Source organism: Miscanthus floridulus, chromosome 2 (genome assembly GCF_019320115.1).
Source record: "Miscanthus floridulus cultivar M001 chromosome 2, ASM1932011v1, whole genome shotgun sequence".
Classification (NCBI taxonomy): Eukaryota; Viridiplantae; Streptophyta; class Magnoliopsida; order Poales; family Poaceae; genus Miscanthus; species Miscanthus floridulus.
This window is the reverse complement of record NC_089581.1, coordinates 112,320,842-112,392,930: the sequence shown is the minus strand read 5'-3', so window position 1 is coordinate 112,392,930 and position 72,089 is coordinate 112,320,842. Positions and strand designations below refer to the sequence as shown.

Sequence of the window (72,089 nt, the reverse complement as noted above, 5' to 3'; positions counted from 1 at the left end):
GAAAGGTAGCCCTTTTTCACCGAGGCATGATATGAAGCGGCTTAAAGCATCCATGCAACTTGTAAGCTTTTGTATATCCTTGACACATGTTGGCCGTTTCATATTGGTGATGGCGGAGACCTTGTCAGGATTAGGCTCGATGCCTCAAGCACTAATGATGTAGCCCAGCAGAATACCGGATGGAACTCCAAAGATGCACTTTGAAGGGTTTAGCTTCCATCGGTACTTGTTCAGGTTGTCGAAGGTTTCTTCGAGGTCGGCGATAAGGTTGCCGACTATCTTGGTCTTGACGACCACATCATCGATGTAGGCTTCGACATTGCGGCTAATCTGTTGGTCGAGGCACATCTGGATGGCCCTTTGATAGGTAGCCCTAGCGTTCTTAAGTCCAAAGGACATAGTTTTGTAGCAGTATGCGTCGAAAGGCATAATGAATGACGTCTTGATCTAGTCTTCTTCCTTAAGGGAGATCTGATGATAGCCGGAGTAACAGTCAAGGAAGGAGAGTAGTTCGCAGCCGGCGATAGAGTCTACAACCTCGTCTATCCGAGGCAAGCCGAAGGGGTCTTTAGGGCAGTGTTTGTTAAGATCAGTATAATCAACGCACATTCTCCATTCTTTATTCTTTTTTTGAATGAGAACAGGGTTTGCTAACCAATCTGGATGATACACTTCTTTTATAAACCCAGCAGCTAAGAGCCATTTTATTTCTACCCTAATAGCCTCCTTCTTGTCTGGCGCGAATTAGCGTAGTTTCTGCTTGATCGGTTTGGCGGTCAGCAAGACATTCAAGGAGTGCTCGATCTTCTCCCGTGGTACCCCTAGCATATCTATAGGTTTCCAAGCAAACACATTGGTGTTGGCACGTAGGAAGGAGATGAGCGCGCTTTCCTATTTGGGGTCAAGGTGAGCCCCAATCTTCACAGTCTTGGAGGCGTCATCGAGGCCGAGGCTGACCTCCTTGATTTCCTTGGACTTAGCGGAGGCATGGGGAAGCTCTAGCTCTAGAATCTCCATGTCATTGGTGGGTGCTGTCTTGGCTTCGGCAACCACACTAGCCATATGGATGGAGAGGTCGGTGGCTTCGGTGAGAGCGAGACTCTCTATCTCGCAGGCATAGGCAATGGAGAGGTTAGCCCACAGAGCTAGGACTCCTACAGGCAAAGGCATCTTCAACACTAGATACGCGTAGTGTGGTACGGCCATGAATTTGGCCAGAGCTGGCCAGCCAAGTATGGCGTGGTAGGTGGTGTCAAAGTCAGCGACATAGAAGTTGATATGCTCGACGCGGTAGTTGCTTGTCGTGCCGAACTATACTGGTAGGGTGATCTCTCCAAGTGGTCTAGATGCCCTTCCAGGTACCACACCCCAGAAGGAGTCCGAGGGTGTGAGATCTGATATCGTGAGGCCCAACTCCCTTAGGGCCCCAGCGAAGAGTAGGTTCAAAGCACTGCCACCGTCAACAAGGACTTTTTTGAAGAGCACCTTCTAGACGGTTGCATCGAGGATGAGGGGGAAACACCCTGTGTAGGGTATGTCTGCCCACTGGTCGACCCTACTGAAGGTGATGGGGACCTCGGACCATGGGCTATAGCTGGGGTCGGTGGTGGTTTCCTCTGAAGTGACGGCGAGCACTCATCGGGCGGTGAGCTTCTGTTCCCTTCTACTCTCAGTGGAGGCAAGGCCCACGAAGATGGTGGCGACCACCTTATCGTGGTCCTGAAAGGCATTGTTGTTGCCCTAGTTGGTCGGTGACCTCTGGCTCCATCGTTGGTGTTGTCATCGAGACTCTTGTCCTGGAACTCCCTGGCTAGACCAATGCAGTCCTTCATCTTGTGTTTGGCATTCTTGTGAAGAGGGCATGGGCCATCGAGGATCTTTTGGTACTGTTCGTTGTAGTTACGTTTGGCGCAAGGTTGACTAATGGTGGCGACAATGTGTTCTGGTCGGTGGCGGTGATTTTAGCCAGGCCTATGTCCTCCTGTTCGATCACGGCCGCTATCGCGATGGTAGCTACGGTCATCGGGGCGGTGGTCGCTGTGACGTCGGTCGTCGGGGCAATCGTCGTAGCGGTGAGGCAGGCGCTGAGTGCTTGCATCCTCGTTGAAGCGCACCTCGGCTTCCTCGGCATTGGCGTACTAGTTGGTGGTAGTTATCATTTCGCCGATACCGGTGGGCGGCTTATGGTTGAATTTGGAGCAAAGCTCGCGATGGTGGAGTCCTCAGATAAACGCGGTGATGACTTCAGCTTCCATGATGTTGGGGATAGAGTTCCTCATCTCAGAGAAACGCCAGATGTAGCTACGGAAGAGCTCGGATGGCTTTTGGTTGATGTGGCTGAGATCATGCTTCGTGCCGGGTCGAGTACACGTGGCCATATAGTTGTTGGTGAAGACTTTCTTCAACTCTTCTCATGACCCGATGGAGTCCGGAGCAAGGCTGGTAAACCAGCTCATGGCAGGTGCTATGAGCATGACGAGGAGATAATTTGCCATGACACTGGTGTCTCCTCCTATGGCGCGCACGGCAGTGGCATAAGCCTACAGCCACTGAGTTGGGTTCATTCTTCCTTCATAGGGCTCGACCCCGGTGATCTTAAAACCATGGGGCCACCGAAGCGTTTGAAGTGCCCTTGTGAAAGCCAAAGGCCCCTCAGGGTTTTCGACACCATCGTTTGTGGAGTTGTGGTTGGGGATAGGCTCGAGGGCAGAGTCCGGGTTGCCATACTCCTTTTTGTAATCCTGGCGGCGACACACTTCGTCTTCATGGTGACCAAAGCGACATTGCTTGATACATCGTCGCGCATCCCGAGAGGTTGCTGAGATGTACTCTAGCATCCTGTTCGACCTCCTGGTCGTGCTGGCGATGGTGTTCGGCGTGATGCCCCCCGGGTCCCCCCTGGAGAGGTAGCGACTGGTTGGCGAAACGGCTTTGACTAGGGTGGTGATTGGATCTCGGCATAGCTGATCGGTGAATCATGCTCGTAGAGCACGAAGGTCTCTGATCCTCGCGAATCTCATTGACCTAACAGTGGGCCGCTTTAAGCATGGCGGCGATCTTGGTGAGCTTAGGCGTTTGAGGGAAATGAGCGAGCTCATTGGCGGCTACTGCCAAATTGGCGCTTGGAGTCTTGAAGATGTCGTGGCTATCGATGCGGAGAAATTCTTCATCGAGGTCATAGTGGAGCGGGAGCAGTCTTCCTTGAGAATTGAGCCAATTATTCCGAGCAGCCTCGGCCCTCGCGATGGCTGCCTCGTTTTCTCACCGCTGTGCACGGTTGACGTTTTGGTTCTCCCGAGCAACATGCTCCTCCTCAGTTTTGCCGTTCCGAGGAAGGCTGTCAATGCTGATGTTGAAGATCGCACCACCCTAGAAGGGTGGAAGGAGAAATTGATCGGAGAAGGTTTTGGTGAGGGTCTTCGTAGATCCCTGAGACTCGAAGCCTAGAGTTTCTTCCGAGATGGTCTGGAGGTGCGCCTAGGGCTTCGGCCTAAGTGTAGCGTGTTGATGGCTAGCGGAAGCTGGATGGTGACCTAGTCGATGAGTAGACAGGTGGAGTCCACCTGGTCGGTGAGTTTGCCCCTTAGGGCATGTTGGTAAGCGGCGACGGCATTGGTGAATCCGAAGGGTAGGGCTGTAACCCTTGCAGTCTCCCAGGCAGCCTTCGATAGATCTGGATCGAAGGGTGGTCGGCGCTGAACCAGAGTGTCCAGAGCCAATTCAGTGATGGAGAGCCAGTCGGCGAGCTTCAGTCTGACCCGATCGATGGACTCAATCAGATCGTCATTGTGGATCTACCTCCTCTAGTAGCGAGGAAGTGGATGGCGAGTCATCACCGAAGGAGATCTCGGAATTGACTCCGAGATCGGATCTATAGTTGTAGCTGCGGGGGTGGTCAGCGCAGAACCGATCTACCCTAGCTCGAGGAGCTCTCCGACTCCGTCCACGTTGATGACCCACGAGATGGATTCGACCATGAAGATCTGGCTGGGCTGCGGAAGGGACGATGAGCCTATGGAAAAAGCCATCATGTTCAACAAGGAAACAACATGCACACCCCTACCTAGCGTGCCAACTGTCGATAGAATATCATCGGTAGTCCTCCGAGGGGTATCCCACGAAGGTAGATTGATCGGCAGAGGAGCACAAGATCTAGAACAAGAAGGCAACAGAGACACACGAGTTAGATAGGTTCAGACCATCAGTATGACGTAATACCCTACTCCTATGGTCTGTTGGTTTGTATTAGCCATTGTATGATATGCCATGATTTTAGAGGGGGTCCCTCCCTACCTTATATAGTCCGGGAGGCAGGGTTACAAGTCGATTAGATCTGAGAGATAACCGGAAAGTAATAACTGATTACAGGAATCTTGGGATCATACATATCCTAACAGATCTCCTAGTATCTTCAAGATATCTTCTTGATGTCTTACGGAAGGCACCGAGAAGAGTCGTGCCCCGCAAGGCTTCTTCTTGTGGGCTGGGCCACCCCTAGGGGCATAGCCCATGTGGTCTACCATGGGTATCCGGGGTCGTGCACCCCACACCCCTAGTTGGGTTTTGGTGATTAATGACAATACGTAACGTGTGTTTTGCAGAGGCAATAAAGTTAGGTCATGGTAATGGAGATCGATTGGGCTATCATGGTGGTCATGCCCCTACGATGGAAATTGTTTTGGTTTTCAAAGGATGGATGACAAGGTTAAGGATGGACTAGTTCTAAGTGTCGATTAGAGTTGAAGAGACACTTAGAGTAGTTTAGGACTTTGTCTTTCCTTTGGCCATACTATTAAGGGGGGTATGGACGGGTAGCTTGACCTAGGTGAGTCTAGTGAGTTAGGTGTGGTGCACACTTGCTAATCTAGCACTAGGTAGCTCCTAAAAAGCCCTTAGATCCATTGGAGCAAACTTCATTCACATATAATCGAGAGTTGGAAGTGAATGGAGGATCAAATACTAATCGGATGCTGGCTTCGGTGTGACCGAACGCTGGCGCAGAGTTCGATCAGTTCATTTGATCAAGGAGAAGTCGTCTAGAAGTGACCGAACGCTGAGAGGTGAAATGACCGGACACTGAGTCCCAGCATCCGATCAACTACAGTATGGTTCCAGAGAGGGAAAATCATGATCGGACACGTCCGGTCACCACTTAAACACTGGATTTTAGGGAGAACTTACCAGAGCATCCGGTCGACATGACCGGAGCATCCGGTCACCCCACAGAGGCACATAACGGTTCGTTTTTTAGCCATGGTTATAAATACTTCCTCCATTCGTGTGTGGGGGTACTTTTGCTCATTCCAACAGCTGAGAAACACCTTTGAGAGTGCCAAGAAGAGCAAGGTCCTAGTGAGGTGATTGAGATTTGAGAATCCCAAAGAGAGCCCTCATTAGTGAGATCAAGAGTAGCAAAGTGTGCATCCACCCTTCTCATTAGGCTTGTCATGGTCAAGTGAGAGTTCGTGCTTGCTACTCTTGGTGATCGCCATCACCTAGATGGCTTGGTGGTGATTGGGAGTTTGGTGATCATATGGTGGAGCTTGTGGATGACCCAACTCAAGTTGTGAGCTGTTGTGGGTGATTCACCGTGATGGAGTGTCGAAGAATCAACCCATAGGGAGCACTTGATCCTTGCGCGGATCAAGGGGGAGCTACACCCTTGCGTGGGTGCTCCAATGAGGACTAGTGGGGAGTGGCGACTCTCTGATACCTTGGCAAAACATCGCCGCGTTCCTCCTTCTCTATTTACCTTGAGCATTTACTTTGAGCAATTCAATTCTTGTCATTTACATTCATAGAATTGCCATGCTAGAGTAGGATAGGAACATAGGTTGCTAAACTTTTGTGTGGTAGATCAATAGATACACTTTCTAGGCACAAGGGGTTAGTTGGGCTAACTATAGGGCTTAATTATTGCAAAGAAATTTAGAATTAGCCCAATTCACCCCCCCTCTTGGGCATCTTGATCTTTTCAATTGGTATCAGAGCCTCATGCTCATATATTTAGGCTTAACCACCTAGAGAAAGATGTCTCACGGGGATGGACCTCCTCCTATCTCTGAGGGGGATGATTTTCCATATTGGAAAATCTGCATAGAGGCATATTTAGAAGCTCTAGATGTTGGAATACTTAGAGCCACCTCACAAGGCTTCCTAAAACCTCAGGATGCTACACACCTACAAGGCGATGAAGTGAATTACGAAAAATGGAATGCAAAGGCTCAAAACACCATCTTTAGAGGCCTTTGCAAAGATGTGTTCAACCGGGTGAGGAACCACAAAGATGCCCATGCATTATGGTCGGATGTTTGTGTGCTCCATGAGAAACAAAGAGTGAGCATGAGGAACGCTATCATCTTGTCATGAAAAAGCTTAACTCTTTTGAGATGCTTCCTAAAGAATGTGCTAATGAAATGTATTCACACTTGAATGTTCTTGTAGAGGAAGTCAATGGCCTTGGACTCACTCAAATAAAACCATCCGATGTTGTAAGAAAGATCTTGAGTGTCTTTCCCATTGACAAATATGGGCATATTGTGATCGTGCTTCATCAAGGTGATCTTTCCACCGCTACACTGACACGAATCTTGGGAAAGATCAATGCTCATGAGATGTACATGCACATCACACCTCAAGATGGCTCATCCTCTAACAAGAAGAAAGACAAAGACTTGGCATTCAAGGCTAGCCAAGAGAAGGGCAAAGCAAGACTTGAGTATGAGAGCTCAAGTGATGATGAAATTGATGATGCAAGTCTTGCTCTCATGGTGAAAAGAACCGCCAAGATGCTAAAGAAGCTCAACAAGAGTGGCATCAAGTTTGATGGAAAGAAGAAGTTCTTCACAAGCTCTAGAAGGAAGCCAATCTCAGAGATGGATTGCTACAATTGTGGAGAACTTGGTCATCTAGCACATCAATGCACAAAGCCTAAGAAAGAGCAGTACAAGAACAAGTACAAGGGCAAGAAAGATGACTCAAGCAATGAAGAAGAAGATGAGAAGAAGAACAAGCCATACAAGAAGAGAGATGGCAAGAAGGACTTCCACAAGAAGAAGAAAAGTGGAAAGGCATACATCATCGGTGATTGGCTCACGGACATTGATTCATCTAGTGGCTCATCCGATGATGATAGTGACAATGAGAAGGTGGCCACCATTGTTATTGACTCTTCATCATCTTCACGGCCACCACCGCCATCATCCCCTACACACCTATGCCTTATGGCCAAGGGTGATCGCAAGGTATCAAATGATGATAGTAGTGGTGATGAACATGCTAGCAATGATGATAGCGATAGTGACAATGATGAATATGAATCACCTTCTTATGGTGATCTTGTTAAATTGCTAAATCAATACACTAAGATCATTAGAAAGAGTAGAGCTAAGAATGAAAAACTAGAGGCTAAGAGTGATTCACTTTTAGCAAAATATGATATAGCCAAAAAGGCTAGTGTTGAGCTTAGAGAAGCAAATGATGCTATATCATCCAAACTCAAGGAGCTCAAATCTTCTAAGAAAGAGCTTAAAGATAAACATGATAAACTTGAGGGGATGCACAAAGAGCTCATCACTAGCCACAACAAGAAAAAAGAAGAATATACTACTCTTAAGATTAATCATGATAATCTTGTCATTGCTCAAGAATTTCTATCCAATGAGCCACATGATGCTACTAACAATGTTGTTAAGATTAATATAGCTACATCATGTGATGATTTGATCATTGAGAGCATTGAGCAAAGTTCTAGTAGCAAGGGCAAGCAAGTGGTTGAGGCCGATGATTATGATGAGTTTGTCAAGCTCAAGAATGACAATGAAAAGCTCAAGAAAAATCTTGAAGAGCTCAAGACCACCAACACCATAGTGCTTGAAACTAGTGATCATGATGGTGACTTGATTCTTGAGAATGAGAAGCTCAAAGAAGAGAACAAGAAGCTCAAGAAAGAGAAAAATAATGATGCTCTCAAGGAAGAGAATAAGATCTCAAGTTGGAGAAAGAGCATCTCAAGATTGGATTGAGCAAGTTCACAAGAGGCAAGCATCTTCAAAGTGAGCTACTAATGAACACCGTCATGAAGATGGATAGAAGTGGCATTGGGTACATGGCAAACAAAGAGAAGAAGGCTCAAGCTCAACAACAACAAAAGCCAAAGCCAAAGAAGTGTTTTGAGTGTGGACAAGAAGGCCACTTTGCCCATGAGTGCCAAACTCCACCACCACAACCCTTGCCCAAGCATGCTAGACCTTTTGCCTTCAATGCTCATTACATGCTTAGAAAGGATTCTAGTGGAAAGATGAAAGTCATGTTCTTAGGACCTCCAAACAAGAATAGGCCTAAGAAAATTTAGGTTGCAAAGTCACTTGTTGAGAAGGTGAAGGGCCCTCAACAAGTTTGGGTTCCTAAAGCTTGATCTCTTGTGTGTAGGTGAACTACAAGACTGGTGGAAGTCATTGGGTTATTGATAGTGGTTGCACACAACATATGACCGGTGATCCTCGTATGTTCACCTCACTAGATGAAGAAGTAGATGGACAAGAAAGAATCACATTTGGAGACAATTCTAAGGGCAAGGTTAAAGGATTGGGCAAATTGGTAATATCAAATGATCATTCTATCTCAAATGTGCGCTATGTATAAATTGGTAATATCAAATTTGGAGACAATTCAATCAGTGCAAAAGTAAACAATTTTAGAGAAAAAAATCAACAACATTTCAGCTAACAATCCATATAAATAGAAATTAATATCACACATATTACATTAATGGCAACAAACCAGATTCATATAATATGCCATTCATATTAGATGCCAACATATATGTCCATATTAGATGCCAACATAAAGGTCCAAATGACATACCAACCACCAACATATAGTTCTAAATGACATGTCAAACAAAAGTAGGAACTAGTAGTGAGTTCACCATGCAACTAGTAGTGAGCCACGTATCAAGCATTGAAACCTAACAAAGTGGCAAGCCTCTTAGAAGTTCCTCCTCTTCCCCTCCTTCCTATTCCCCTTCCCAAAGCACTTGCACTTTATATGAAAAAAGAGCAGAATTATATTAGCAAATTACAAAACACTACCCTAGTTTTCGATATCACTCCCGGTTCAAAATCCCCCTTCACTGTCGGATTTTAAGCCGGTAGTGGCATATCGGCAGTGATGCTCGCTGGCAACTGCTGTCGGTACTTCACTCGGCAATGATAAGGTTTAAAAAAACAAAAATAAGCAATCCATCAAGCATGCTGGCTGGAGCATGCTCGCTGCCGCCGCCGCCGCCATGCTCGCTGGCTACCGTCGCCACTACATCGAGCATTTCATCCAAGAAAAAAATTCATACATCACAAATAAAGGACGGATTCAACACATTAGAAAAACTCATTCACAAATCAATCCATGCATCACAGACGAAGGAGAAGGGTTCAACACATCACAAATCAACCCATCCACAAATCGATTCGTACATCACAGACAAAGGAGCAGGGTTGAACACAAAAAAAACTCATCTACACTGGCGGAGACACAGGAGCACCAGAAAGGGAGATTGCCGAGGAGACACAGTGCGGCTGCCGCCTCCTTCTCCGACGGGCGAGCGTGGCTGCCTCCTCCTTCGACGGGTGCGCCCCTCCTCCCCTCCGGCGCGACGGCCCTCTCCCCTCCCTCTCTCCCTCAGGGGATGCGGGCGAGGAGGCCAGATCCGGCGGCGGGGAAGCCGGATCTGGTGGGGGGCAATGCGGGCGACGTAGGCGAGCGGCGGCGGTGGCCCTCTCCCCACGGCGGCGCTCCTCCCCTTCAACTCCGGCAGTGGCGTGGAGGCCGGATTCGGCCTCCCTACGGCGGCGCTCCTCTCCCTCCAACTCCGGTAGCGGCATGGAGGCCGGATCCGGTGATGTGGAGGTCAGATCCGGCCTCCCCACGGCAGCACGTCACCGCGCTGGGTTGGCCTCGTGCCCGCACATCACTGTCGCGGCCTCCATGGGTCCGCACCGCATGCTCGAGCACCTCCGACGGAGATGTCCGAGCATCCTCCATCATCACTCGAACGGTGCCGCCACAGAGGTGATGGGGAAGAGCGGGAGCAGGCGTGGGGGCTTGGCGCCGCTCCTCGGGGACAGGTGGAGGAAGAAGCCCCTCTCCGGCATGGCTCTCCTCTGCGGAGTGGAGGCGGGTGTGGTGTGGAGTTCTAGGGAGGAGGAGATGCGAGGCGTGCGGAGTTCTAGGGAGGAGGAGATGGGAGGCGAGATGGGAGGCGTGCGGAGTTCTAGGGAGGAGGAGATGGGAGGCGTGCGGAGCTGGGAGTTGGGAGGGAGTTGGGAGGCGTGCGGAGTTAACTGGAGTTGATAAAATTTTTGGGTCTGTAGTATGCATCAGTGCCGGTTTTGGTAATTGAACCGACAGTAAATAGATATCACTATCGGTTTATATTAACAACCGGTAGTGATGTGGTCCTTTAATGTCGGTTTTAGTCTAGACTTAGTTATTTTCTTGTTTTCAAGCTCGGAAGCGTACATCACTGTCGATTCTCACGAATCCGGCAGTGATGATGCCGGCAGTGATGTGCAAATTTGGTGTAGTGAAAATATATAATAAAGAGAAGCAATGTTGGTATGTCTTACTTTGTCTCATTGTTGGCCTCTCTTGACCCTCTTTCCCTTTCCCTCCCCCTTCCTGTACCACTTGCACTACACAAGAACGGATTAAAAGCATGCTAATATAGTTAGCAACGCTTAAATTTGCACAAAAATATTAATGGACAGAATGCATGGATCACATATATTGTCTCTTTGTTGTCCTCTCCTAAACCCCTTATCGGATTATATGTCTATAGAGTCATTCTCCAAATCACACCAAAAAATTATGTATTGTTTAGAACATGCTCAGCAATGAAATCAACTAGCTGCAGAAGCCCAAAGCTATGCGTGTCAACAACCTTGGTTGGTAAAGTTCTACCTTACCACCATGATTTTGGACCAGCATCTCGCAAACTGAAAAACGACTGAACCCAAACAAGTTTTAATTCTTTGTGATTTGGCCTACAAATCACAACAATGAATATACAGGTTAACAAATCTAGACATCGTTGCCATTTCGCATTGCACTGAAGCACCCATCTCATAGAATGCAGATAATACCTAGGCTCTTCCATGGTGGTTGTCGTGGATATCATGGAGCTAGCCGGCTGGTGCACTCTTGGAGACCGTCTACGTCTATTGTGCGCTGCTTGCGCGCCCCTTCTACTACTGTCGAGCGCCTCTTGCTGCCGCCACGCGCATTGTTGATGGGGTAGGTAGGGGCTCGGGTGGGGGAGCCGCTGGCCAGGGAGGGTCGCTGGCACCGCCGGCTGATGGACACCGTGGTGGGGCCTAGCCACTGGCCGCCGCGCGCCAGGGTCGGGACCGCAATTGCCGGCACGGCGCCCCTACCACCTTGGTGGTGAGGTCACGGGGGAGGGGGAGGGGCAGGGGCAGAGGCAGGGAAGGAGGAGAGGTGCCGGGACCGACCTCCGGGAGGCGCGCCTCCTTGCAGACATCGGCGATAGGAACCCTAGCCACAGCACGTGTACCGCTCGTGACATGCTGCGTGGCCAAGCGAACAGGCATGAGTCTGGGAGAAAAAGATCTGAAGAGTATGGTTGTCTTTTCGCGTGTTTTTCCTTTTTCTTTCTTTTTTGCCATTTAATTCACTGAGTCTAAGTAGGGTTACAAAGTAGGGGTAAACGGTTGCTTTATTTTTCAAAATGACGAGGGCATAATCACCATCGAAGTCTGTAGTAGGGGCAAAACACCAAATTTGCATATTATCCAGCTAAGAAGATCGAAGAAGCGAAGGGAAATACACACTAGCATAACGGGTATATAATGGGGGGCACTGACACGTTTTGTAATGTTTTACCTTTGGCCCCGTTTGGTTTGCTGAAACTTGGCTGAAACAGGTTGAAAACACTGTTCTGGTTGAATTGTTGTGAGAGAAAAATACTATTTCGACTGAAAAAACAAGCCGAGCAAGCCGATTTCTGGGTAAACCGAACGGGCCAATAAACAAAGGTTACCAAAGGTTACTAGTAGCCATAATCTCGCATCAATTTTCACTTACTACTATCCCATGTCGGCACACAAGTGGCTACTAAAAGTCTGAAACGCAAAATGACACGGGGTAGGGGTAGGATATGGGTTGCTGGGACCAACCAGCTGAATCATATCCTGGGTACCCTCTGTCAGCATGTAGCGTGCGAGCTACCGAGAACTGTAGCACCAGCCGCCGCTGTGGACACTGGACACATACAAACATACAGCACATCCCGGAAACCTATAGCGAGCCCGTGACCTTATTACCCGCCAAGCCGGCGCCGATCTCATTGCTCAGTGGATCTGAGTCGTACTCTACGGATACATGCAGAGTAAAGATGGCAATGGGGACCCACGACCCGATACTCGACGGGTATTTACTCCATTAGGGTCTAAATATGGACTAAACACACTACCCACGGGTACGTAAATGGACCAAACCCTTCATGGGTATGTTCCAGCAATTCCCGTACCCGTTTACCCATGGATGAAAAATACCCGGCCCAAAACTAAATAAGCCCACTAGCCTATGTAAAACCCTAGGTTCACTCGTCGGTCCTGCCTGGCGACTTGGCCGCTGGAGCCCTCGACCTCTCGAGGGAGGCTTGACGCCTGGCCTCCCAAGGTCCCACCGCAAAAAAAATAGGCGTGTGAGTAAAGCGCGTCGTAATATAATGATTTATGACAGAATGACTTTGTGTGATGGTGTAATGTGATTGCTGGTTGCAAAAGATATTATTATATGATATTATTTATCTAATTTTATGTGCTCTGGTTAGTGGTGGTTGCTGTTGAATGGTTGATTTTCATGTGCGTGAATAAATTATTGGCGGGTACGGGTGACCCGCCGGGTATGATTTACCCGGCCGGGTATGGGTCTGGGGAAAATTCCCCACCCATGGCGGGTATGGGTATTCTGGCGGTACCAAATTTTTATGGCGGGGATGGGTCTGGGGTGGCCATACCCGATGGGGATTTACCCATTGCCATCCTTAATGCAGAGAGAGAGAGGCATGTATATTAGGGCGCTACCGATGCAGAAATAATCATAGTTTTATGAACATTAATTGTAATTTCACATAAATATTTTGCTAATATGATAAGATAGTTATTAAATAGAGAAAGCAAAAATCATAGAAACCAGGTTTAAGTTAGAAACCATGTCTACACGAGAATCAAGATATGAAGGGATATGATTGGTAGAGAATGGAGAGAGAATATATATGATTGGATAAAAAATTGTTCTACAGAAACTATGCATTAGGACTAGCATTGGGACTGCCGCACACCGTCTATTTAGGGCCTAGGGATTCCGCTAAACACGGGGCCAGTCTAGTGCTTTATTACCCTAAGATTTCAATCCGAATGCGGATTTGTTTTAGCGATTATCCGTGTACAGCTCGGTAAACATCCAAATTTGCCACCGCTGTCAGTCTGTCACCAAGGTCTCCCGCCATGCCAGCCCACGGGTTGACACACCGGCCGCCGACCATGCCATGGGCCATTTCTGCCCGTGCGCGCATGCATGTGTTATCCAGTCACGGCTTCTTGTCCTACCCGGCCCGTCTCCCGAAGAGCAGCACCGTGCTCTGTTGCTTTCCGCTCCACCTTGTTTTGCTTTGCATTCTCCTTCGCTGAATGCTGATTTTGCCCAAACGTTAGTAGCAGCGAGATCTCCGTATATAAAGCGACCTTCCTTCCACTCGGAGATCCACACTTGCAGCTGTGCCACAGCGGGTGGTGCTTGGCTTGGCGTAGCTTAGCTGCTCGTGACCAATGGCGTCCACCAAGGTGTCACTGTTCCTCGCCCTCAACCTCCTGCTCTTCGCGGCGGCCAACGCCTGCCCTTACTGCCCGGGCAACAATGGCCACGGCAGCGGCGGCCACCATGGCGGCAGCGGGCATGGCGGCGGCGGCAGCGGCGGCTACGGTGGCGGCAGCGGGCCGGGTGAGGGAAGTAGCGGCGGCAGCTGGGGAGGCAATGGCGGCGGGCCGGGTAGTGGCGGCGGAGGGTACGGCCCGATCGCTGGCGGTGGCAGCGGCGGTGGGATAGGCCCGATTGGTGGAGGTGGCGGTGGGATCGGACCCATCGGAGGCGGCAGCGGTGGCGGGTACGGCCCCATCGGTGGAGGTGGCGGCGGCGGCGGCAGTGGCAACGACGGCACGAGCGGGTGGTACGGCCACTGCCCGACGAACGCGCTGAAGCTCGGCGTGTGCGCCAACGTGTTGGACCTGATCAAGGCGAAGGCCGGCGTGCCGGTGAACGAGGAGTGCTGCCCGCTGCTGAACGGGCTCGTGGAGCTGGACGCTGCCGTGTGCCTCTGCACGGCCATCAAGGCCAACGTGCTGGGGCTCAACCTCAACATCCCCATCAACCTCAGCCTCGTCCTCAACTTCTGCGGCAAGGGCGTCCCCACGGGCTTCAAGTGCGCGTAACCACGCACGCATGCATCATGTGTACGTGCGCACGTAGTATCCTGCATGCATGCGGGATTGCCGGATTGGCGGTAATCTTGTCATTGTCTGGTTGTCAATGCATTGTTAGTTTCGTTTCTGCTAGCATTAAGGTGTCAGTGTAGTATGTAGTCCAAGTTCAACTTTGGGTTACCTGTACTTTTCCATTTCATAATTGAAATCATATTTCAGATTTGAGTTAAAAGGTAATCGATCGACCTGGCTGCTCATCTCCTTCTCTACCTAATGTTTTTTTTCACTAGTGTACAGTATCTAGTGGACGGGTACACGTGCATACATCAAGTTTTGCATTGTTTGATTGTTAACATGAAGGAGCAATGTACCGGTAGTACTTCTCTAAAAACCAGCACGTATCATAAATCATATTCAGTGTATACCATAAAAGAACAAAGGAATTATAAAATGCCCCTCACCTTAATCCATCCTACTCACCTCTAATCTTCTCCAATGAATGTGTTTTGAATTTTGCATCTAATGTAGATTGAGTGACACACGCGTAATGGTTAGACCCAACCACTAACAAGGATACGAATCGGCAGACACGTGTGTCTACATATTGTAAACCATCACGCTCCCTCCTCTCTGTTTTTTTAATTTCTCACAAAAAAATCACACCCATCCACATACCCATGACGTTCCCTGTGCTAGCCACCCCTAACGTATGTCCCGCTCCCATCAATCACAACCACGGATCCCGGCGCAACGATGATCTCCTTACGCCTCAACAACTCTGGTTCCCTCCCACCGCCTTCCTCCCCTACACCTCCCCCCTCCCGCCTCACACCGAGTTGGCCATGTCACAACCTCATGGGCGTATCTGGGCAACGGTGGCATTTTGTGTTGGCGGCATCGCTGGCTTAGCCACTATGGTGGATCAGGCCAAGGTCTGGAGAATGGCGCATCATCGTTGCCTAACCCTAAACTTAGGGTTAGGCCTCGTGTGCCTTTGTCCACCGTGGATGATAATTAAGGCAGTGTTGGATCAGTCATCGTGGCCAATCCTTATCGTCGTCTCAACCGACAAAACCTCACTCACGTCGCATCTACGAGTCAGTCATGCTCGGGGTGGCCCATGTTGGCTGTTGTTTTGTTGTTGTTATATATATGGTAATATGGATAAATCCTTCTAGCAATTGCTTATGATTGGTTCAAGCATTTGAGGAGATGTTCGTCATAAACTGATGCTTTCTAATTGTTGGCCAAATGGGTTAAGGATGGACATAGCGGTGGGATGAGGATGACTTCGAGGAGGTTTGAGTTCAGTCTGATGATCTTATCTAATGAAGTTTGAGCTTTATGATAGTCTATGCTTTTATCTCTTCATGACTCTCTGCCAGTCAAAAATTATATATTTTTTCCTTTAGTTGAAAAATCTCTAGCCTTTAGAATGCTTCCAAATCGGAAAACAAATCATGGATTTTAAGTATGGGTTTAAAATGTTCATACCTCAAACCAAGTATAAGCAAAACAAACCCTTTGTTAGACTGCATAAATTAATATAGAAATAATGAATTCCTGCTAATGATTTCTATATGATACTATTTAGTATTCTTGAAATTCCTTTGCTATCTACTTTTGAGCTACACATATTTGTCATGAGAAGAGCTACATATAAGATCTATCGCATGCGCATGCAAGTAGATTGGGCAGGATGGGCAGCTTGTCAACTCATGTTAACTTCTCTTTAGTATATGCAAAAGAGGATGGATAGTCCAAGTTATCTTGCACATAGACTAGAGGCTCCTCTTTAGCAGGTAACATTTTGTTAATTGTCTCACAGTAAAGATGACACAGTTGTTGTCAAAAAAAAAAGATGACACAGTTTCATTTGGCCCTAATGCTTTATATAGTTTCCTTCAACATAAGGTGAATTATAGATATAGCTTATTATAATTATGTGTTTTCTTATATACTACTAGCACATATAAACCATTACAAACATGTCATTTGACATATATATTCCATTACAAACATGTGATTTGATAAAGACTTGCACCAGGTCTAAAATCTCATTTTGTTCCTTGGTTGGAATCGATCACGTTCAAATGTTCAAATAAACCCTAGTTTACCTTTCATTGATCCTTGGTCATATGTGCTCCTCCACTATTCATGGTATTTGTGCAAAAAATCATTTACATTCCTCGGAAAGCACTTTGGAACACAAAACCTTTTAGAGAGGCGGCATGACCTTTGCCGATGATTTTATCAGACTAGGTAAGAAAAAACAAAGATAAGAATACAGCTTGGTCGGGGCCTCCAGGACCCCTCCCACCACAACTCCGCAACCCACCATCAAGCCGCCACTAGAGGGTAGGAACAACCGAAAAACAAAACCCCAAAAAACAACCGCAGGCTCGACCACGAAAGCAAAAACCAAAAGGTCTACTGAAGAAACAAACTAAAAGCTCGGGGCTATCCGTCCATATGTGTCAGTCTTGTCGCCATCTGGTATTGTTGTATGTCATCCTTATAAAGCATTGCGACTTGTCTTAGTTGCAGCGACTTTTGTTGGAAGGTTGTCCTATTTCGTTCTTTCCAGATGTTCCACTAAAAATATATCATAATCCCATCCATCTTTTTCCTTTGCCCTCTGTCGAATTTGAGATGACATTTCCACCAGTAGTCATGTAGTGACCCACGCATTGGCACCGTATCTACTATTGACAAACCAAACCATTGTTTTTATTAGGATCCACACCTCCTTGGCGAAAGGGCAGTCTTTGCAAAGATGCGCCGGTGTCTTCGGATCGACGTTGCACAACTTACAGATCGGATCATTTTGCCAATTTCGTTTGCTTAAGTTGTTTGCGGTAAGAATCTTCTCGTGCAGCAATGTCCATGCGAAAAAACGGCACTTGGGTTGAGCCGCGGCTTTCCAAATTGGAACACAAAACTTGTGGAGTTAGATTCAAGGCGCGTTTGGACGTCAGAATCGGTTCCGTTTCTGGCTAGAAACACTAGAATCACATCCAAACAGTTGCAACGTCGGGAAACGAATCTGAAACGTTTCACGTTTTCTATAGCCGAACTCGAAACGGCACGTCACTGGTTTCGCAGTGATTCATGCTGCCAGAGCTTACACACGTGACCTCATGTTTCACCGCTTGTTTCTTCCGCACCATGCAGCTAGCATGCACCACACAGGTTACTTGTCATTGCTTACGAGAGAGTCTCCAGGAGTCCAGTGGGACCGGATTAGATTACAAGCAAAATTACATGCATTATTATGCTTATATGGTTCTAATAAAAGGCTATATTTCCCTTAGTTATAATAGACTTTTTAAAAAACCAAACCATGCCAAGGGCACTTTGGTCTATTCCACCATATTCTCTTCTTTTTAGAATCTGAATTTAGATAGATAGCCAAACGGGTTCCAACAAATGATTCTGCTCTCAGAGAACCATTTCTTGTGAGAATCTAAATCTGAAATGTTTGTTCTCGTGAATCTGGAGTTGTACCAAATGAGCCCTAAGACCCTATAGCTATGGTGTTGCTTGACTATAGAAGTGGGTACTTTTATACTAATTTGATGGTCTTTACAATGTCTTCTCCTTTCTTGCGGATGCATAGTATACTAAAAGAAAGAAAGAAAAAACTATGGTGCTAAAGAGTCTCATCTTTTCATCATCTAATGCTAATATGATATCCTACCTTTTGTTACACAGACAGCACCATCATCATATCCGACTAACCGAGCAGTGGCAGATAAGGAGCCACGACAGAGGGAAGGAAGTCGAGGGAGTCGGCGCGGCACCAGATGGCCCAGCCACTACGTAAAAAATAATTTTTAGCAACGGGTCGAATTTTTTGTAGGGGCAACTGGTGATGGAGCCGCCCCTACAGTGGCGTGCTCAGGTGCCCAGACAACAGCCGCCCCTACAAATGGAACAGCAGGGGCGGCTGGTGATACGAGCCTTCCCTACAAATGGGGTCTGATTTGTAGGGACAGCTCAATTACCAGCCGCCCCTGGAATTTCTATTTGTAGGGGTGGCTGGTGATTGAGCCGTCCCTACAAATGCCCACGTATATATAGCTCGGATTTGTAGGGGCGGCTCAATCACCAGCCGCCCCTACAAATGACCTACATATAAAACAGCTGCAACACTTCTTCCTCCTCGGGTCACTCACTCTAACCCATGAAAGAAAGGTGGGGAGGCCTTGGGCACCTCCCAAAAATTGCTCTACTAAGGGGGAAGGTTTTGGTCTCAAATCCTTTGGTGGAGAGGTTGTAGAAGGTAAGAAAATACTATTCCACACTTTTTTTAAAGTTTTAATAGTTGGTTAGTGAGTAATTAGAGTTTTATTTTTCTCTCTCTTCTATGGTGCTTGAGCTACTTATGAAGCAAATTAGAGCCAAGTTTTAAATGTACTAGGGTAAATTAGGGAGGAGAACAAGATCAGTACCTTATTTGGTCCATGTTTTTTTTATTTTAGTGAACAATTAGTTAGTTTTATGGATGTTTGATGTGCATGTGGATCTAGATCTAGGGTTTGGTTTTTTATTAATTTTGTTTTTGTAAATTTATGTTTGATGAAATTGGACTAGGGTTTGTATGAAAGATATTGGGTAAAGTATAATTGTTGCTAATTGTTGCCTTTGAAATTGTTTATTGTAATCAATAAATATGTATTTTAATTATTTATGGATAAATGGGCCATTAATTAATTTTCCTCTACCATGGTGTGTTTGTATGCTTCATGTAATTATATTAGATTTATATTCATATATATCTGAAGTATATACAATTATTCTCAAGTAATTATTAATTTTATTTATTTTTATATATATCTGAATAAGTAGTCATTTAATGTTTGTTTTATTGTTGTTGTAAAAGATGGAGTACAGGAACTCTTGGATGTATGGTTCGTTAAGGTTCAAGGCAGGTTTCCGTGAAGAGGTGGATAAATTTATTGAAGCCGCAAAGAAGCATGTAATGACATTGAAAGAGAATAAGGATACAATTATTTACCCCTGTAAAGATTGCAAGAACCGTATGGCATGGATAGATGTGACTATCATCAGATCACATTTGATTATGCGAGGATTTGTTGAGGACTACACAGTGTGGATTCATCATGGTGAAACGATTATTGTTAACGACGAGGATGAGGAGGAATACGACGACGAAACCATAGAATCCCTGTCCCAATATTCAGCAGAGCTTGATGTACGAATGGATTTCGAGTTTAGCAATGAACAAGGTGGTGATGCTGGTGGTTGGGATGGTAACGACGAAGGTGGTGCCAATAATGATGGTAGAGCACGTGTCGGGGATGAAGATGATTTGGAGGACATGATTCGAGCCCTTGGACCAGAGATTTTACTAAATAGCCCGAAAGGTCTAGAAAATTTAGAAAGGGTGACAAAAGTATCGAAGGAGACTGTATATGGTGTTGAAAAGGGTTGTCCGACACATTAGACATTGCTACGTTTTGTGCTTGAGCTGCTCATCCTGAAGGCTAAGTACGGCTTGTCAGACTGTAGTTTCAATGATCTATTGCATCTCCTGTCATGGGTGCTGCCACAACCAAACTCAGTTCCCGCCAACACATACCAAGCGAAGAAGGTCATAAGTCTATTGACAATGGGGGTTGAAAAAATCCATGCATGCCCCAACCACTGTATACTTTTTCATGGTGAAACATTCAAGTCACTAGATAAATGTCCCTGGTGTGGGGCCAGCCGGTACAAGAACAATGACCTTTATGGTGGGGACGAACCCTCCACGGGGAAAAGAGGAATAAGAAGGGTACAAAAAAGGTGGTACAAGAATCTCAGCCCCCAGAGGACACTCCATTAGGCAACGATGCAAAGCAGAGAAGAATTCCTGCCTTGGTAATGTGGTACCTGCTAGTGACCGACCGCTTGAGACGTATCTTCCTAAACCCTAAAGAAGCCGCACTGATGACATGGTGGGATGATGAGCGTAAGGTGGATGATGATAAGATTGCACACCCGGCTGATTGTAGTCAGTGGCAAAGGTTTGATGAGAAGCACAAAGAATTCAGCGATGACCCAAGGAATGTACGGTTTGGCTTGAGCACCGATGGAATGAATTCCCTCAGTGAGAGGATGAGCGACCACAGCACATGCCCAGTGATCTTGACCATGTACAACATCCCAACATGGTTGTGTCAGAAGAGGAAGTACCTTCTCCTCACTATTCTTATTTCTGGCGCTAAACAACCAGGCATTGATATAGACGTGTTCATCGAGCCTTTGATGCAAGAAATGGAGAGGCTATGGAGGCATGGGGAGCAGATGTACGATGCGTTCCGAAAGGAGGACTTCATATGTAGAGCAATAATATTTGTTACTACCAATGATTATCCCGCGCTGTTTGCTTTGTCTGGATAGATCAAAGGAAAGATGGGATGCTTGGTTTGCTTGGATGGTACTACATGGGTGTACCTAGATGCATCCAAGAAGATCGTTTACCTAAGGAACCGATGCTTCTTAAAGATAAGTCACAAGTACCACATCAAATTGTTCTTTAGATTTTGTGACAACACCCCGGAGATTGAACCCCCTCTGGAGAGACATCATAACGAAGAACACGTGTACAGAATGGTGAAAAACATACGTGTCATCTATGGAAAGAAGAATCCAGATGGGATGAATAGAGATAGAAGCACACCTCCTGTCGAAGGCGTACCTTTCAAGAAACAATCGATCTTCTTTCAGTATCTGCCTTATTGGCCAGACTTGGAGGTCCCCCATGCCATTAATGCTATGCACGTGCAGAAGAATGTCTTTGAGAGTCTCATTGCTACCTTGATAGACACAGGCAAGTCAAAGGATGGTCTGAAAGCACGGAAAGACATGGTGCAGCTAAACGTGATGCCACAGCTTCACCCGATACCTGAGGCTAATGGAAAATACACTCTGCCCGTGGCGTGCTTCAACCTAACACCAGACGAGAAGAGAGCTATATGCACTTTCCTGAGGAGGATCAAAGTCCCGACTAGGTTTTCAGCAAATGTTAAGAAGCTAGTGTCGATGAAGGACTTGTCAATAACACACTGCAAGGCTCATGATTGCCATGTGATGCTGATAGTGTTTCTACCTATTGCAATTAGGGCTATAAAGCAAGAGTTCTTGAAAATGGCCATCACCCGCATGTGCTACTTCTTTTCGAAGATCTCACAGAAGACGATTGGCAAGCAAGAGCTAAGTGACCTACGTGAATTTGTGGTGGAGACACAAAACCAACTGGAGATGTGTTTACCTCCTGCTTTTTTTGATATAATGCCACATCTCATGATTCACATGGTTCATCAGATACAGGCATTGGACCCTTGCTACTTGCATGAAATGTGGACCTACGAGCGGTTCTAAGTCGATACGTGCATAATCGAGCATACCCAGAGGGCTCCATGATAGAGGGTTACAGTACTGAAGAAGTCGTCGAGTGCTGTCAAGAGTACCTAAAAGTACAGAAAGGGATTGGTAAACCCGATTCTCGTCACAAGGGTAGGCTGCCTAGGAAGGGCACCAGTGGTAGAAAAGTGTTCATCGACCATGATTACAAAGAGGTGAGTCGGGTGCATTATAGTGTCTTGCAGAGTACACAACTGATGCAACCGTACATTGATGAACACTTGGCTACCATTATGGCGGAGAGAAATGGCCGTTCGGATAATTGGGTCATGAAACAACACAAGCAATGACTAACTACATGGTTGAAGGACCAAAACATACCGCCTGGAGAAACCACAGACTCTATTACCATCAGTAGGTTGGCAGAGGGGCCATCAAGATAGGTGACATCTTGGAATGCTTATGACATCAATGGGTATATGTACTATACCCACGCAAAGGATAGTAAATATGTGAACCAAAATAGTGACATTCGAATAGAGGCTCTCAATGGATTGGGGCGAAAGATCCAATACTTTGGCATCATTGAAGAGATATGGGAACTGGACTATGAAAGGGATATAATGGTGGCCCTGTTTTGATGCCGCTGGATCAAACAATACCAACTGAACGAGATCGGATTGAGAGTCATGGACCTCGAGAATCTAGGCTACCAAGATGACCCTTGGGTGCTCGCTTCACGTGTCGCATAAGTTTTCTATATGTCTGACCCACAAAGTAACCTCCCCTCGAAGAAGAAGACAGAGCACGTGGTTGCCTCTGAGAAACAGCACATTATTGGAGTTGATGACGTGGACGATATTGAAGCTTACAATAACTACGATGAGATGCCGCTATTCATAGACTTTCCTAAGAAGATCAGTGTTGTGGAAAAGAACATCCCCAAAGACATATTGCCATGGGAACGAAAAGGTGTCAAGGGGAAAGTCGTTACAGCAGGCTAGCTAGTTGTTGAACGTGGAGTGTTTGTGTAAGTGTGTGTTTGTAAGACTTTATTTATGCATGCGTGTGAGACTAAATATTTATGTACGTGTGTAAGACTACATATTTTTGTATGTCTGTGAGACTACATTTATGCATGTGTGTGAGACTACTCTTTGCAACATCCAGATGACTCTATTTGAACATCCACTCTATTATTACTAAAACTTTATGAAATCACTTAACACTTTATGAAATGAAGAAATGACCAAAATAAAAGTATGAGATCTTGATGCGTTATACAACTTTTATATTCATCACCTTTACAGTTGAAATCATTTAGTGTTTGAAAATCAGGTTTGAAGCTGTCATTTTCTGAAATTTAAAATTTGAATTGTTCAAAATTAGTGACAAAGATAGATGACTAGACTAAAATGATAGAGCATGATTTTAAAAAATTTTAGGGAAAAAACCATCACATTTGGAGTTAGTATGAGGGAGAAAAACTAGTTATAAGTTTCAGCCACAGATTAAAAAGAGAAATCACACTTGTTCATCATTAATCATCATGAACAGTTGTGATTTTTCTTTTTAATCTCTGGGTAAAATTTGTAACTAGTCTTTCTCCCTCATACTAACTCCAAATATGATAATTTTTTTTCCTAAAATTTTCTAAAATCTTGCCCTATCAAGTTAGTGTGTTGATTTGGTCATTCTTTTCATTTGACAAAGTTTGAGCACTTTAAATTTTCAAATTTAAAAAAAATAACAAGTTCGAACAAGATTTTCAACCATTAAATGATTTCAGCTGAAAAAGTGATGAGTACCAAAGTTGTATAACTCATCAAGATCTATAACTTTTATTTTGATTATTTCTTCATCTGACAAAGTGATAGTAAACATTGTTTACAAATCAACATGTTTCTCGTATAGTTCATGAAACTATGAGTCATATGTGGATTTATGAACAATGTTTACTAATACTTTGTCACATGAAAAAGTGACTAAAATAAAAGTTGTAGATAGTGAGGAGTTCAACAACTTTTATGTTCACAACTTTTATTGTTGAAATCATTTAAGGTTTCAAAATCTTGTTTGAAGTTGCTATTTAGTGAAATTCAAAATTTCAACTATTCAAATTTGGTCAAATGAAAATATGATCAAAATAAAAGTTGTACATATTGATGAGTTCTACAACTTCGGTATTCATGAGTTTTTCATCTGAAATCATTTACTCTTTCAAAATATTGTTTTAAGTTGAAATTGTTTGAATTTCAAAATTTGAATCGTTCAAACAAAGTCACATGACAAGATGACCAAATTAAAAGTTGTACATGTTGATGAGTTATACAACTTTTATGTTTACAACATTTTTATTTTATTTCATTTAATGTCATAAAATTATAGTCGAAGTTTTAAAATTCAAATTTTTAATTTTTGTTTTTTTGTTTTCTATATTGTTTTGACCACAATTGTTTATATATATATATATATATATATATATATATATATATATATATATATATATATATATATTTCTTCATATATAGAATAATACAAAATATTATATTTGTGCATATACATAATTTTTTTATATTACTTTGTGTTTTTATGATATAAAAAATATAGAATTTATAATTTAAAAAATAGAAACTATTTGTAGGGGCGGCTAGATCAGGAACCGCCCCTACAAATGCATTTATAGGGGCGGCTGGATCAGGAACCGCCCCTACAAATCATCCTGACTATATATTCAAGGCCGCACACGGGAGTTGCCTGTTGGGCGCTCTCTTCTTCTCCGACGCCGACAGGCTGCCTCCCGGACCTGTCCCAACGCCGGCCCTGCGCGCCCCCTCCCCGCACCCGCGTACCTGCTCCTCCCCGACCTAGGGTTTCTGACCGGCCGGCGGCGGCCCCATCTCCGCACCCGCCCCACCGAGCTCGGCTTCCTGTTCCACTCCAGGCAGTGGGAGCCACCGTCCGCACTGGTCTCCGTGGAGGCGTACGTGTACCTACAGTCGACCAAGAGGATCGTCGGGAACATCGGCACCTACGAGTCAGCCGTGCTCGGGGTGGCCAACGCCAGCCAGCTGCAGGCGCTGCGCCGGTCTAGGCCCAGGCGACCCAGGCCCAATGTGAGTTCATATCCACTCTTTCTTGCTTCTCAATTGATTTCAAGTGCTTGTTCGATTCTAGGAATTCTAGGAATTAATTTATTCGGTGACAGAGGGAGGGAGTAGTAATCACTTTTGTGCTATTAATTACTTTAAAAAAGCTTTCAAGGAAAGAAAGCAAAACCATTGGCCTAGAATAGCAGTAGGGACTTGAAAAGGACCCATGAATCCTGCATTTCTGTGAAATCAACTAAAAACTTGTTCTTTTCGGTAAACCTAAAGGCATGGTCCTTGGATGTTACATTTCCACCATTGAGCCTGACCTGGTACCAAAATTCATCAATTTACCATCTTTTCTTCCCCTGACGGGATAAAGCGATATTTTTTATTTCAATTAGTTAAACATGTATGCAAATTTTCCAACAAGTTCATGTTTGTTTGCATCTCTTTAGCTCTTGGCTAGGATGTTTGTGAAGTGAAGGTCAAAGACTCGTTACTCTTGTTGTTTACCGACAACTAATTAAACAGTCCAATGGAGAGCTAGGTGACCTTATTATATTGGTAGAGTTATTTACTTAGTATAAATTTAAACTGCACTTAATTAATTTAGGATAGAAGTAGTATCTGTTTTATATGCACCGCAGGAGCCCGCCCATGGAAACAACAAAACCATTGTTTGATTTGGCAACGGTTCGCTGCCCACATGTATTACTTACTGCTTCATTGTTTGATATTGTGGACATATATGCTGTCCACAGAGCTGGCCGGCTGTGTGGATGCGTGCTGTCTCCACCGTGTGGACGCATGCTGTCTTAATCTGATATTGTTTGATATTGTGGACATATATATTGTGGACGGGTGCTGTCATAATCTATATGATAAGATCAAATCTGTCATTATTGCACCTGTGAAATGAGATGACTCATCTAGTCTGGTCTCCACTTAAACTCATTATAGCACCAGACTTGACTTTTGTTGACACATTTATAAAGTGTTATATAATCTGTCACAAGTGAAATGAGATGACTGACAAAATGACGAGATGGATACAAAAGTCCTCCTCCTCCTACTACTCCTCTTACTACTCCTATTACTCCTCCTCCCTGTACTTGCTACTCCTACTGCTGCTCTTGTTTCAGTGATGCTCCTACTACTACTCCTAAGTGGCTGCTGCTCTTACTCTCCTACTACCACTCTACTGCTACACTTACTCTACTCTACTACTTTCTACTTACTACTACTACTTGCTACTCCTAAGTGGCTGCTGCTCTTACTCTACTACTACCACTCCTTCTCTATTTTTTTGCTTATATACTGCTGGTGTATAGTGGCTGTTGCTACTACTACTACTACTCCTACGACTACTTCTACTAGTACTCCTGCTCCTACTACTACTCCTTCTCTATTTTTTTGCTTATATACTGCTGGTGTATAGTGGCTGCTGCTCTTACTCTACTACTACCACGCCTCTATTTTTTTCTTATATATTGCTGGTGTGTAGTGGCTGTTGCTACTACTACTACTCCTACTCCAACCACTACTCCTACTAGTACTCCTCCTGCTCCTACTACTACTCCTTCTCTATTCTTTTTGCTTATATACTGCTGGTGTGTAGTGGCTGCTGCTGCTACTACTGCTACTACTCCTCCTCCTACTACTCCTCCTCCTACTACTTCTCCTCCTCCTCCTCCTCTTACTACTCCTCCTCCCTGTACTTGCTACTCCTACTGCTGCTCTTCTTTCAGTGAAGCTCCTACTACTACTCCTAAGTGGTTGCTGCTCTTACTCCACTACTACCACTCTACTGCTACACTTACTCTACTCTACTACTTTCTACTTACTACTACTACTTGCTACTCCTAAGTGGCTGCTGCTCTTACTCTACTACTACCACTCCTTCTCTATTTTTTGCTTATATACTGCTAGTGTGTAGTGGGTGTTGCTACTACTACTACTTAACTACTACTACTACTCCTACCACTACTCCTACTAGTACTCCTCCTGCTCCTACTACTACTCCTTCTCTGGTTTTTTGCTTATATACTGCTGGTGTGTAGTGGTTGCTGCTGCTGCTGCTGCTGCTGCTGCTACTACTACTACTACTACTACTACTACTACTACTACTACTACTACTACTACTACTACTACTACTACTACTACCACCACTACTCCTACTACTCCTCCTCTTACTACTCCTACTACTCCTCTTACTACTCCTATTACTCCTCCTCCCTGTACTTGCTACTCCTACTGCTGCTCTTCTTTCAGTGATGCTCCTACTACTACTCCTAAGTGGCTGCTGCTCTTACTCTACTACTACCACTCTACTACTACACTTACTCTACTCAACTACTTTCTACTTACTACTCCTAAGTGGCTACTTCTAGCTACTAATTGTTGGCTGCTGTTGCTTTTTTTGCCAAATCTCCTAGGACTCGCCTAGGACTTGTTGTCCTGTCTTTTGCCATTAGCTGCTGCACTTGTTTGCTAAGCAACTGTTGGTTTTTTTGCCAAATCTCCCCTCTCCTCTCCTCTCCTTTGTTTTATCGATGATGAAATTGTCCAAGTCCATACATTATATGGAATATGAGCTGATGATCAAGAACTTGTGAGGAACTTGGCATCATTAGCAGTCACCCCTACATTACCTTCTCCTCTCTTCTCTGTTATGAAGCCTTGATGCTCCAAGTTCAAGATCAGATGATGATTGACATATTTCTGAGGCCTCTACCATTGCTACTGCTCTTTTTTTGATATATTATTGTTTTATAGGACTACTTTGGTTTATAGCCCTTTTTTATTTCTTATACCTTCTCGCGTACCTAAAGCACACTTTCTTGCATCTATTAAAACAAAGTGCGAAATAATGTCGTGGACACCAGACAGTGCAGCCCAATGCCCCGAGCATGATGAGCACCCAACCAATGAGGACCAAGCACTAGAGGACCAGCTAACTTAGGAGCAGTTCGATAATGAGTTAGAAAAGGATCTAGAAGTGATGCTTACTCAGGAGCAGTGTGACGAGGAGGAAGGGGGAGCAGAAGGAAGAGCAGGAGAGGCTGCTGAAGGCGAAGAAGAAGAGGATGATGATGATGACTCAGAAGAGGGATATGAAAGTCCCGAGGATCCTTTCCCATGTGAAGCTAGAAGGAGGCCAACGGAGGAAGATTTGGACAAGGATTTTGACCCGAACGAGGAGGTAGGGAAAAAGCCTTAGCTTGTAAATTTTGCTAAAGCTTTGGTTATGTTACCTCTGCTAACACTTTGACCTATCGTATATACAGGTCCCTCCTGAAACTCGGAAAAGACGACATCGACGTCCGTGACATCTCGCTGGACAAGACAGAGTAGAGGAAAGGAGAGCAGAGGCAACAGCCACAGAGATGGATCACGATGCCTCTGCTCCACAAACTCAAGACACAACCACGACTACCAAGGCTAAGAGGAAACGAGATGATAGAAAAGGAAATCTATATCCATATAAGGCATGCTATGTGATAACGGAGGTCGGGCTAGCAGGGGAGATCCTTGAGCCGAAGGAATTAAGAGGAAAATTCCGCAATGCGATCGGGGCCCTAGTAAGAGATAAATTGAACCCAGCAATCCCTAACTGGAAAGAGGTACCGGAGAACACAAAGAATGCACTATGGGATAGGCAGTTGAAGGTCAATTTTAGATTTCCGGAGGGTAAGCACGAATTGGTAAAAAAATGCTATCAGGATGATGGGAGAGTCATTCTGATGTTGGAGGTCGGAGCTCAACATGAAGTATATCCAAAAGGGGTTAACTCCCTTCAACGAGTTCGGCAAAATAACTCCTAGTCAATGGGAGGAGCTCGTGGCTCAGAAGACTTCACCGGAGGCATTGGAGCTCAGTGCCCGTAACACCGAGCTGTCGAAGAGGAACAAACACCACCATCATCTAGGTCCCGGTGGCTACTATGCCAAGGAAGAGCAGTTTAGGAAGATGGACGAAGAGGCCGCAGCTGCTGGGAATATCGATGTGACGAATTTGAAGGTACGCTCAAGGAACTGGATATATGCGAGGAGTACAGAATCATCCGGCAGTAATCTTAAGTTTGATAAGCCGAAGACCCAAGAGGCGGTATCAAGGATACTGAAATATGCTGAAGACAAGTAGAAGGGCTCATTCAATCCTTCCAGAGAGAGGGACGAGCTTAGCCTTGGCTTGGGAAACAAGGAGCACACAGGCCACACCAGGGGGCTAGGGAAAAGGACGACCTAGAAGTGAGGATTCGAAGAGGACAATCACATATACAAGAAACATGGCCAAGACCGGGAGACTAGTCTTGAGCTCCAAGTGAAGGCTCTAGTTGTGAAGGCACTGGAGGAGCAAGGACTGTCTACGAAGCCACGAATATTAGTGACGACACCGGGAGAACTAGCATTAGTTGGTAGCCCTTCAAAAGTTCCTAGCAGCCAAGGTTCCACTGCAGCCACAACCCTAGTCGATCGCATATGGGAACTAACTAGTTGCACCTTGGTGTTTCTCAGCGGCTAGTAGAACACTGTGATGGAGGTGGCAACGGATGTGGCACATCCTCCCGGTGGCTTACACCACAATAATAAGATATCTTCGGACTACACTAGGGTCGAGGTGCATACAGTGGAGGATAGACTATGCAACTCCCGAGGGGCTGGTGTTACTCGGAGACGTTATGGGCTGTTCATCCTCTGGCACAAACGGGACATTATATTGACTGCTTCTTCGCCGCCTCCCCCTCTCCCAAATTTGGAGTGAGTTGTTGAGGTCGGGGAGATATTTTCACCGTCTCATGACCCCCCACATTCCTGAGATGCCACATTCTTCTCCGTCTCCTAGCGAGCATGTGCCTGATGAGATGCCACAACCTTCTTCAGCTCGTACCGAGCAAGTGCATCATGAGATACCACAGTCTTCTCAACAAGCATAGCCGATACATGAACAATGAGTGCCTCCTGAAGAAGCTGCAGCACAAGAAGATGAGGACGTGTCTGAATAGAAACTTTGAAAGAAGCATCCAATCACCATAAGGTCAGTTTATATTCCGATCAAAGACATCTTGTTGGGTCCAAGTGGTATTCCCATGACCAGTTCAAGCCTGAGAACCAAGTTAAAAAAATCCCATCATGGGGTTCTGAGGAGGCCGTCACTAGCAAACTCCACCAAATTATAAAGCAGTATCCAAATGTTGATGCCATCAAATGGTCAAAGGATTGCTCGAAAACATATGAAAGAGGCAAGCCCTTCCTACCAAACCGGGACATCCAGCGCCTACCACTTGGAATGAGAAGGTTTCATGATTGTTACTTACGTGTTCTCCCAACGAGCATAGATATCATACAAGCATGCTTCCCCACCGGCACATTTGGAAGCCCAATCGGGAAAATTGTCTTTGACTTCAATGACACGCAAACATGCTTTCACCTGAGAGAAATTGAGATAAATCTAATTCGCACGTGGTGTCTATAAGTCCCTGTCCTCCTGATATAATATGAATGTAATCTTTGAATTTTGTTGTAACTAACCCACACCGTAATTTGTAGAATGCAAATGCACATTGTCAAACAAATGCCAAATGTGAAAGCCGGATATGTGGACCCTCAAGCTATAGCCCAAATAAATTTCAATTACCCTAAATGGTGGACACTTGATGCCAAAGAGGTAGCTGCTGTAAAGACTCTTCGGGAGAAAGAGCACATCCGTACGTCGAAACTAAGGGAAGAGTCCCTTAAGGTTGCGGCATACATTGTCCTGGCTTTCAAAAATCTCTAACAACACTCTACTATATGGCTACCATACAACTTCGAGTAAGCTCAACTCTATATTTAAAGCTTTGTTCGATATATTTTATTCGATGTAAAAGAGCTTATCTAGTTCTATGATTAAATTCATGCAGCAACCACTGGATTTGTATAGCTGTCGATGTCAGAAGGAGCATGGCATGGGTCTTTGACTCATTAGATAAGGACACGGTGACATACAAAGACTTCATATCAATTCTCAAGACGTATACATATCGACAATCCTCATTAGCTTATATGTTTGTATACATACTTGTAACGTTCACTTTTGGATACTAACAAGTTGTATTTGCTAAAATAATTCGAACAGGACATTTAGGTTCTATGTCACTAATCATCATGGAAGGCATGATCCAGCAAGGAAGAAAAAGCTAGCTATAAAAATACTATGTGCGGTAAGTATAACTTACTTCTTCAGTACTCCATTACATGGCTGTCAAAAGCATTACTTAACATTTTTATATGCAAAACACACAGTGCCCCAAGTAGAAGCCTGAGAGTGTACATTGTGGATACTATATATGTTCTATAATGAGTAACACCGGTGTCTACAGGAGACACCCCTTAAGGGTAAGTTTGAACCTCTTCACCCGTAGTATAAAAACTTCGTAAATGGTATGAAATACTAAGCCGAAACTTGTTCTCTTATAGTGGAGAGAAGAGAAAGGAATGAAAAGAGACACATACAAGGATGACCAACTCTTAGAGCTCATCGGTGACCTTTGCAATTTCATATTGGACCAGATTGTACACGTCAGAGGCGCCTACCATGACCGAGAGTCTGAGTTAGGTACAAATTCTCAGTACCAACACCTTCGTGAGACTGAAAGTCTAGCTCTAGGACGTTGATAACAATGTGTATGGAATTTATATATTTAATGATGGATTGTATATATTCTTGTGAATTGGATTTGTAATTGTAGTTTATAGAATACTCTTGTGCTTGTAGTCGCGGTCGCGGGGCGTTCGGCAACGCGAACGCGGTTCAGAACGTTGGTCGCGGGGCGTTCGGCAACGCGGTTCGAAATGTTGATCGCGGGGCGTTTGGCAATGCGAACTCGGTTCGAAACGTTGGTCGTGGAACGTTCGGCAACGCGATTTTGAATTGTAAATTTGAATTTTTTTGCGAAAAAACGTATTGTAGGGTTGGTTCTAGATTGAACCGCCCCTATAAATAGTTGTTTGTAGGGGCGGCTCGGACTACAGCCGCCTCTACAAATCGATTTATAGGGGCGACTGATAATACGAGCCGCCCCTATAAATAAATTTGTAGGGGTGGCTGGAATCACCAGCCATCCCGGCCTGAGAACCGCTCATGCAAATGCATGATTTATAGAGACCCTTACGTAGAGGCGGCTGAGCAAACCACCCCTACAAAAAAAATTGCCAACCACCCTAAAAATGTTTTTTTTTAGCCGTGAGCATCCCCGCCATCCCGACATATCTCCGGGGCTGGGTCTCAAATCCTCGTTCGGAGGCTCGCGTTTGTTGGGTAGTAGCGACTTGCGACTTTGCGAGTTCTGCAGGCCTGCACACCAACGGAAGGCATTGCACCTGATTCCAGATTAACGAATGTGTTTTGCGTAGAAAACGTTCGCTCCGAGCGAACGGACACCGGCCACGTACAGTTCACGTGGACTGTAGGCGTTATTATCATTTTACTTTTCTTTTTCTCTATATGTATAATTTATTTATACAATTTTATGTGTCCTAAAATTTATACCTATAATTTTCTAGCATAAGCTTATATAAAAATTATACTCCGTCTATTCCAAAGATGTTTTGGTATTTCTAGATACATAAATTTTGTTATGTACGTAGACATAACTTATATCTAGGTACATAGCAAAAGCTACAAATTTAAAAAAAAGTTAAAATATCTTATAAATTAGAATGGATCAAGGGAGTATTTTATAGTTGAGTAAAGTTCATGGCCGATCCTTAAACCTGCAGGAGTGTGTCATCCCGGTTCCTAAACTCAGAAAGTGTGTCATTCTAGTCCTTAATCTGTGTTTGGGTCTCATGTTCATCCAAACGAGTATGGATCTGTGCCCGCATGCAAAGATAATATTTGATTGCTTGAAATAAAACATTAGCGGGGTTATAAGCAAAATTGCCCAAACACATAAATTACACAAATATTTACATATTTCATGAGGAACTATTTTGAAAAGAACCATCTTTCTCGTTGCTGCCGGGTGCCGGCGCACAGGCGCGCGGGAGAGCAACAGCCGCCGCCGCGTACAGACAGGCGTGCGAGCCGCCGCGTCCGCGCACAGGCACCGCGGCCACGAAGGCAAGATGCCGCCGGCGCCGCTGCACAAGGGCGCGGGCGAGCCGCCGGAATGCGCGCGAGCCGCCGCCACGCATTGCTTGCGTTCGCGCGAACACGCGAGGGAGTGCAGGGCGTGCACGTGATACGCTTGCGCTTGCATGTCCCGATGTCCGCATGCATGAGGTGCGTGGGCATGGTGATGGTGATCCGATTGCGCATCATGACCTCGATGGCGAGCATGGCACCCTCCTGGTGCAGCTGCTCGCTAATGCGCCCGTATGCCGTCTCGTGCTACTTCCCATCGCGTACCATGGCAGAGCCGATGAGGCACAGGACGGTCTTCTCGACCATGCGCATGTCGATGCGGCCGGAGAGGTACATGTACTTGCCACCGCCACGCACAGACACGCGCGAGCCGACACCGCGCGCAGGCACGCCGGCGAGCACGACCGCGGCTGTCGTAGGCGCAGCCACGCCGAATAGCGGCACGCCGACGAGATGACCCTTGCACACGAGAGAGGTGAGAGATGAGAGAGAGAGAGCTGACATGTAGGTTCACATCCGTTTGGATGAATATATGAGACCCGAACAGAGTTTAAAGATCGAAATGGCATACTTTCTGAGTTTAGGAACCGGAACGACAAAGCCCTACAAATTCAAGGACCGGCCATTTTACTCTTTATAGTTCATACTCATGTGTGTGTTTATTAAATAATGGAATCAAACATCCAGCTCTATCCTCCCGATAAAGGAATCAGACCAAATTTATTATAAAGTTTAACACACAAAAAGCCACAAAGTTCATATTTCATAGACATCTTTAACTAAAGCCAAGCCTAAAAGTAAAGAGTCATCCATGTAGGATACAAAGAGAGTCATCGCTGCATCCTCCAGCTTGCAACATGCCTATACAATCTACCGTGCAACATGCCTATAATCTATTCTTTTCTCTTTTCTCTTTTCACTTTGCTACAATTAGACCCAGAAAAGGGCCGGATGTGTGTGTATATGCTTTTTACAGAGTCGTATTAGTTTTATATATGTAAGTTCTATATATAAATTTGTTGTATTAGCTTATGTACATAATTTGGAAGTATAAATTCTACAAAATTATAGAAAGAATTGTATTGAATAAGTTATGATATGCTATAAGTTTTGTTCGGTAAAACAATATTATATATAAAACTATAAGTATAACTTGGTAGCTTTCTAAAAATAAAAAAATTGCGAAAGTGAATATTATTAAAAAATTATAGCGTGGACGATAAAATACCATTTGTTATATTAACTTTTGTATGTAAGTTTGCATCATAATACTAGTTCCTGTACATAATTGGCAGATAATTTGTGCTATATTAACTTATGTGTATCACTAAGTATTATATAAAAATCTATCTTCCGATAAAAACATCAAGCTGAAATTTTTTTACAAGTTTGTCTATAAAATCTATTATATTACACCTAAAAAGAGCGAGTGGGTTTCGTGCACAGGTAATTGGTGTGAGCGCTCCTTCAATCGCTTGCCCACGCTACGGAGTTTGTCATCCAATCGTCTGCGCATGCAAAACAAAGACCGGATTGGAATATGCATATGCGCCTTGGACCCCCAACTCGATTACGACCTGAGCCAGCTGGATTTAAATATTGAATTAAATATGCGTGGATTAAAAAGTTGGAAACATGTGCGGGGAAATATGAACAGCATCAGATGAGAAGGAAAGTAACTATAATAAATTTAGAAAGGAATCGTACTTGCTTCCCCGCCTTAGCCTTCGTTTTTATAGAAGAATAGGTGTATGATCCTGTTCGGTTATTGTTTACATCAAAATTTGAAAGAAGAGTCACGGGACTCGAAAACTTTCAAGATTATGTCATCAAGAAATCAATTGCGTGCAGATCGGAATCAGCTGATTCGAATGCAAAACTGGAATCGGCTTTCTTTAGATAGCACCAGCGGATAACGACGAAGGCTATGATCGGCGCCAGGACGAGACATGTTGGACTCTATAAAAAGGGAAAGATTAGAGTCCAAGTTATCTTAAATTATGAATGTTTTCTTTAGGGTCAAAAATTGTGATGAGTCGTGCTTAGACATGAGTCATGCGTAGGTCTCGGGTATAAATATCAAACCCCGGCTATTGTAAAGGACACAATCAATCAAATACCAGTTATTTACTTTTTTCGGCTCTGGCCATCCCTTAGGAGTAGGAGTAGAGTAGATCTCGGCGAGTTCTTCAGCAAGTACAGCTGCATCGATCCGGTCGACCTCCACTGCTTGTCTGTAAGTACCGTCATGGCTTATACCTTTATTCGTACGGCTACATCGATCTGGTCGACCTCCACTGCGACTCTGGTATAAGTTAGTTATCGACTCTTATCTACTTCAAGTGCGGCTGCATCGATCCAGTCGACCTTCACTGCTTGAACTAGATTAAGGTCAAGTTATTGACTCTATCTAAGGGTGACGTTCCTTCGGATAGATTCATTAGGTTACTGATATTGCTTATTGCTTCCATTATTTATTTAATTACAGCAATATCATTTCGCCCGATTAGGATTGATCTAGATCGGCCTTATATTTTTTTAACCAATCGTTTGTTAATCTAAACTGATCTAATATGCACTTTAAACGACGAGTTATGTTTTATCGGCTGTTTTACATCAATCTTGATCGTGCATAGCGTACGGTTAAGGCATGTTTAATCTTAAGTAGATCTATTGGCTAGCGAAAACTGTTCCATAGCCTGTTATTACGGTCTGTGTGATTCTGCCTCACACCCCACTGTTAGCACTGTGGAGAGGGGATCGTTATTTGGTAGAGCTATTTCTGAGAGGGCATGACCTTAACTGTGCGCTATGCCTGAATTGGTTGTTTTAGCCGATATCAAGCGCTTTCATAAACAGTTCGCATCATGAGATCTTTGAAGTAGCGATAGGTTGAAAGGTGTGTTAGCCCTATGATCTTATTATTGTATTACAGCCTGCATGATTCTGCCTCATGCCCCACTGATATTAGTAATAAGTTCGGGTCATCGAGTCTATTGTTGTTTCTACGGCATGTAGGATTCTTCCTCATGCCCCGCTAGTTATAGCGATAGATGAGATCTAACATGTTCATTAGATTTATTTCTATTAAATGATTGAATGTTGATGAACTGTTTCTTTTATAAATGAGTTTGGTTGCTTGCAGTCATTGGCTTAGTATGAATTAATTATCGTTGACATCTTATTGCCATTGACTAATATTTATCCAAAGAATGATATTCATCCTGAACGATAACCGATTCTTCTTACACAACTCCATGAGCTTTAACCGATTTATTTTTATGGATATGCTGGAATCGACTATTTAGTCGATCTCCTTTCATATCGGCTCTCAAAGCCACACATTCGAGACTGTCTGGCAACACCGGCATGTTCCGCCCTTAATTACTGATAAACTTTCTCTCTTTATCAATTGCAGGGTCAAATTGACTGGCACGTCTTGGGAGGAGTGTGCAGGATCGACCATCCCTGCGCTGAAGCTAGGCGGATCTCCAGCTCCATCGAGCGGACCCTTCCGGCTTGCTCGTGTGCCCTCGGCACATGACAAAATTATGTGTCGACAGTTATCTAGTGGGGGGTGTATCATCCGACCATAATTGCATCGTGGCACTTGATCTTGATGTTGCACACGATGTAGACGACTAATCCCAAAACAACATGGCTCTATTCCCGAGGCAACCCATGGCGAGGCCATGCTGGCCGGTTGTGGTTCCCGAGGCACCGCCCAAACACTTCTCGTCATTTCACATTGAAATCCCTTTTTTTCTTGAATACGCATGAGCATTGTGTATCATTGTATTAAGGAGAATGAAGAGTTTATCATTCAAATCCCTATCATCCAGATATATACATATCAACATTGATCTATCCAAAATATACCATATTCTTCTGAAGAACTTATCACACTCATTGCGGATCCTACACTCCTCGCTGCAGAACATAGCCCACTCCTCCCAACCTTACCATCCTACGTGGTCGCCGCAGCCTTCGCCTCCACACTGATGTCTATCCTAGCGACACACCGGCTTGGCCAGGGGAGGCAGGGGACTACACTCACCCAGCGTCGGCCACACCACCAAGTCCTGCAACACCCCCATGGCCTGTTCAAGGTGATGTGTACATTTCTTGTTATTCCACATCACATTTGCTGCCGGGCCCGCTTCATCACCTTTGACCTTCCTCAACAACCGTCGGACAATGTTGTCGTTGCTGGCACCGCTATTGGACCTATGGAGCACAAGGGATAGAACAAATATAGCAACATCATGGCCAGCCATGGCGGAGTGCTCAAGCATGTCGAGCTACGGCATGAGCGTGCCATGGTCTTCCATGAAGATGGCGCGCATCCCAACGTAGAAGCAGGCCTCCGGGTTGCCGATGCTAGCAAGCCTAGTGATGAGCTTGGTGCGGTACTCATGGTCGTAGAACCGCTTCTAGGTCCCATGTTGCATCCCACGCAGCAGCACCTGCCACAGTGGTATGCTCCATCCCACTATGGCGTCGCCGCACACCGTGCGCATCTGTGAATAGGTTGCTCATAGGCTGCCAAGATCTTCCATAGGATCCGCTGCAGCCGCAGCGACGCAGCTAGCAATCTCAATAGCCACCTCCATAGGGAGCTTCTTTATGGAATGAGGACATGCGTTGCGGTGGCAAAAGACGGATCCTTGGGTCGGGGAGTGATGTCATGGTAGAGCGGAGCACTAGGGAGGGGAATCGGAGCGGATCAAGGTGAGTTCCAAAAAACCTCTTGGGATTTTATCAGCGCTCCGTTCTTGAAGGTTTCATGACGCGGGGATGTCGAACGCCTCGGGGAAGTCAATCGTCATCCTCCGAACCATGTTAAACATTACATGATGATATGTAATATACATCATAACTGGTTATAAATTTTTCCATTGTAAAACATTTTGGGTGGAAGTTTCAAATAAACTCTATGTCCGCAATGTTAAAGAAATCACTACTAGAAATGTGTTCATCAATGACGATTCAGTCGTGACACTTACAAATTTCGTCACAGAACAAGCGCTTTCTATGACGAAATTTCTAGCTTCGTCATAAGTAACCAGTGACGGAGCTTTGGCACGAAGAATAATGACGAAAACAAAAGAATCGTCATAAAACAACAAAACTAAATCGTCATAGATCGTTTGGCTCGTGTACCACCTCGAGGACATGGCGCCGTGGTCCCACCAGCAGGTCCCACCTCGAGGATGTGGCGATGTGGTCCCACCATTGGGTCCCAACCTCGAAGACGTGGCGATGCGGTCCTACCAGCGGGTCTCAGCCTAAGGACGTGGCAGCGAACAAGTGGGGCAGCGTGGCCCACACGGTCTAGGTGGACCTGCATCCTTCCGCCTCCCTTTTTTTTGCCAAAAAATAGCGCACGCAGGGAGATTCAAACCCGCGACCTGCTGCTAGACATGTTGGTGCGTTACCACTGGAGCACTCGCCATTTTGTGATAAAGGCATGCATGTTTTTCTATTTGTAAACGTATAACATGATAATTGATGATTTTTTTCCTAAAATTTTCTAAAATCAATCTCTATCAATTTATTTTGTTGGTTCTGTCAATATATACATATGAAAAGTTTGAGCAATTTAAATTTTGAATTTAAAAAAAATGCAACTTCAGACAAGATTTTGGTTCCCCAAATGATTTTAGCTGAAAAAGTGATAAATACCAAAGTTAAATAACTCATCAAGATCTACAACTTTTGTATTGGTCATTTCTTCATATGATAAAGTGGTAACGACATTGTTCACAAATGTGACACATCTCTCATAAGGTTTTATAAACTATATGAGACATGTGTAAGATTAGTGAACAATGTGTGCTAAGAATTTGTCAAATGAAGAAATGAACAAAATAAAAGTTGTATATATTCATGAGTTGAACAACTTTGGTATTCATCGCTTTTTATGTTGAAATCAATTTGGGTCTCAAAATTTGGTTCGAACTTGTCGTTTTTTAAAATTTCAAATTTGAAAGGTTCAAATTTTGTCAAATAACAAGATGACTAAAATAAAAGTTATAGATATTAATTAGTTGAACAACTTTGGTATTCATCACTTTTTATGTTGAAATCATTTTAGGTCTCAAATTTTGGTTTGAACTTGTTGTTTTTCAAAAATTCCAACTTGAAAGGTTCAAATTTTGTCAAATGACAAGATGACTAAAATAAAAGTTGTAGATATTAATGAGCTGAACAACTTTGGTATTCATCACTTTTTATGTTGAAGTCATTTTGGGTCTCAAATTTTGGTTTGAACTTATTATTTTTTAAAATTTAAAATTTAAAAGGTTCAAATTTTATCAAATGACAAGGTGACCAAAATAAAAGTTGTAGATCTTGATGAGTTGAACAACTTTTGTATTCATCACTTTTGCATATAAAATCATTTAGGGTTTGAAAATTTGGTTTGAACTTGTCAAAATTTAAATTTCAAATTTTAAAATGTGTAAAACATTGTCACATTCAAGTTTGATCAAACTTAAATGCTGAAGCATGATTTTAGAAATTTTTAGAAAAAAACCATCACATTTTGAGTTAGTATGAGGGAGAACAACTAGTTACAAAGTTTACCCATAAATTAAAAAGAGAAATCACACTATTGTAGATGATCCTTACATGATCTTAGTGAACAGTGTGATTTCTTTTTTTAATATGTGGATCAACTTTGTAACTAGTTTTTCTTCCTCATACTAACTCCAAATCTGATGATTTTTTTTCCTAAAATTTTCTAAAATCATTCTCTATCAATTTATTTTGTTTGTTTTGTCAATATATACATATGAAAAGTTTGAGCAATTTAAATTTTGAATTTAAAAAAAATGCAACTTTCAGATAAGATTTTGGTTCCCCAAATGATTTCAGCTGAAAAAGTGATAAATACCAAAGTTGAATAACTCATCAAGATCTACAACTTTTGTAATGGTCATTTCTTCATATGATAAAGTGGTAACGACATTATTCACAAATGTGACACATCTCTCATAAGGTTTTATAAACTACATGAGACATGTGTAAGATTAGTGAATAATGTGTGCTAAGAATTTATCAAATGAAGAAATGACCAAAATAAAAATTGTAGATATTCATGAGTTGAACAACTTTGGTATTCATCACTTTTTATGTTGAAATCAATTTGGGTCTCAAATTTTGGTTCCAACTTGTCATTTTTTAAAAGTTCAAATTTGAAAGGTTCAAATTTTGTCAAATGAAGAAATGATCAAAATAAAAGTTGTAGATATTCATGAGTTGAACAACTTTGGTATTCATCACTTTTTATGTTGAAATCAATTTGGGTCTCAAATTTTGGTTCGAACTTGTCGTTTTTCAAAATTTCAAATTTGAAAGGTTCAAATTTTGTCAAATAATAAGATGACTAAAATAAAAGTTGTAGATAATAATGAGTTGAACAACTTTAGTATTCATCACTTTTTATGTTGAAATCATTTTGGGTCTCAAATTTTGGTTCGAACTTGTCATTTTTTAAAATTTCAAATTTGAAAGGTTCAAATTTTGTCAAATGACAAGATGACCAAAATAAAAGTTGTAGATCTTAATGACCTCTACAACTTTGATGTTTATCAAATTTTCATTTAAAATTATTTGGTGTCTCAAAATTATTTTAGTAGTTTTGATTTTAATTTTTTAAAATTTAATTTTTTTTCTCATTTTTAAAGGTTCAATTTTGTAATTTTAAACTGTAGTTGTTTTAGTTATTGTATTTGTAAATATATCTATAAAAAAATTATAAATTTTTGTACTATATTATTTATTATTTAATTCATTTTGATTTAGAATTTTGAAAAAAAATTCAACTGTAGGGGCGGCTTATAACCTCAGCCGCCCCTACAGTGAAAATAAAAGATTGAGGGTCATTCCCCTCCCCTCCCCTCCTTCCACTGCGTCGGCCCCGGAGGCGAATAGGGGCGACTAGGGTTTCAGCCCCCAGCGACACGTCGCCACTCGACTACACCAAACCATCAGCCGCCGCCTCCCTCACCCCACCTGACCATCGTGGTCGTGGCTACCTGGCGCAACACACCACACCTAATCCTAGCCAGTGCGCTCCACTCCCACCCCATTGGAGCAGGTTGAGGCTGGGGCATGGCGCATGGAGGAGGCAGGCGGTAGCACCCCACCCTAGCCAAGCGCTTGCCGTCCCACTGTCGCCCCCTCTGTCTTCCAGTCAGCTAGGGCCAGATCTGGCCAGAGCACTGTGATTCTCACCGACAAGTACAGAGATTCAGGTAGTGGAGTATCTATTCCGGCCGGAGGCACGACAGATCTGGCGGCGGCGCAACCCTGCTAATGCTCGTCCATGCGATGAGACTCGAGTCGTGGCGCCGCCGACCTTCCTCCTGACGTCGATGCGTCTCTCGGCGGTGAGGCAGGCCGCTGCTCATTCCAAAGCTAGCTGATGCCCCTTGCCCAGCAACCACAAAGTGCGCTGCTTGCCTTTGCCCTCCTACCCTGGTCCATCTCACGCTAGCTGCTCCTTTCTGTTGGTTCCTCTGCAGGGCTATACGCTGCTGTGCTTGGGCTCGAGGATTTCTTACACGCGTTGCCTATCTCTGCACCCAGGTTACTTGTGGTGATGCCCTGCTTCAGGTTACTTTGCTTTAGATTTGATAATATTAAAAACATGCTTTGTTCTGATGCATAGCCAGACTGACAGAGTGGCGCTACACTGGGTGACGGCAAGCACAGGCACATCAGGACGTATGTTGTAAAAAGGTACAGAAAACATGTGTAGTCCCTACATTCAGTTGCTATTTGCTATCCGATTTATTGAATACTTGAATTATATTGTGTTGGAAAAAGTGGGTGCAAAACGTTAGATTGCTCATCGGCCAATTGCGCATAATTTCTGACTGCATTAGATAAACATGATGGAAATAATTCTTGGTCGCAGCCAATATTTCTCATATTGGATAAATTTCATTTTTGTTGCATCTCACCAATCTTGTGGAAATTTAAATATTTGTGATACAGAATCATTGTACGCATGTGTCTATAATAGTTTATAAATAAAAAGTAAATCTGCTACTAGTAGTACCTATATATTTTACTAATGTATTAAATATTTAACTAAGCCATAGCTCAAGCACTAGTTATGTAGTTTTGATCAGTTTTGATGTTCTGAAGCATTGCACACATATCTGTGATTCTGCATGTCACACTATCCTGCATGTTTACTTGTTTTTCAGTACATCAGCTAGTTTGTTCCTTATGCACATGTCCTTATGTGTTCTTGTGCTATTATAATAAGACTTAGAGAACGTGGACCTAGTATCTAAAGAAATTTGTTTAGTCGGATAACAATCCGTTTTCTTGCTATTGCCAAGAGAATTGACAATTCTACTTATTCATGCTCATATATGCAGTGGAGGAAGCAAGCATGGCTTGAGCAGCAGCATGGACATGGAGACCCTGTCGAAAAATTGAGAATGGGTCCGTTCCCTTTCTATTTGATTGTTGTTTTCTATTCGATCAATGTGAACCTGCACACTTATCCTCTGTTCTGCCCCGTATCAGAAATGCAGCCAGGGAGCTGCTCACCCTGGATGAGAAGAACCCACGCCGTATCTTTGAGGGTGAGGCGCTCCTCCGCCGCATGAACCGATGAATAGGTATCTTGTCGTATATTCTTTCTCAATCAGTTTCCAAATGATCTTTTCATTTTAAACCTATGATCTTATCTGACATGTTCATTATCTTGTAGGAATCAAGTGAAAAGAACAAGCAGAATCGCCGTAAAGTCAAGTATCATCAAGCTACGGGTTCTCGCAGCTATGTGGCACACTTACATGCATATGTAAGTAAAGAGTACCATGTACATATTTGCACTAAACAACTTATTTTGCATTTCATCTGAGAAAACTTTGCTGTAATTGGTTATCTATGAAACAGAAGAAGAAGAAAAACAATGCAGAACCAAGCACAGAACAAAATGAAGAACTTGATGTGGTGGAGGCCTTCAAGACCTGCCATACCAGCTCCAAACATGGTCTGACTGAACTAGCAAGAGAAGCAGTTGTAAGTCACGACATCTGTTTCGCTGTGCCAACAACTATTCATTAATTGGATAATATGTCTTGTTTCAAACATTTTGTATTCTGTCTTTTGCTCAAAACTGGTCATAATCCAATATAGCTAGACATACTTGCTAAATAATAATCCTATGTTATTGACTTCTACTTGTATTCAGTTACCTGACAACAAATAAATGACTCATGATTGCATACCTATTTGGCATCAGTTTCTATCAATGCAGCATAGGTTTTTATTTTTTAAAATACATCATGTGTGATATTTCCTCCTCAAATTAATGCAATAAGTATCAACTAATGATGGGTCATTGCTGTTTCAGTCAAATATGGAAGCTTTGAGGACAGAACCTATTGCTGAAGGTGAGACAGCAGTGTCCAGTGTGCAGGTTGTGTCCCAGGTGCTCTCCCAGAACAGCTCAAACCTTTTCCTGAAGAGTGTTGGCATCAAACTAGTGCCATCCTCCAAATCATCATCGTAAAATGAAAGCGAGCTTCGGGAGCAACTAGCAGCTGAAGCTACGGCTGCTGTACAAGGTGAAATCGATGAACTCAGGAAGAGAAGTGAAGAAGCTGAGGAAAAGCTGGTGAGGACACAAAAGGAGATGGAGGAGTACAAGAAGCTGATAGAGATAAGCAACAAGGCAATGGAGGAGAACAATGCGCTGCTCAAGCGTATCTTGGCCATCAACAATGCTTCTTTGACATGAGCGCTGCTCGTAGCTACTGGTTCATTAAGCAAGGGGTCTGCTAGTGATTTTATTTATGTAGTAACTTATGTTGCTAGTGGTTGACAACTTTTTATTATTTCCTATGATGTTAATGTGAACTGAGATGAAACTAGTAGTTCAAATGTGATGTCTAGTGAGTTATGTGAACCGAGTTTAGAATTGTCGATTAAGTTGTTGGTCACTGGAATACTAGACCTGTTAATTTATGGAAGCTTTTGGTCATTCCAGTATTATTTGCATTCTGTAATGAAATCAGCATGTGCACTTATGATGAATTATCTGACCTTTCTGTGACGATTTGGTAATTGATTTTGTGACAAATTTCTATTTACTTCAGTGACGAAAATGAGAACCTATCACAGCAAGCCTTGTGGCCCAATAAAAATTGGACACGTGGACCATCCACATCACTAGCCACGTCAGCTGCCATGTGGTCGGACACATCACCTGCAATGTGGACGCGCCATGTGGACAAGACACGTCAGCTGCTAGCGTGGCAGACGTCATCTAGCCGCCTAACAGACGGCAAGTCATGATGAAAAAGGGGCTATATCAATGACGAAAATAGATCGTCATAGAAAGAATACACTTCTATGATGACGGCCATTTCGTCATAGAACAAATGCACATCTATGATGAAAATAGACGTTTCATCATGGTAGGTAAAATATGACGCGCATTCAATGACGAATACCATATCATCACAAATTCATCATAAAATAATATATGTGACGATTTTGGAGTCTTTAGTAACGAAAGAAGAGCATCATTGATGTACACATCCCTAGTAGTGAATCCTCGCTAAGCCCACCAGGAGGTTTCCACACACAAGTGTCAGCTCCACATGTTCCTAACACCTGCAACAGGATAGAACAAACCCTGAGTACTCAATTATACTCCGCAAGGCTTACCCGTCAGGAGGAATAAAAAGGCTCCAAGGATATGCAAGGCTATCTGGCTTATGGGTTTATTGCATCTACAGAAAGCATTACTAAGCATGCATCCTTATATTCAATTTCATTAGCAGTCATCATTAGTCCATTAACTAACAATTCTATGTAAGCACATGTGATACTTTCAAGCAGGTGATAAGCAATCAGAACCATTTTACCATCTTTCATATTCTAGTTCTTACTACGGTGCTAGATCGTAGCCAAGTCATATCGTATCACACGGCGATTTGCGAACCAATGTGTCCTAGCTGGCTACCCCAAAACACACACCTCGCTTGTACCCCTAGCACAAGTAGGACCAACCCACCACTCTCCTATCAAGGGGTCCAGGTCCCCGTCCAAACCTGGACTCCAAGCCCCCACACCTGAGTCTTGGACTCAGTGTGATGCTTAAACCTCCACCATCCCCACCTCCAATCAGTCGGTCCAGAAAGAGCCAGAACCCACGACAAGAGAGCAACGAGCCTTCCCGCCCCCATAAGCAAGTATGTGCTTAGGATAATAAGTCTATGACCTGACTAGAATCCAATGCAACGGATGGTCCTCAATCGACACAGGCGGGACAAACGCAACCAGAGCCTCGCTCGGTTACCTAACCAAGTCCAAATCCAAATCTAAAGTATGGTCCCGCCCGGTCTCCAATTATTATCCACATATATTCCATGTGATAGTAACATGATAATAGTAACAGTAATATATTTCCTATCTCTCACGAGTGACAGGCAATCACTTGACTTCTATCGGATCCTATAGCATAGCAATCTACACGATCCTGACATACTAGTAGGACTCATAGGATAAGGATATATATATATATATATATATATATATATATATATATATATATATATATATATATATATATATATATATATATATATATGCCAGTGGTTTTCATTCAACTCCTTAAAACTTAGTGCACAAGCATAAGATAAAGTGCAGAATAATAGAGGTTATGCATCGGGGCTTTCCTGGGTAAGATATAACCAAGTTAGCTTTCATCTTGGTGGCATGATCATCAAGTCACCATCTTTTCCACTACTTCGGTCATCTCCATGATCCATCGTTGTTCCTATCATGATATACGTGGATGCAACGCAGAGACACAATTAACGGGTAACTGCAACTCTATAATATGATTATGCTCCATGAGCTAACGAGCTAGCTTAATGACAAACGTAGTAGTCTATGTATCTATGTTGCCAAGTAAGGCTTGTTTTCGAAAAATGTTTTCGTTCTACAAACCCCCAATTATTTTTGACATTTGATTGATTAAATATATATTTTTGTACTAGGGCTCATTTAGTTACCTTAACAAACTAATTCCTATGGAGCTACAAAAATTACAGTGAGCACCTAATAATGTGAGGAATTTACTGTGAAAGTTTCAGAGCCAACACTGTCACCAATTTATCACAATAATTCCTACAAGTTTATCTTTTGACAATATTAAGTATCTCAATTTAATTATATAACTCCTAAGAATATTATAAAATTATGTGAGCAAAATACATTAGCAGATAGGTCATGATTTTAGGGACCTAACAAAATTAGTTTCACAATTTTTGGACATCTACACAAATTTATCTTGACTTTACAAATTTACCTTTAGAAACTAAATTAGAAAACGCTTTAGAAAAAGAAAAGGGCCGGTGGCCAACGATTTGGCTCTGCAGCCTAAGCGGCTCACGTGGGGGTGGCCACGCGTGTAGCAAGCCATCCCACCAAGCGGCCCATGGCAAGGAGCCCGCGCGTGCTTGCCCATTTTGCAAAAGAGGACTCACACTCTTAGAAAATCAAACGATACAGTGTGGCACTGTTTCACCATACTAGAGCTTTGCACAAAACACCCCGCCAAATGTTGTCTTTGCAACGGGGTGGTCCTCGGCGTGCCCGCCCGTGACAGCGCAGCTCACCGCGGCAACGGTGGTTACGCTGGGCAACCAAGACCCGCAACGGCAGGCCAAAAGGGCCGATCACTCATTACGGCTAAACCCATAGGGGTAGGCGACGGTTAAGGACTCGGCAAAGCATAGACACGAGCAGCAGTAGTGTGTGGCTAACTACGGTGGTGGCGCGCCCTTCTTGACAACCTACGACACTAACAGGTGGTGGAGATAGCGGGTAAGCACTAGTAGCTCACCGGAATTCAAGCTGCGGTGGCGGTTGAGGCGGAGGAGTGCTGAGGTGGCCTGGCCACGTGCGACCGCTCCATGCATCATCGACGTGTCACCAGCGTGTCACTGCACCGCTGAGGAGCACCCTGGACAAAACAACATGAGCACCGTATGGAGGGGGTCAAGGCGAGTTCATGATTACAAACAATCGAACTACTACCGCCCCAATCATACCTCTCCCCAAAGTTCAAGTTCATGGCGGCATCTCGACCGATGATGATCAAGACACCAAATTGGTCGAGCACAATGCCCAACTACACCTTGGTGCAGGCTGGGCTACTAGATAACCTCCATGGCTACTTTCTGGTGTAAGGAATCAAACTATGAAGCCTCGAGCAAGGTGAATTGGGAGAGCGGGAAGTGCAGTGCCCCTACTGCTGCCATGTCACGGAGAGACACACGAGCGGGCCAAGCGGGTAAAAATAGAGCGGTACAAGAATTTGCTCCTAGCTGACGAGGCAGGGAAGAGCTTGGCGTGGTGTGCATGGCTTCAAGCGGCGAGACTCGAGCGGGCCTGCAGGCATCATCGAGCGGGACAAGCAAGGCAGAGGAGTGTCACCTCGGCACTATGACCAGGACTAGATGGCCACGATGCGGCGACAGTGGCACTAGCTCATGGTAGAAGAACCGGAGGGAGGGTAGGTGAAATGTACTGCTGAGACACATGCCACATCGGCAGACGGCGGCCGCCGTGGCTTTGGCCCAGACTACGCATGGTCTAGCGGCACGGCGAGAGACACGCCATAGCATTAGCTAGCATGTGGCAGCAGCACATGCGCTGGCCCATAGGGAGAAAGCCATGGCTGGCAACAACTGAGCCCGGTGCCCGCCACACGCGTGCACATGGTGACCATGAACTCTGGCCGAGCGGCCGCTATCAGTTACGTGCACGAATTTTAAAGCTACAACCAAAACCAAACCAGTTCAGTTGAGGCCAATCTAATTTGACAAGGCTCAAGACGTCCAAAGGCTATCCCAAGGAGCATCAAATGCAAACTTAGATGAATTACCGAGGGAGATAGAGACATGCCAAAATAGGTTCGTCAAGCCAGGTGCTGATTCACGAACGGAGCGCCAAAACCTAACCGCAACGCATTCTAGCGATGTTAGGGAAATTCTTGCGACGCCACAACAACTCCAACCAGCTCGGGGACTACACCCTACCCAAGTATTCACTTTGATGCAACCAACTATGTGAAAACATGAAGTTAGTGTTCAAACATTTTTGTTAGAAATTAAATGTCAAAATAGCATTGTCTTACTACTTTTCTATACTTAGAAAAGTTAAGGATTTCAATTGAGGTTAATTAACCATTAACTCTTTTATCGCAATTTTTTAATAGATCCAAACCTTGTTAACTTCAACCAACAATTACTTCATGCAATAGTTCGTACCTTATACTAACCTGTAGGAGCAAAATATTTAAGCACTATTTAACTATTTTGCTCAATATAACTATTTTGCCGACTTAACGAAAAAGGCTTATCTTAATTCATATTTGACCTTTGACCTCCCAATAACACTAGTTAACCACATTTGTTTTCACAAATTATAGCTGCATCTTTAACTACACCACTTGCTCGTCATCTTTACTTAAGTATTACACACAAGTTATATTTTATTTTTGTTTATATAAATTGTTTTTCATGCCAAACAATTAAAATGACTTATCATTTCGCGCGCGTCGTAAATTTTTGAAACCCGAAAACTTGTTTGGCTAATCCCTCTTGTACCTAAATCTCGGTCCTAAGCAAGCTCGTAACACCAGGGATGTTACATTATTACTTTGAGTTCGTCTCTGTTTGTTATGATCGGAATGTTCCATTTGTGCGTCTTAGAGTTCGCAGACCGTATGACACGTCCATCGTTAGTAGGTGGTAACATCTCCCAATCACCACCACCGGTAGCCTTCATCGTCGCTTTCGTCAATTTCCATGATCGCTCGTGAGTCTTACGCGTCACTCCCGCATGTATTACAAAGTTTTGTAGAAATTTCATTCCCGCGTCTAATACAGTTGCTTACAAAGGACGCTCTCCACCATGTCTTTCTCCTCCTCAGTGCTGCTATTCCTCATCACCGCCTGTTGGTATATTTAATGCACACAGATAAATTTGTAAGCGCACGGATACCGCTGTAGCTTTTACCCGGAAGTATTCCAAGTATCGTATCCATAGAAAAACGTGTGAGACTAACTATGACCTAACTTAACTAGGGGTAGCAACAAGGTTGAGATAAATAGGAGCGTAGAGAGGAAAACTAAGATTCTCTAGTTCTGATTTGGATAAGCTATATCTTTTACTATTCAACTGGGGACATTACTAGGAAAAGACACTAGTAGAGGATGCTTTCCTTCGTAACCGCGTCCTACTTGCGCCTACAGATGGGAGCTAGACTACAAAGGATCAAAGAAAGCTATATAGTACAGGCTATATAGAACTAATGTCACACACGCGATCTACCACCATCTGAAATGCAGGGTGCATCCACGATTAACCTAAGTCTAAGTACCACGCTTACACTCACTATTAATACTTTAACCTAGAGCGTCTATAGATTAAATCACTCAAAGGAGAGTCGTGATCCTGATGAACAATATAAACAATTACTTACTTGAATCAGAAGTTAATTACCAGAGAAATGTCGAAAGCAAGCTCAAGTATAACTTGGATCCACCAAGGTACAAGCCGTAGAGAGAGCACCGACTGTGGGACATAGTCCCTAGGTACCCCGCAAGGAAGGGAGAAGATCTAGTCCGACTAGGATTCCCCACATGTAATCCTAGTAACATCGCTATCTTGTAATTCTACTATGACTCTTACATTGTAACTGACTAGAAGACTTGCCTCCTAGGATATATAAAGGAGGGTAAGACTCCCTAGATCGGCATAGCAAAGAGAAATAGACCTCATGGTCTAAACCCTAAGCGCAGGGTGAAATATATTTTCCACCTAGACTGGACGTAGGGACGCTAGTCTGGCGGACCAAACCAGTATAAATTGTTGTCTCTGCATTCACCGTCGAGTTCTGCATATACTGAAGCCCACCAACCATCGTCCCAGGTAACCCTATTACGACTTGCCGGTCATTAATGACCGCTGATGTGGCAGGTCTGATGCACCTCCATGCATGGCGTGGCGGGCCTGCCGCGCCACTCATCACGGCGTGGGGCTACCGCGCCATGCATCACGGCGCAGCAGCCTCTTGTACCCGACCTCGCTTCCCTTTCTCTCTCTCTCTCTCTTTGTCTCACTCTGGCACCACGCATCACCATTGGCATGACTCCTGTTCGCCCAGCCGCCACCTCCTGCTCCTCTTCCACAGAGCAGCCCCTCAAGACCCGCCTGCGCCTCCAGCACCAGAGCCCCATGCCGAGGTCTAGGCCTAGCCCTGCCCGCCTCCCTGCCCTCAGCGCCGCCATCGAGCAGCATGCGGCGGCGGGCCGCCATGCGAAGGTGCTCGACCTGTTCCGACCTACATTGTGTTGCTGCTCACTGCCACCATGCTATGGGAGCCCAATGCGACCGCGGCAGTGGCTTGGCACATTGAGAGCTTGGGGTTCAAGATTGACCATTGTTGCGCCGCCCATCGTCGTCCTCCAGAAGGTGGGATTGTCGCCGGCCGGCCGGCCATTACCGCCGCCCTCCAGAAGTAGGCCGTTGCTGGTCGGCCATTGTCGCCGACGGCCATCTCCTTTCCATTGGTGGATTGTGGTGACCCATAATCTTTGTCGAGGTAATGCTCTTTTGTATCTCTGTCAAATTTTTTTGCTAGGGTTAGGATTCAAATTTAGTTTGACTGGATATAGATTTATACAATTAGTTAGCAAAGATATTTAGTGAAGTTAGTAAATATAAGTTATGTATAGTTTTGTAGTTAGCTAGATATGTATAGTTAGTAAAGTTACTTAGTATAGTAAGTATAGGTATTAATATTAGTGTGTTTAGTGTACTTAGTATAGTTAGTAAGAATTGTTGGTATAGGTATTAATATTAGATTGGTTAGTATAGTTAGTTAGTTAGTTTAGGTGTAGTCAGTTAGTTAGTACGCACGACAATTTCGATGACCTGATGAAGTTTCTGAAATGCTTTTGTATATGAATTGTTGTGTTAGAGTTTTCTACGGAGGAAGTGTTAGGAGAGAAGATGGTATGTTTGAGGATTTGGAAGAAGAATTGGAATGGTTTGATGAACCTCCTAGCTTCAATGACCTTTGTGTCCGTTTGAATGCAAAGTTTGATGGTGATTTTACACTGAAGGGGAGGTTTGATTCTAGGAAGACTAGGGCACACTATGTCTTGAGGAGGAGGAGGAGGACATGATCGGTGATGTAGTTAGCAGTGATTTGGACGATTCAGATAATGACTAGGGAGGTAGACATGCTATGCCCACACCGGTTGATGCCATGCTAGTACCTGTTCATGGTATGCCATTACCAGTACCAACTAAGGTTTTGCATGCTATCCAGGCTCAGGGTAGACTAGTCATAGATTTGCCAGCAGATGATACCCGCTATGATTCATAGGGTAGAATTAGCGAAGCGCAGCAGTATGTTCCACCACCACCTTATACAGCGACTGAGCTTGAGCAACTAAGGTCGATGAACGTACCTTTTAGGGGCGTTTCGAACTACAAGGATTGTTAGCATGATGGATATGGCAGTTTATGACACCGTCTCTAGATGTGTAGGAAATCATTATATGACCATGAGAAAGAAATCCTTAGTAAGGGGATGATATTCAATACAATGTCAGAGATGAAGCTCTTCCTTTAGGACTATGTTGTGTATCACCATAGGCCGTACAACATCACCCATTTGGACCAGGAGTTGAGGTACCACATGATATGCAAAAATTCACCAAAGTTTGATCATTGCCTGTGTCTAGAATTGTTGAGTTTTCCTTTCATAAGTGCAACGAATATTTTGTCAAGAGGTGGGAACTTACATAGAGGAATATAGCTAAGTAGGGGCATTTTGGAAAGGCTAGAGTAGAACATTTGAAGGAGGCCAAGGAATTGGCCAAGCAGCACAGCGCCGAGCTGTAAGGACCTTGTCGCCATATCTTTAGTGTATGGGGCAAGGGTGGCACAAGCTTGGGCGACGAACGTTATGGTGGACGAAACTACCAAGTTGATCTTGAAAAAGTAGAGTGCAGTTGCAACATCCCTCAGATCATGCATGCCCCTTGCTCTCATATGATCACGGCCTATAGGGTTCACATGTATAACTATGAGGATCTACCATATATGTCACCCTTGTATCTCCATTCAAACACCGTTAGTATTTGGGAGAGGAGCTTTGAGCCATACCTTGACCCGACACAGTGGGCACCTTATCATGGTTATGACTACGTGCCACATCCAGATCTAATGATGGTAGGCAAGGGTAGGAGGAAGAAGAAGCGACTCAAGGGGGACATGGACACTATGAGAGGGTATGGCAAAGACATGTACGGAGGAGGAGACTTCAACGAGACCCGTGGTAGGAATCTTTGCTCCATTTGCAAAGAACCTGGTCACAAAGCTAGCAGGCATATAAGACAAGGGCAGCAGGTGCATATATCATACATTTTATTACATTAATGTTAATTATTTGCTATGCTATTTAAAACTACTATGTTAGTACATTGGAACCTTGGAGCTATGTTTATTATGATATATGTTTATTCTCTAATCTTGCATAATAGTTTATTTCTTTTACATTTACTTTGTTTTTATGCACTAATGGTCCATCATATTATAGTACTCTTAATGTTTGTTCTAACATATCCATTTGAAATTTGAACCAGGATGTCCAACAAAGCAGCCGTGCGACTTCATGAGACCAGAGGGGAGCCGCACGACATTCTACATGTCTTCGTTGATGTACGTTCTATTCTCAAAGCCATGACAGTGGTTAAATGATTCCTATGACTCATTCATCCATGTTTTCTTTTTATGTAGAAAGTGAGGAGGAGCTGCAAGAAGCTAGCATAGAAGCTCAGCTACGTGGATACTCCATGGGAGAAGCCCTATGACCCAGACCTATCTAGTTCCTTACACTCGGGCACTATGTCGACACGAGCAGGTTCCTCCGACACGACGGCTGGTGGGACTTCTTTTGTTCATACTCCCAGCAATGCAGGCAAGGGTCCTGCGGAGCATGATGTTGAGGAGGACGAGGAGGAGGACTACAATGAGATTAGGATGTCTCAGCTTGGTGATGCACCATTTCCTACACAGTTCGACGATAGGTACTTGAAACAACCCTTCGCCATATATGTCACAATTACTTAAACATTGTAAGTAATGATGCCTATATTGTAATTGCAGGGTCCTAGTTACACTCAACAGTATCGCCAGGTGTACCACCAGCGAGACCATACCGACGTTGGGTTCACCCCTAACGTGCTGCCTTCACGTCCGAAGAGGCAGTGACATCTGTGGTACCCATATACTCCTGGGTTGTAGGAGTTCTTTACAATGACATGATGCACTTGTACTCGGACACCCATATACTGATTGAACATATAGTATGTCGAGTAATGTTGAACTTATGTATTAATGAATTTGTGTCGTAGTTATGACTTGCTGAACTTATGTCAAACAGTGGTATTATTGAACTTGCAATGAACTTGGGACGTGTACAAGTTAGTATTGCTGAACTTGTGTATTGATTGTCTCGTTCACTTGACCTTCCTGTTGACCTATTCGTTAAACCAACACGATGACATAACAGAAGTGCCTTGTTCCATTTGTTGCCGCTTTGACCGCCGCGCCATGGCTGGGGGCGCGTCAGCCTTGCCGTGCCATGGCTGCTGGCACGTCAGCCTTGCCACACCTTGGACAGTGGCATGGCAAACCCATGCTAGGCGCTGGCCAGACTCCCTTCTGAGAGCATCAGTAGCAGCAAGATTTTGATGTATATAATTTAGGGGGTTTCGAAAGATCACAATGGTGAGAACAACTTTTTATTTATCTTTTTTTTAAAACAAAGCATAGACATGACACAAGGTCATTAGTGATTGGTACAGTCTTCTAGATAATGTTTGGACAAGATGGTCACCAAACTAAGACCCAAAATTAATACCTGAATGTGTGACAATGACAAAAGCAAAAGCATTAGTTAAAGAGAACGTAACAAATACATGCAAATTGCAGCATTGTAATACTATTTTTGTGATGAAAGTTTTATGAGATAACACAATGTCCGTTACAAAAATTAAACAGTGTTTGTTATATGGGTACAATACATAAATAGTTCAAATGAAACACAATGCAGCACCGAGAAAGTTCTACTACAATACAAATACCAAATCTAAAACATTGAACTAGCATACCTATACCAATCCTCAGTCTGAAACATATTGAGTAAGCAACTCGTCATCCGAGTACCAGTCCTCTACCACAACCTCGTTGCTGTGGCTAGGCTCACCTGTATTGCCCTGATTTGCCTATCACGTATAGTAAGCTACCTCCGCTTCACCTGCGACATCTATGGCCTGAGTCAAGAATATGTCCTCCTCCATCTGGCTCATGTGGCTAGGCTCACCTACATTGCCTTGATCTATCTATCGCCTGTGGTAAGTGGCCTCTGCTTCATCTATGGCCTCTACGACCTGAGTGAAGAATGCGTCGTCATCCTCCTCCGCCTGCAAGCCCGCCACAACTAGAGCGATGAGCTCACTCAGTCTACTAGTGTCGTCCTCAGCCTCCTCTGCCTACAAGCTAGCCTCAGCAAGAATGATGAGATCGCTCAACCTAGCAGTGTCGTCCTCATCCTCGTCTTCCTCATCAGACAACACAATCGCAGATTGAATGGTGCGACCACCTCACGTTCTATGCTCATGTAACTTCTTTTCCTCAAATCTTGCATGGGCCAACTTTGTGGCATGGTCCTCACTACATCCAATCCCTTCATGTATGAAATGCAATAAGTTAGCAACACAATTATATTACATTTAAAAGCAGGCCATGAAAATAACAAGGCTTCCAATGACTCACTGGCACACAATGCAACAACATGGTTGTTGAAGACCTGCATCTATACTCTTTCCTCCTCCCTTGCCTCCTTCCTTGCCCTCTCCTCCTCTAACGCCCTTCATCTTCCAATCCCCATTTTTCAAGCCCAACATCGATTGGGTTATGAATACCACGTTGTCTAGCAAACTCACGCATCTTGTTTTTGTGATGTTTAACAAATAGGTTGACGTAGTCAGGTCTATATCCCCTCTTCCATGCAATTATATGTCTCCTCTTCAGTTCATCCAAGAACTTAGCTTGACCATCATAACATTCCCACCTGCATTTTCTAGTGCTCTATTCAAACGAAAAATTATATCATATGTCTTAGCAAAAGAAACAAAATATGATTTCATGTTTACCACAAAAATAACCAACCTCATCATAGTCAACCATATGGACAAAATAATAGCCTATTCCAAGCTCCAAAGGGACTAGCCCGTAGTTGGATTTAACACCACATTCGCACTTGACTGGAGGTGCTTTGTAAATTAACCTTTCTTTCTTCTTTTCCTTTGCCTTTGGTGGCTCCGGCCATTGATTCTTAGGATCGTAGAGCCATTCATTGAAACGACACTTCGCAAATCCACAACGCTACAAGAGAATACATTAGTACACGCACACATATAGAGATAAACATTTAAATAGATACACTTTCCACTTATTTCGTGTTTGTTCGGACACACAAACTCTACCGTATTCTCAGGGTTTATCATAGCTCGACCTCTGCATTCGCACAGAGGAGGTTCCTTGAGTCATCTAACTGTGGCTAGGTGCTTCTCCTTAGCCGTCATTGGTAGGGGGTTAGGGGGGTGGAACCCACCACTGGAAGTGCTCATATGGATGTCTCCCTCTACACCAATCATCGAAAAGGAGGTACCTAGGGTCAAACTTGTCTGCACCGTCAATCCACTGAAAAAAAAAGCACCTCTCATGGGCCTACACAACAAGATTCCAACAAAATATTAGTAGCCTACTTACACAAATGAAGAAAAAAAGATAGTGGAAACCATTACTTACATTAAAATGACTATATGTGTCGAAGCAACACGTCGTTGTGTCTAGATGTCTCGATTGAAACACGTCGGCCAAAAAACCACAATCATAGTTAGGGACAGGGAGGTTAGGAGGGATGGGGGCATCTTTGCTAGATGCATTGGGGTATAATTCTCGAGGACAACCCTGTTTTCGCCAAAACTCCTCTCGATACATTTCTTGCATCTAACAAAACGGTTGTCATTTAACAAACAAAAATCAAAACATCACAAATTAATGTCAACAGAGAGCCTTGCCCTCACCGAAGCCATAGACATCTCCATCTAGATGGCCAGTGTGGTCACCGACGCTAAGACAGTGCCCATCGACGACCTGCAGATCCCATTGCTGGAGCCTCCTCATGCCTCCGCCAAGTCTAAGGAAACCAAGGAGGTCGGCCTCGGCCTCGATGACCCCTCCAAGATCGTGAAGATTGGGGCTCACCTCAACCCCAAATAGGAAAGCATGCTCATCTCCTTCCTACGTGCCAACGTCGACGTGTTTGCTTGGAAACTTGTAGACATGCCGAGGGTACGACGGGAGAAGATCGAGCACTCTTTGAATGTCTCGCCGACCACCAAACCGATCAAGCAGATACTCCGACGATTTGCGCTAGACAAGAAGGAGGTTATTAGGGTAGAAATAAAATGGCTCCTAGCTGCTGGATTCATAAAAGAAGTGTATCATCCTGAGTGGTTAGCAAACCCTGTTCTCGTTCAAAAAAAGAATAAAGAATGAAGAATGTGTGTTGATTACACTGATCTTAACAAACACTGCCCTAAAGACCCCTTCGGTCTGCCTCGGATAGATGAGGTTGTAGACTCCACCGTCGGCTATGAATTGCTCTCCTTCCTCGACTATTACTCCGGCTATCACTAGATCTCCCTCAAGGAAGAAGACCAGATCAAGACATCGTTCATCACGCCCTTCGGTGTGTACTGCTACACCACCATGTCCTTTGGACTTAGGAACATCGGGGCACCTATCAAAGGACCATCCAGATGTGCCTCGATCAATAGATCAGCCACAATGTTGAAGCTTACATTAATGATGTGGTCGTCAACTCTAAGACCGCCGACAAGACTGAAACTGAATGCCTAATCCGTCGAAGCAAGCATTATGTGCTGGTGAACGGCAACTTGATGAGGAAAAGTCCCAAGGAAGGGATACTATAAAAATGTATCATCCAAGAAGAAGGAGTGAAGCTACTTCTCAAAATTCACTCTGGTTCCTATGGCAATCACGCGGCCTCGAGAAACCTGGTCGGCAAAGCTTTCCGAGCTAGTTTTTACTGGCCCACGGCCATCTCCGATGCAGAAGACCTTGTCCGACGTTGTGAAGGATGCCAATGTTTCGCCAAGCAAATACACGTGCCGGCACAAGAACTGTAGACCATCCTAGCTTCTTAGCCCTTTGCATGCTGGGGATAGGATATGATCGGGTCTTTCAAGCTAGCGCCAGGTGGTTTTCGGTATGTATACGTCACCATCGACAAGTTCTCTAAGTGGATCGAGTATAAACCACTCGTCTCGGCTACTACAAAGAAAGCAGTCGAAGCTCTTCGAAGATATCATCCACAGATTTGGTCTCCCGAATAGCATTATCACCTACCTCAGAACTACGTTTATTGGCAATCATTTTTGGGACTTCTATGAAGACTGATGCATCTTCGTCAAATACGTCTTCGTTGCCCATCCTAGAGCCAACGACTAGGTTGAATAGGCGAACAACATGATCCTTGATGCCATCAAAAAGAGGCTATATTAGAAAGAAGAAAAGCATCTCGGCAGATGGCTCAAAGAGCTACCAACTGAAGTCTGGGGACTGCGCACTCAAGCTAGTCGCAGCACCGGAGTGTCTCCATATTTCTTGGTCTATGGCTTAGAAGCCATACTACCAGCAGACGTTGCCTTCCAAGCACCTAGGGTGGAAAATTATGATGAAGAGCAAGCCACAACTGTTCGGACAGAGGACCTCAATAGGGCCAAGGAGGAACACCTGATCACATGCATCCGCACAGCCAAATATCTAGAAGGCTTACAGAGATACTACAACCGCAACATCAAAGGTCGTTCATTTGTTATCGGCGACCTCATTCTCTGTAGAAAACAAAAAACTGAAGGGATGCACAAGCTCTTGTCCCCCTAGGAAGGGCCTTATGTCATCAAAGAGGTTACTCGACCAGGGTCTTATCGCCTACGTGACTTGGACAGAATCATATCCCCAATTCATGGCACATCGAGCACCTTATATGTTTCTATCCTTGAAGCGCTCCAGATATGTATTCTTCACTCCATGATGAATAAAGTTTTGATCACCATAATTTGTCTCCATTATTTCTCCATTATGATTTAATCTCCACTTACGGTCGTCGAGCTCTAAGCTACTCCTTAACGACTCCAACATGCTATCGCCATAACTACTCCACCATGTTTCTCCATATCTCCAACATGTGACCGCCATAAACACTCTGCCGTGTTTCTCCATATCTCTGAAATGTTTCGCCGACCATCAAGCAGCACATGTTCTATTTTGTGCTCTATAGAGAAGACCCAGTCTTTGATCTCTCCCTACACGTGCTATGGGCTCCGTGCTCTGTGTTATGGGTGGTCGGTTGTGGTTCCTTGGTCACACCTATTCCTCCTACACATGCATGGGCTCTGCGCTCGACGTTATGGACTATGGGCTAGCCAAGGCCGAGAGCTCAGTGAAGAACTAACTGCTTAGATGCCACTTATACTACGTTTATTTCCAAGTTATTTCGCCAACCGTTGAGCAGCACACATTCCGCTCTGTTCTCTATGGAGAAGACCTAGTCTCTCCCAACACGTGCTGTGGGCTCCACGCTCTGCATTATGGATGGTCGGCTACGGTTCCTTGGTCTATTCCTCCTACATGTGCACGGGCTCCACGCTCGACGTTATGGATTATGGGCTAGCTAAGGCCAAAGATTTCTATATTGAGCTAACTGCTCGGACGCTACTTATACTACATATAATTGCATTAGGGTTAATACTACAACGATTTCTTCACCACAACACTACAAATTGCATAAACATGAACATGTCAACATTTATACATACACATAAATGTTTGTCTGCACCCTTGCGCGTTTTAACTACTCTATTCAGTTAATACAGCATACTCTCCGAGCAGATCACCGAGCTTCGCCATCGTCGTCCATCTCGCCAAACAGGTCGATGTCGTCGGCCAGCTTCTTCACCGCGTCCTCCACCTCATCCTTCAACTGCTGGTGCTCTGCCTCACCCATCCCTTCAGCGAATCCAGACCCTATCGCCTGAAGGTCAACGGCTAGGTAGTGGGACCGAACCACCGCAAGGGCATGAGTAACGGTGGTAACAATGGCATCGTGGTTGAAGCTCTTGAAGTTCTCCCACGCCGCCTTGCACCTCTCGATGATGGGGTCCGAATGCGGCGGCCTATCATCGGGCTGAGGAGCCGCCTCCAGGTCGACGCAGTCGAGCACCGGTTTGACTCTAGTGACTATGATGTCGAACTTGTCCCTTTGGGTCCTGGCCTCCTGCACCAGCACATCAAACTATGCCTTGACCCTCTAATGGTAGTCTGCAAGCATTACAAGGTTCCATCAAGCAATGAAACTACTTCAACAATAACTCCGACCAGGAAGTACTCACCTTTCAGCTCCTCGGCCAGTTTGTCTACTCGCCCAGACTCCTTAGCCTTCTCCTCTTGAAGATGCTCGATGGTTTGGGGTAGCTGGCCGAGCTCCGCATCTTGCTCTACAAGCACAATAGTCATCACCAAAAATATGGCTGTTCAACAATACAAAGCACATTCGCCGATACGCCATACCTGCTTTCTGCTCGAATACGTTCCTAGGCTGCTCAAACTTCTGCTCCAGCTGCCCAGAAGCACTTGACAGCTACTTGGAGATAGTGGCCAGCTGCTCAGACTTGCCATGCAGCTGCTTAGACACGGTCGCTAGCTGCTCGGATAGGACGCCCTTCTGGTACTACAGGTCCTGTGCGTTGGACTCAGCAAGGTCTCGCTCATGCTGGGCCCTTTGGATTTTCTTCTCCATAAGTTTCATAGCCTCTTTGAGTTTTTTCATTCTCCTTAGCGAGGGGCTCCATCCTCTTTATTAGCAGGCGTCGATGCTCGGCAGTCTAAGTTATCCCCAGCAAAAACACCAAGATTATGAAGAAGAACAATCTCCAACATTAAAGATGAACATCACAGATGCAGTACTGACCTTGATCTGCTTCATTACTCCAGCAAGGGTAGACTCTAGCCTCCTGAGCTCCCTGGTGGTGTCCTCCTCAACAACCACCACCTCGTCGCCACGTTTGTGGAGGTTTCGGATAGCTTGGGGTCGAGATTCCTCACGTTCGATCTCTTCCACCTCGTCCTCCTCTACTGCAGCTGGAGGCACCACCAGGGGGCTCCATGGCTAGACAGCGTGTCCGACCATGTCCTTTGGTGTTTCAGGGAGCGCCATCTGCTCCTCGGGCACTGCAGGTTTCTCCACTTCGGCCTCTAGCGTGGCATCGGTGACTCCAGCCTCCACTCCTAAAGACTCGGCGGCTTCCACCATTGCCCTAGGCACCATCATCGACCCATCCACCCTTGATGCCAGCCTCTCACCGCCACCAAGACCATCAGCAGCGGCGGCTAACTCCTCCACCGATTGCTGAGCACCCGGGGACTCTGGGATGGGAGCCGCCAGCATTGCCTCCACCTTGGGACCAACCCTTAGTTGTTCGTTAGTCTAGATGAGTGGGGTCAGATTCTCCGCACGCCTCACGCTACATTAGATCAGCTTGTTAGTCGCCAAAAAAGGATAACGATATGACAACCAAATAACTCCAAGACAAGGGTACCTATGTAGCGGCTTTTCGGTAGATTTTACTAAACCGGCGCTGCCTACCTGAGCCTCCTGCCATGGCCTTAGGGTCAATTCATGCGTCTTGGGGTGGAGGTCTTGCGGTCTCTGCCGTTGGCCTCTCCTCCGCCCACCGATTTGAGACTCCCCTTGCCTGCTGCTTGGGGACTCCCTCCGCCCACCGCTCCAGAACTCCACTTGCCTGTTGCTCGGGGACTCTCTTTGCCTACTGCTCAAGGATTCCCATCGCCTGCTATTGGGGGACTCCCTCCTTTCCCTTCGATTGTTCCTCTATGTGTGTGCTACGCAGAGGTGCCTTCGTGCTCGATGGAGGAGCCACTAGAACTTCATCATCATCCGTCCACTCAGACATCGCGTTACTCCATGCCTGAGTGGTCTGGTCACCGCCAAGCAAGATGTCGCCCGGTTTGAGGGGAGTGGCACCTGCTGTCTTTCTCTTCTTCTGGGCTGGCTCGTTTGTCGCTGCCCTTTTCCCCAGGACTTTCTCTAACACCAAGGATGGACTCTCCGACAAGATGTTGATGGCTTGCTTCTCAGGTTGTGTCGGTAGCCGGGCATCTACTGCCTACGGCCAATCGCCCCTCGACACGCCCAAGAAGTACACCGCTCTTTCCTACGAATGGATCTTCACATAAGTGAATTAGTCCACTGCTCGGCAACGACAATAGATAAAAAGCATCGGGAACACACAATTGAGATATTTACCTGAGGTGGCAGATTCTAGCAATGAAAGGGTCTCACCTGCCCTGGCAAGTTGAACAAAGCAAGTGGAGCAAATAGCTCTGTGGCCCACTCCTGCACAACATCCCTCAACAGCATCTCCGTCCTCTCCTAGGTACCATCGGTCTCCCCATTGAAATCAAAGGCTATGTGGGCCCTCTCCTTGCAGGGCTAGACGTGGCCTACTATGAAGCATTGGTCTTCATGCCCTTTATTAAGCCAAGGAGCTCCCTCACTTGCTCCATGTCAGCACTACTTGGTTTCTCTGACCAGCTCTTTTGGCTCTCTAGGATGTGGTCGACGTCGCAGCGGATTGCAATCTGGCTCTGCTTCATGTAGAAGCACTTGGTGTTCCACCCCTTCAGCAAAGTATTCAGCAATACAGTGATGTACTCTCTCGCCATCCTGTCCCGGAGTTGCAAATATACGCCGCCGACCACCTTGGAACCGTCGCCGTCTTTCTTCTTCAATCAGAATAGGTGTCTGAAGAGGTTGAAGTGTGGAAGAATCCCTAGATACGCTTCATAGATGTGGATAAAGATCGAGATGTGCAAGATGGTGTTTGGGTGGAAATTGCACAAACTAAGTGCCCAGAACTCCAACATATCCCTCAAAAATGGATGAACAGGGAATCCCAATCCTTACTAGAAATAATCCTCAAATACGACTACTTCATCAGTATGAGGCATTGGGAAGGGCTCACCATTGGCTGACTGCCATCCAGCGGTGATGTAGTCAGGAAGAACGCCCGCCTCCACGAATCTGTTGAGCTTCGCCTCCCCCGTGCAAGATGGCACCCACTCTTTGTCACAGCTGGCTCTAACACTCGCCTTCTTTGGGTTCACAGCTCCCCTCTTAGGCGCCATCTCTCGGATTTAGATGGAGACTAGCGGCGGAAGTGCGTGTGGATGTGGATCTAGAAATACGAGGGCTGAGGAGGAAGATGAAATGGCAAAGTGGCAAAGGTGGGAGCACGAGGTGCGGTGGCGTAGCTATAAAGCACTCCCCCACCCTTTTGCATTAGAGGGTTTTGGGAAACTGCTCCCATGATTTGCGCCTCTCTGAATTCTCCACAACAGCAAGGTGGGCTGTTACCTGGGCTTTCGCGCAACCACGGCCCGTATCGCTGATTTATCTCCACAATTTGTTACGGCTCGCCGAATATTCACTGACTTTTCCGCCAACCGTTATGGCTTAGTAATTACTACTGTACAGCCATTACTCTGGTATTTTCTCCACGATTTGTTTTCTCTAAGATTTCCTCTTGTGGCTCGAGGACTGCGTCAACATTACATCTTGGTTCCTCACCGCATTAGGGATTTTTCTTCAATTGACTGATGTTTTTGACCCTGGAACCACGTGACCACGTCACCTACTGTTAGGCTCAGGGACTAAGTGGGCACACTTCACCTTGCGGTGAATGTGCTTTTTCTCACCTCGGGGCTATGCCTGGGGACTGGTTGCCTGCTCGGCTAGTTTTTTACTATTCTTCTACTTTGGACCCTAGCACCACATGACTACATCATCTACTATCAGGCACAGGGACTAAGTGGGCACACTTCACCTTGTAGTGAGTGTGTTTGCTTTAATCTAGAAGACTCCGCACCTCTTGAAGCTGAAGAAGACTATCTCCCTTTCTCGTGGTCAGACTCTAAGTGGGCACACTTGGTCCACCATGAAGAAATTTTTAATTCTGCACTTGAGCTCCTTACACCCTTATGGCAAGCCGTACTTGGGTTACTCTGCTTGGTGACGGCTCACGCTGCTCGGTGATGGTTCACACTACTCGGCGATGGTTTGCGCTGCTCAGTGATGGTTCACGCTGCTCGGTGATGGTTCACGCTGCTCGACAACTGCTCACAACTGCTCGGCAACTCATCACGGTGGTTGGACCATGAGTTTGACTGCTCGGCTTTGTTCGCACCTGCTCGAACAAGCTCAAGACGGTGTTGCACAATGGGTACAAGGCGCTCAGGGAGTAGCTATGGGGGGATGACCCTAGATACCCACGACAGACCACATGGGCTACGCCCCCAGGGGCGGCCCAACCCATAAGACAAAGCCTTGCAGGGCACGACTCTGCCCAGCGCCTCCCGCAAGACACCGGGAAGATATCCTGAAGATACTATGAGATCTGTTAGGATACGTATGATCCCATGATTCATGTAATCTGTTATTACTTTCTAGTTATCTCTCAGATCTAACCGACTTATAACCTTGCCCCCCAGACTATATAAGGCGGGTAAGGACCCCCTCCAAACACATGCAATATCATACGATAGCCAAGACCATAGGAGTAGGGTATTACGTCATACTAACAACCTGAACCTATCTAACTCGTGTGTCTCTGTTGCCTTCTTGTTCTTGATTACACGCCTCTCTGCCGATCAATCTACCTTCGTGGGATACCCCTCGGAGGACTGCCGATGATATTCTATCGACAATACATATGATGTTGTATGATATATTTTGTGATGTTTTTGTAGTATACATGTGATATTTTATGATATATATTATGATGTTCTATGATGCATGTTATGTCATCCATGTAGTATACATGTGATGTTTTATAGTGTATTTTGTAATGTTTCGCGTAATATACATGTGATGTTCATGTAGTATGCATGTGATGTTCTATGATGTATTTTTGTGATGTTCATATGGTATACATGTGATATTCACGCACTGTATATGTGATGTTCTATGATATATTTTGTGAAGTTCACGTAGTATACATGTGATGTTCTATGATGTATTTCTGTGATGCCCATTTAGTATACATCTGAAGTTTTATGATATGTTTTTGATGTTCGGGTGTTATATACATGTGATATTTTATGATGTATTCAACGATGTTTATGTAGTATATATTTTATTTCTATGATGTATTTTTTGTAATCTTCATGTGGTATGTAACACCCTAGGTGTTAGGCTTGCATAATTTTACCTGCATTGCATGAACATAATCATCAAGCATTCATATATAAGCTTTTACATATGAAAGATACAACTAAAACATGTGAAACATGCTTTGTTATTTCATGTTTCCTTATGCGTATGCTTATTATCATGTGTGAATAAGTGTAAGTGGTTGATGTTGGTCACTAAAACACCTTAGCTACACTTAGGATGATTAATGGAACATTGTTCATGAAGATCACTTTATCTAATTAAGCTCCTAAGTGATGATATGCTTGTTGACCTGAGAAGTATTATGTGTAACCAATGTATGAAATGCTTGTGTGACCTTAGGAATACCTTAACCATGTTTAAAATGTCACTATGAACAACTTTGGTATTCAGGACTATGTCTAGTTTGGTCTCTAAGTCATAATTGTAGTTTAAGTCATCATTTGAAAGTGGTATGTTTGACTTAGGTTGAACTATGTCATATAGCCTTTGCATGGGTGTGTACACTAAAGCAAAGTTATAGTATTTTATAAAAATATGAGATGTACAGTTCTAGTATTTTTCATGGTGATTAAAATGTATTTAGATAAATGTTTTTTGAATGTTTATAATCTTATAAATTATATATCTTGAGCTAGAAAAGTGATAAAATTATGATTCCAATTTTGCTAGTCTTGCGTTGACATGATCTAGCTAGGAAAAATAATAAGTTTGTTGTAAACTTGATTGAAATATGATCTTTCTATTTATCTATTAATAAATATATTTTTTTCTAAAGAAAATTATAGGGACAAAAATATGTAACATTTTACCCTACAAATTTTTGTACAGTACTATGGCACTATTATGAAGCTTGGAAAAATACATAATCTGTTGTTTGACACTTTTCTATAGGGTTAACTATTTTCACTAAAATAGACTTTGCTAGCTTGTCATTTTTGCATAGGATGTTATACATATTCAAATGGTTTGAAATTTTCATAGTAGCCTATTGTGAGCATTAAGAAGCTATTGTAATTTTATGAGAATTTATTGTGCATATTTGATATATGTTTATTATTTCCCCTAATTATCTAATTAAATTAATAAAGTCATTTAAATAATTAAATTGTGGTTGGCCATGATGTTTTTTGTGGTGCTTGTGATGCATGTGAACTGTTGATATCAATAGTAAGGCTTAGAAGCAATTAGTGTTATGCAACTAATTAATTATTGTGTTATAATTCAAATAAGTGGTTGCATGTATAGTTTCGGTTGTGTGGATGATTTCATGTTGATAAAGGCCTTTTCTGTAAAACTTGTTAATAACAAAGTTGTAGATAACTTACTAATCTACCTTGTGTTAAATTTTCATGATCATAGGCCTTAGGGTTTAAGAGTTTTTGCTATTAGAAGTTTGTTGTCCTAATTGTTTGCTCTCAGGACAGATTTGATTTACTGAATTGTTTGACCTAGATAACTGTTGAATCACCTTAAGAATATTAAAATAAAGTTGTAGACAATTTTATAAGTTTTCTATAATGTCCACAACCATATAATTTCGATGTATATAACTCCAGTTATGGTTAAAACGAGTAGCTACTATTTTATAGTTCGGTAAATAAATTGCAGAAGTATTTGCTTAAGTAATAGAGAAGAGATATGCATCTACTCGGTAGAATAGGATGCACTTGTTATTACTTTAACACCATAATATTTAAAATACTTATGCGGATGCATTCATCATGTTTTATCATATTATACGTGTCGTCATACATGCATTCGTAATATATTATTCTATGATCATGCATATAGGATCGACCGAGGAGATAACGTCACTAGAATTCAATGAAGAAGAGGAAAGGGATCAGCAGGAGACTCCTCAAACTGTAGCTCTAGGAGAAGAGGAGCATACTACAGAAGAGCTCCCTGAGTGCCCTGATCACCGACCCACCTCCTTTCTCAAAGGTAAGCCCCGGAGCATTCTAAGTCTCCTAGTGTTTTACAAAATACTACTTGAGTCCTTTATGATTGATGCATTAGGTTATAAGAGTTGACTAGAAATACTTGATGCATAGAACTACCTTGTCCAGATATATACAACTTTAACCCTATGTAGATCCATGATCGAATATATGCTTAGCCATGCTTAGACCGGTAGAAGTCGGGTGATTTTCTATCACCTGTGAGATATAGGTGGATATCAAAGCACGGTTGGCTATATTTGCTATCGTGGAAAAGAACCATGGGGTGATGTAAATGGAGGTCGGATGGAGTCTATATGTAGGTTGACTCATGTGATTCTGTCTGTGCTGATTAAGGACCGTACCGTTATTGACGCTTCTGATAAGATTGAACGCATGCCTATCACTTAGTTGGTCGGATAACTTGTTCTAACTGCGAAGCCAAGTAGCTCAACTCAAGCAGGGCCCTGCTCTGTTAGAGTGCGCACTCTGGATGGTAGTAAGATGTGCAGGGAGACAGACGTGAGCCCAAGGGCAGGTCGGGCCTAAACGTCCTGGCAACTGGTTGTCCCTGATTGTGCGGCGCTGGGCGAACCCATGAAATATGGACTTGAGTTGTACCAAAGGTGACATAAGGTGACCGTTGATCGGGTCTGCCTGGGTTTATGTTAGGAATAAATTCTCAGCTGGTTGAAATCGATTCGAATCGTCGTCTCTCCTGGATAGTGAGAAACTTGGATAGTCCCAACATCGTAGTAATTGTACTATAGAATGTGATGGTTCGGATAAACATGGAATTACTACACCGGCTATGGTTACTATTGTATGCTCCTAAAATGATATATCACATGTTTGACACATGATAGTTGCTAATCTAGAGATGAATAGCTATAATTAACTTGATGACCTAAGTACAACTGTATAACTGAGTTAATCGTTTTTTTTGTAAAAATATTGTCAAGCTACCTCCACTTATAAAGCCTTGAGTAATCCTTGGAGTCAATTTATTTCTGGTTTATGACGGGTAAGTCTAGCTGAGTACCTTCTCATACTTAGGGTTCTATTCCCATTGTTGCAGATGGTACTGTCTATCACGACTATTGCAAGAACTGCTTCTATCTCGTCATGGATGAGGAGTGAGCCTTGGGCAGGCATCTTCATAATCCCTCTTATATGCTTTTGTGGATTGTGATCATGAGTTGGCACTGTATTTGAACTATGTTGACAAATACTAGTTTTGAACTTAATTTGCTTTCGCTACTATCCATCGAACTTGGTTTGTAATAACTCCATTTCATACTCTGATGAATGAACTATATCTGTGAACTTTATGTAACATGTGACATGTATGTTGAATCATGTACGATCTTAGTTATATGTGGATCGTTTATCAAGACCCGTCGTGGTACTCGACGGACTACCGGGTTTATATGGGCTCAAGTATGACAGTACAACAGCTTGCGGGCTGCCATTGTACTTGTGCTCTTATAAATTAGTTGGTTCTGCGACATGGTATACATGTGATGTTTTATGATGTATTTTTTTGTGATGTTCTATGATGGTTTGTTATGGTTTATAATAGTATAAATATTTCATAATTGAGACAAACCATTTACATTTGTAGTGGTGATGAAATATTCATATAGTACCTGTGAGATGTTTTATCGTATATTTTAGGTAGTTTAAGTTGTATTGGCATGTTGTTCTGTTTATTTCTCCTCTTTTTATGTGGACTTCTTTCATTTCTATTATTTTTGTTTTTTCTTATGCCTTATTCTATCTTTAATTTTTTTCCTATTTTTAATATGCTATGTTATTTATCTATTTGTATATATTTCATAGATTTTCTCATTCATTTTCCCTCTATTTTCACAGATATTATAAGACCATTCACAAGAACTTATAATGTTTTTATCCTAAATATGAAATATTATTCTCCTTAACTTACAAAAAAATGTTTTATAATGATGGAAATTTTTATCATGGACCTACAACATTGTTTTACTTAATAAAAAGAATTATTCTATCTTCATTAGATAAATGTTCATCAATAAAATTTTATCAAATATATCCATGTGAGATCTTGTTTTGAATAGTTTATTGCAAAGAATACAATTGTGCAATCGGATTTTAATTTCGATACTTGGTTTAGCAGTTATGACTTTTTTTACTTGAAAAAAAATTGCATGTGAGCTGATGTCATTAATTTTGGATTTCATACATGCCGCATCGCTACATATGGTTCATCCCATTAAAGAAAGAGTCAAAACGGCCCAGAAACAGATCACGCGTGCGTTGGAAGCCTCCGCCAAATAAGGTCCTGTTTAATTTCTAAAAAATTTTTACCTGCTACAGTAAAAGAGCATGTTTGGACACATGCATGAAGTACTAAATGTAGACGAAAAAAAAATTGCACAGTTCTCGGCGAAATCGCGAGACGAATCTTTTAAGCCTAATTAGTCCATGAAAAGCATTAAGTGCTACAGTAACCCACATGTGCTAATGACCGATTAATTAGTATCATTAGATTCGTCTCGTAGTTTCCTGATGGGTTCTGTAATTTGTTTTTTTATTAGTATCCAAAAACCCTTCTCGACATCCTTTTGACACATCTGATGTGACACCCAAAAATTTTCAACTCTCCAACTAAACACACCCTAATTGCCGTCGGCAGGATTCAGTCCAAACGGCCAGACCCTAGCTTCACCCTCTTTTAAGCTTACATGGATACTAATTTATAGGGGGTGAGGGTTCGAGCCCACCCGTCCCCGTGCTAGATCCGTCTCTGTTTATTTTGGTGGACAAATTTGGTTAAAACCTTAGCCCCTGTTTAAGAATATATTCATTTCGTGTGTGTGCTTCACTGCTTGACCCAGAATAAGTACTCAGCTCAATGTTTACAACTGATGTATGTAGTTCATAAATACATGCAAGCCCTTGAATAACTTGAATTACATAGTCTGTGCACAGGTGCCAACGAATAACTCAAACAGCATCCATAAATATATGCACAAGCAGTGAAGCACACACACGAAATGAATATAATCTTAAACCCCCCGCCAAGAGGAAATGAATAAATACCTCACTTCACTAGAAATATATACTCGAGTAGGACAGGACAGCAGAACCGGCTGGCGATCGGATCGGACAGGTGCACTGCGACGCAAGTGCAGGGTGCACCTCTCGCCATCATCTACGACCACTTTTAACTTATTTCAGACACGCATACACTATACGCCAAGCTAGCACACGTCGAATGATCAAGTGGCCTGCCTTCACGATGAACACAAGTCATGCACCTTAATCAATTTTCTTAATTTATAGTGGGTGAGTACTTGTACTCTGCTTCTGTTCATGTCTGGTCCTCCGATCAAAAACACCAACCAGATGTTGCGAGCGCCGGTGTGGCCGGTCGCCGTCGCCCCAGCCTCGGCCCCGGGTCAATCCTCTGCTTTGCCTGCATCAAATTTGCCCGGAGGCTCACCTCCTGCATCTGCATAACAGGGAAGAGAAAGCAACTCAAGCTCAACAACACGAGCGCCCCTCCTATTTGCTGCTTGGTGGACATGAACAAGTACCAGCTACTAGTAGCAGCAGTCCTAGTGGGGTATCTGGCAATCAATTACAGCCTCGGCTACGGTGAGACATCCATCTCCCGAGAGCGACCGGGCACCCACCTGCAAGCCGGTGACGATGCTCGACAGCCGCGTCGCTTCCTCCAGGCACTCCATCTCCTGCTGGATCGTCCGCGCGAGCTCGCCCAGCGCGCCGCTCGTCGCGCCGGCCTGTAGTACTTACTACTTAGGCAAATTAACGTGGGCGACCGAGACGACCGGAGTTCGCACCGGCCGTGTAACGCTTTCATGATGCGCTTGTGTGTGTAATGTAATGTACGTACCGTGGCGTAGAACATGTCGGTGATGGCTTCGATCTCGTTGACGGTGCCCACGCAGGAGAACATGGTTTCGTGCAGCGCGTCCATGTCGGCGCGAGCGCCGGCGGCCAACGGCACGCTGGTGCAGGCCGCGGAGAGGACGCGGCCGAGGTCCGCGGTGGCGTCGGCGTGCGGCTTGGCGAGGGGCTCCCACGAGGCCAGCAGGGGGAGCTGCGGGCGGAGCAGCCGGGCCAGCTTTAGCTTCTGCCGCCTCCGCTGGGCCACGATCCGCTTCGCCGCCTGGATGTTGCGCAGCTCCGCCACGCGCAGCCACGTGTAGAACAGCTTGTTCTGCGTGCGCCGGCGCGACGTGCCCGTCAAAAACCAAACGACATGTCAAAAGAAACTGCTTATTGCGTTGCGCGCCGATGATGCGTGTCATGGGCTCATGGCTCACCTCGGCGGCGGAGGTGGCGCGGGCCATGGCCTTCTCCATGCGGGCGTTGGCGAACCGCCACTGCAGCAGCCGCGCCGTCAGCATGCGTGCCCGGTGCGCGGCCTCCTCCTTCTCCGGCTCCTCCTTCCTGCGCGGCGCCATGATCTCCCGCAGCAGCGCGCCCGACGCCGACGACGACCCCTTCCCCGCGCCGCCCGCCACATCCACCGTCCCGGTGCTCCGCCGCCGCCTTGTCGTCGGCTCCCAGGGACATGTCGACCGGCGGTGCGGCGACATCAGCAGCGCCTCCGTCGACGCCGCCCCGATCTCCTTGCTGCTCAGCGAGCGCCGCGGTGGCGGCCCGTCGGCGCTAGAGGGCGGCGGCTTGTTGTGGGCGAAGGAGACCGCCTTGCGGAGGGAGCGCGTGAGGTTGGCCGTGGACGTGGACAGAGACGTGGCGCGCATGCCGTCGTACGCGAAGGCGCCGGAGCCGGCGCGGGAGGCCACCGCCGACGTGTAGGGGCGCTGCGAGGGCACCGACGTGCAGGGGCGCCGCGAGGACGCCGACGTCCGCGTGCCGCCGCCGCCGCCGCCGTAGGACTCCATAGGCACGAGCGAGATAAATATGGATCGAATAATATATAATAAATTAATAAATACAAGCTTCGGCTATCTGGCTATCAGTGCATTGTTCAAGCGGCCTAAATACTCGACAAGAGGAGGAAGAAGAAGCACCACCATGCAAGACTCAGACGACAACACAAGAGCTTGTACTCGGAACGGAAGAGATCGAGTTGCGATGTTTATGTCAATATGGAGAATGAAGTGTTTTTGTGAGGGCAAGTCACCCTCATGAAACGATAGAAGAACCATATGATGTATCTCTCGCTAGTAGGTGCCAACATTTTGACATTTCTACAGATAACTCCGCCATCTTTTTGTAGTTTGTTCTATCAAAATCCACGATTTGTACCTGCTCAACAATTGCAAAAAAAAAAAACATGGCAGTTCATTCATATATGTAGCTATCGAGATGCGTCAATGGAAGCATATTTTCATTCTGTACATAGAGGCCAATGGCTGTGTTTGTATATGGGTGTTTGGAGGGATGTGAAAAGGGTGTTGTAGTATTGGAGAAATGGTGGGGTTTGGTGGGAGAAAGGGAGAGGAGAGCCATTTCTAGAGTGTAGAGTGTTCGTACGTCACGGCGAGCTGAGAACGAGACGGTTCGGCCGTGCGCACGCTGGGATTTCTTTTCGTTTTATTTACACTCG

The 72,089-nt window shown here is 44.4% G+C and overlaps 2 protein-coding genes and 1 long non-coding RNA gene across 6 annotated transcripts; 2 read left to right on the top strand and 1 right to left on the bottom strand.

The window, feature by feature from the left end:
* The first annotated feature begins 13,770 nt into the window (after positions 1 to 13,770).
* Positions 13,771 to 14,746, top strand: LOC136539373 (putative glycine-rich cell wall structural protein 1). Its single transcript, XM_066531325.1, has one exon. The coding sequence runs from the start codon at positions 13,851 to 13,853 to the stop codon at positions 14,508 to 14,510; it is 660 nt and encodes a 219-aa protein (XP_066387422.1). The 5' UTR covers positions 13,771 to 13,850; the 3' UTR covers positions 14,511 to 14,746.
* Positions 14,747 to 41,226: 26,480 nt separating this feature from the next.
* Positions 41,227 to 43,918, top strand: LOC136539372 (uncharacterized). Of its 2 annotated transcripts, XR_010779649.1 has the most exons (7): positions 41,227 to 41,686; positions 41,773 to 41,839; positions 42,490 to 42,556; positions 42,641 to 42,735; positions 42,828 to 42,920; positions 43,016 to 43,141; positions 43,476 to 43,918. It is a non-coding gene; the product is annotated as an uncharacterized lncRNA (long non-coding RNA). The 2 variants fall into 2 exon arrangements; XR_010779650.1 differs by lacking the exon at positions 41,773 to 41,839 and having other exon boundaries at positions 41,227 to 41,713; positions 43,476 to 43,917.
* A 25,260-nt stretch (positions 43,919 to 69,178) lies between these two features.
* LOC136539371 (QWRF motif-containing protein 7-like) lies at positions 69,179 to 71,867 on the bottom strand. 3 transcript variants are annotated; one of them, XM_066531322.1, is made up of 4 exons: positions 70,837 to 71,861; positions 70,404 to 70,730; positions 70,183 to 70,290; positions 69,179 to 69,998 (listed from the first exon to the last, which is right to left on the bottom strand). In XM_066531322.1, exons 1-4 carry the CDS (start codon positions 71,419 to 71,421, stop codon positions 69,876 to 69,878), a joined length of 1,143 nt encoding a protein of 380 aa, XP_066387419.1. In that variant the 5' UTR covers positions 71,422 to 71,861; the 3' UTR covers positions 69,179 to 69,875. The 3 variants fall into 3 exon arrangements, with proteins under 3 accessions (XP_066387419.1, XP_066387420.1, XP_066387421.1); XM_066531323.1 differs by having other exon boundaries at positions 69,870 to 69,998; positions 70,084 to 70,290; positions 70,837 to 71,867; XM_066531324.1 differs by lacking the exon at positions 69,179 to 69,998 and having other exon boundaries at positions 70,183 to 70,302; positions 70,837 to 71,867.
* Positions 71,868 to 72,089: the final 222 nt, after the last annotated feature.

Coding starts and splice junctions, on each gene's coding strand:
- LOC136539373 (XM_066531325.1), top strand. CDS start 13,851: ATGGCGTCCACCAAGGTGTCACTGTTCCTCGCCCTCAACCTCCTGCTC.
- LOC136539371 (XM_066531322.1), bottom strand. CDS start 71,421: ATGGAGTCCTACGGCGGCGGCGGCGGCGGCACGCGGACGTCGGCGTCC. Junction 70,291..70,403: donor CCGACATGTTCTACGCCACG/GTACGTACATTA, acceptor TAAGTACTACAG/GCCGGCGCGACGAGCGGCGC. Junction 69,999..70,182: donor GCATCGTCACCGGCTTGCAG/GTGGGTGCCCGG, acceptor CCTGTTATGCAG/ATGCAGGAGGTGAGCCTCCG.